A 72,089-nucleotide genomic window follows, 5' to 3' on the forward strand; every position below is an offset into this window, starting at 1 on the left:
GATTTTGCCACCTTTATCCCTTGATCGATTAACCATTGACTTTGATCTAGGGACCGTTAAGGGTTTAATAGGTTCATTTTGGACCCAACCAATATCTTTTCTGCTAGACCATTTTACATTTTATGATGAACTGCACTTTATGACCCTTTAATGGGGCTGGAGGCCTATATAAACCAAGCTCTTCCTCCTCATTTCTCATCCCTCAACTCTCTCTCTCTCTCTCTCTCTCTCTCTCTCATGAGCTCTACTCTTTCTCCTATTTTAGAGTTTTGATTTGGATTTAGATCTAGTTGTGGTTCGAATACATATCCAATTCTAGATCAGATTCAATCCTAAGATCCAGGTCCGATTATAGTTCATATCTCTATCTAGGATTTAGATCTAGTTGCTTATCAGACCCATATCCAGTTGTTGTTCAGATCTCAACCTAATTATTGTTAGAATCTAGATCCAAACCCAAGATTCATACCTGATTTAACCCTAGTCAAGAGGTTGTTCAAGGTAGTCTCTGTCGAGGTTGTTGGGCTCATATAGTGCAGAGCATACTTTAATAATTCACGAGAAGGCGAAAGCTCGGTTGTATCTTAAGAGAGTAGTTGCATGAATACTCATTGCACTGAGAACTTGATCCTAAGTAGGACAATTATCGCTTCAAAACAACATGTTTACATGTGCCTCCGAGCTCACTAGTTCAATCTCAGTTGCCTGACTCACTAAGTAAGGTAGAATTTTTAACAATTTTAAAGTGATAGTTCTGCAAATGGTGACTCTGATGGTTGAAAACCATGAGCTGCCCAAGTTGTCTCAGTTTAACGACACGAAGTTTCAAGCGATAGCAACACAAGGTGTTCATCTTCCTCACAATTGTAAATGTGGTGTACGTGCTCATGGAGGACTGTCCTGAAGAACATGAGGATAAAACCATTGCTGAAAATTGCAAGAGACAAAAGTGGAAATAGGATGACTTCATATATTGTGTATCCATACTGAATGCACTCTCTGACATCCTATTCGACCACTACTCAGAAATCAACATTATAAAAAAATTATGAGAAACCTTTGAAAGCAAGTACAAAATGGAGAATACATGAAATCATAAGTTTTTTGTTATTAAGTATATGGATTTCAAATTCTTCGATGATAAGCCACTACTATCTTAAGTCCATGAGATACAAATTTTGACTAATTATATCAAGTCTGAGTGTATGGACCTTGATTAATCATTCCAGATGGCTGCAATCATTGGTAGATTGCTCCCATCTTGAAAAGATTATCAAAATAAATTGAAACATAATAATTAAGAGTTTACCTTAGAATAATTTATTCAACATCTTAGAATCAAGGAGAAAGCTCGATCTTGAGATAAGAAAGATGAAGTAAAAGAAGTTCATTATAAGGTAAACATGGTTGAACGCAAACCAAGGTTCAAACCGGGACTTAAGAACAAGAACAAGAAATCCAAATTTGATGCTCAAAAGAAAAAGACAGTTTCATTATATACTTATGAAAAACAGGGTCACTATGCGAGATAATGTCATCACAAAAAAAAAATTAAAGGCAATAAAGCTAGTAAACCCGACGACGACCTAATGATTGTAGTTAGTGAGGTATTCATGATTAATTCAGATAAATGATGGTATGTGGATTCTAGATCAACGATCCACTCATGCAATGATAAAAGTATGTTCAAAACATACGAAACTATAGAGAAAGACCATATCATTTATATAGGAGATAAGCATAAAGCGAAGGTTCATGAAAAATGCAGTGTGAAACTTTACCTCCAAAAAATGTTTAACCCTTCAATATATATATCATGTACCTACCGTCTGCTTACCACTCAAAGTTTTAAAGTTGTAATAGAATCTGACAATATTATATTGTTGAAAAATCACAAGTTTGAAGGCAAAGGCTACGCTACCAATGGGTTGTTCAAGCTCAATCTGATGAATAAAGTTAATTCTACTTATATTTATATGCTTGACTCATATGATTTATCGCATGTTAGATTAGGACATGTAACTTATAAGTCTTTGAGAAGCATGGGTAATATAAAACTTATTCCTAAATGCAAAACTGAATATCTTAAGAAATGTGATGTTTGTATAAAAGCAAAGTTTGCAAAAAAAAGTCATTTAAGAGTGTTGAAAGAACTTCTAAATTATTAGATTTAATAAACAGTAAAGTATCTGATTTAAAAAATACTCCAACTAGTAGGGTAACAATTATTTTATAACCTTTATTGATGATTTTACAAAATATATGTATGTTTATTTTATAAAAATAATAGATGAATTATTTTAAAAAATGAAGATTTTCAAAGCAGAGGTTGAAAACTTTTATAATTGCAAAATAAAGTCTTTTAGATCTGATAGAGGTGGTAAATATCTTTCAAATGAGTTCATCGAATTTTGTGAAATTCATGAAATATATAAACAAAATATTAGCTCATATTCTCCTCAACATGGTGTAGCTGAACATAAAAATAGGACTCAAATTAACATGATTAATTCAATGCTTATTAGTTCTAGTATAGATTATAATCTATGGGGTGATGCATTGTGTAGTTCATGTCATATCTTAAATAAGGTATTATATCCTAAGTCAAACATTATACCTTATGAACTTTGAAAAGTTAAAAAATCAAATTTAAATTATTTAAAAGTTTGGGATTGTATTGCTTATGTAAAGCTTATTGATAAAAAATTAACCAAACTGGATCCAAAAACCAGAACATGTATCTTTATTGGATATTCTCAAAATAGTAAGACATATAGATTTATAGATATTGAAACTAAAATAATTTTAGAATCTATCCAAGCCGAATTTAGAGTAGATTTAACCTTAAAATCACTTGAAGCTCCAAAAGTTATTGAAAATAATCTAAGAAAAAAATTTATGAGTCTGAAAATTTTGAAATTCAAAAAGTAAAAGATCAAGAAAACCAAAAGATTTTTGTCTTGATTTTCATCTCTATATGATAGATAGAGACCATGTTTCTTTTTCGGAAGCTATGACATCTTCTAATGCTCCTTCATGGAAGGAATCTATAGAGAGTGAATTAGATTCTATCATAGAAAATAAACCTTGAATTTTGGTTGATTTACCCTCTGGTTTTAAACTTTTAGATGCAAATAAATTTTTAAAAGGAAACTTCAAACTGATGGTTCTATTAATAAGTTTAAAGCTAAACTTGTAGCCAATGGTTTCAAACAAAAACCAAAATTTGATTATTTTGACCCATATACTCTTGTAAGTAGGATTGCATCTATTAGAACTGTGATTGCTTTGACATCAATTTAAATTTTTGAAATTCATCAAATAAATGTCAAAACTGCTTTTTTGAACGGTGTCTTAGAGGAAGAAATTTATAAGGAATAACCAAAAGGTTATATAACTTCAGGTCAAGAAAAGAAAGTTTGTAAACTGTTAATGTCATTATATGATTTAAAATAATCCCCTAAATAATGACATGAGAAAATTGATGAAGTAATTATTTCATGTGGTTTTAGAATTCATGACTTTGATAAATGCATATATAGAAAAGTAGAAAATGATCATATTATAATTATTTGTCCCTACGTAGATGATATGTTAATCATGAATAATAATGTAGAATGCATAAAAAATAAAAAAAGTTTTTCTCATCTAAATTTGACATGAAAGATATGTGGTTAACTGATGTTATACTTGATATTAAATTCATGTGACATGCAAATGGTTATGCATTAACTCAATCACACTACATTGATAAATTATTAAGAAAATATAATCATTGTGATTGTAAGCATGTTGCTACTCTGATTGATCTTAATATTAAGTTATTGAATAACAATGAAATAAGTTGTCATAATTGGAGTATGCAAGTATTATTGGCAGTCTCATTTATGATATGAATAAAACTAGATCAGACATAGTTTTCAGCATGGACAAGTTAAGCTGATATACTAGTAATTCAGGACAAGTGCATTTGGATGCAATATACGGAGTCCTTGGAATTCTGATTCTAATGAATCGTTTTTCACAAGTGGTTGGATATTTATCTTTGGATCTAGAGCAATTGTTTGAGGATCTAAGAAGTAAATTATGATAACTCATTCTAGCATAGAAGCACAATTGATAACACTAGCATAAGCTAGTATGGAAGGTGAGTGGTTAAAAAATCTATTAATAAAGATATCATTAGAAGATAAGTTAGTACGCTTGATACCTATGTGTTGCGATAGTGAAACAACTATATACAAAGTGAAAAGTATTATTTATGGTAGAAAATCTAAACATATCAGTCTAAAGCACAATTATATGAATACTTTACTCAAGTAAGAAATAATCTTAATTGAATATGTGAAATTTTGTCAAAACTTAGTGGATCAATTGACAAAAGGACTTTCTTGATATATCATCCTTAAGACATCAAGAAAATGATATTAAATTCTATAAAATTAATTACCATTGACAGAAACTCAATCACATGATAAGGGTCAAACTATGTCGAGTGATTCAATGGAAAGAACAAGTCTGTGAGTCATTAGAGTGAACACTTAATAATTTTTCTATTTATGATGTTGAGTGCTCAAAACCTGTATACGAAGGTTGAGTTCAAATTTAACTCTTAATAAGATTTGTAAGCCTTATGATTGAGTGTTTCACACAGGTTTACACCCTTGATGGACTTACCTATGTGAGTGTGAAGGTGGGGTCACTTTCTATAAAACTTGGACTTTGTTCCTAGAGCACTCATGGAATTGGGATACATCACATGACCTTTAATATGCAACTTCTATATATTGATAGACACACTATGACCATTTAAAGTGAAAGTATGTGTTACGGTGTCTAAAAGGTCAATTAAGATTATTAATTTAAAGCTAACACTATTGAGGTCCCAGACTGACTAAGACTCAGTAACACTAATGCGGGGGTTCAAATCCAAAAGGTACCTTCACTTATGTACTAAATCTTTGCGAACAACCTTTTGAATCATCTTTTTATAGTTTTGATTCATGTGGGGATTGTTGAATTTTTTGTTCAAAACTACCTCAGTATTTTCTCTATCTTTCTAATTTTTCTAAGTATGTGGGAGTAGGGTTTCTTACAAAAGTTTAGTCTCATATTGAAAGTTGTAAGAACTTTCATTGTCCTTGTATAAAGGGGTGGTGCCTTAGAGGGCATGACCCTCAAATGCATTAGATTTTGGGCTTAAACAAACCTTAGATCTTGGATTACAAATAATATATATTTATATTTATATTTATATTTATATTTATATTTATATTTATATTTATATTTATATTTATATTTATATTTATATTTATATTTATATTTATATTTATATTTATATTTATATTTATATTTATATATGTATTTGGATTTGAGTTTGCGGTTTCAGACTTAGACCTAGACCCAGCTCCATTCGGTCTGGGTTGGGCTTTGACCTTTTTGGCACTTAGACAATTTTAATCCCAAGTTCATATATGTATGTTCACCAAGCCATAATACTATGCATTTATTTCATTTGGATTTGTTTCAATATTATCCGAATCAATTTGCATGACCATTAAGACCCAAACGTTTCAAGATCTACCGCCCTTATCCCTGGATTGGTTGACCATTGACTTTGACCAGTCTATGGATGATTAAGGATCTGACAGGGTTATTTTGGACCCAACCAGCACTCTTTTTGTCTAGAATTTTTTACATTACCTGCTGGATCGTTTTACCTTTTATGGTGGACTGTTTTATTCACTTTGTGACCCTTTAATGGGGCTTGAGAACTGAGGCCTATGTAAACCCAGTTCTTCCTCATTTCTCATCCCTCAACCCTCTCTCTCTCTCTCTCTCTCTCTCTCTCTCTCTCTCTCTCTCTCTCTCCTATTTTTGAGTTCTAGTTTAGATCCATATCCAGATCTAGTTTTAGGTCAGATTCAGATCCAATTTTAAATCAAGTTCAATTTTAAGATATAGACCCGATTATAGTTTGTATCCATATCTAGGATCCAGAACTGATTGCTTATCAAACCCATATCTGGTTGTTGTTTGGATCTCGACCCAGTTACTATTAGAATCCAAATCCAAACCTAGGATTCATACCCGATGCAACCCTAATCAAAAGGTTGGTCAAGGTGGTCTGTGTCGAGGTTGTTGGGCTCACCTAGTGTAGGGCGTTGTCAGATAATTCGCGAGAAGGCAAAAGTTCGATTGTATCCAGAGAGCGTAGTTGCATGAATACCCATTGCACCGAGTACTTGATCTTAAGTTGGGTAACTTCCGCTTGAAAGACAGTGCGTTTGACACGTGCCTCTGAGCTCATTGGTTCAATCTTAATTGCCTGACCCACTAAGGTAAAATTTCCAACATAAGGTTAATTATTTAATCTTTCTCAACATCTCTTGAGCTATGTGACATTGTATCAGTTAAGATTATACAGGCAAAGCTTATAACAATGTGAACAAGAGAAGGCGTCCATGCAAAATCCTGCTTGGAGGCAATGGAAAAGAGTAGGTAGATAACAAATCTCATCCTGATGCAAAACCTTTTTGCTGGACATATTCGTTTGCTTTTTCTGCCGAAGCCAGCCAAGTTTGAAAATTAAGCCATTAATAATAGGGGATCCTTTATGATAAGCTTAAATAATATTCTTTACTAGTATATATGGCTGCAGTTTCACAAGGGAGAGGCCAAGGGATTGATTAAGAAAGATGTCTTGTTTTATTCTAAGATTGCAAGATTCACTTGACCCTGGTATGCATAACAAACAATCTTACATCTTGTTCATGAATTAAAGAAATGAAACACTCAAGTGAAAGAAGGGAGAATCTCAAAGGAATAAAAGTGATGCAGAGGAAGTAAATGGTTGGCAAGGGTGCACCTCATTCATCATGAATTACACCAAAGGTGACTAAAAGTGCTGGCGAACGAATCAAATCACTGATAACTCTGCTTCATACTGAGTTCATTCAGGCTCCCAAAATAAGGTCATAATCAGCTCAGTATGAGTTCATTATGTTAATGAGCTAAGCTTGAAGGAATGGTCAGCTCGTCTCTGCTCTGCTCGGCAGGGGTAGCTCATAATGATGTTTTTCATAGAAAAAATATTGCATAACGATGTGTAGATCAATTAGTTAACATGGCATGACTCAGATACTAGAGGCTGAGAGATAGTTTCTTCACTTTCTTTGGGGAAAATGAGGAAGGATTTATCAATCAAGTTGGAAGTTTGGTTCTTCTCCTTGACTGTTTTTCTTTTTTCCCTCAAATGATCCAACTCGGGCTCCGCTTGAGCTTATGATGAGTTGATTCAAGCCCAGCTTGAGCCTCTGATGGTGTGAGCCAAGGCCTGAACTTGAGCTTATATCAGTCCCACAAGGCAAGTTTCATTTATACAGCACATTGACCAACCCCGGTGACCAACACTCAGGGGCGTAGCTAGCGGGGGGCAGGACTGGGCTGTAGCCCAGTCCTAACTCCCCAAACAGTTAAATTTTTTTTTAAAAGCCCAGCCTTGCCCTGATTCCATATGAAATAGATTTTTATCCATTTTTTAGCCCAGCCCTTACTGCAGCAAATAGTTTGATTTGTCCATATGAAATAGATTTTTATTAATAATTGTAGCCATTTTTTTTTTATCTCAAAAAAAAAAATTTCAGGGGCGCTGCCCCCGAACCCCCGACTATCACACAAATATTTTTTTTTTCTACACCCCTGTTTGCCCCCCCCCTCACATGAATCCTAGCTACGCCCCTGCCAACACTAGAGCTAGTAAACAAGTTGAATGATCCAAGCTTTAAGTTTTCAGGCTTGGCTCATTCTTGTGGTGAGTTGACCTGAGTTCAAGCTGTTTTTTTACAGAAAAACTACATTGTTTCAGAATTAGAAGTTACATTGCAAAAAAATACATTGTTTCAGATGTGGAAGCAATAAGCTTTTAGCTCTAATGCTATTGTTTGCAAACCAAATGCTTCAATTATACGTTGTATACTATATTCATGATATAAAATAGATCTAAATTCATTATTGCTTTATGAGCTTATACTGTTATACAAGCCAAGCTGAGCCGAACACATATTTTCCATGTTCTGCTTGCTGAGCCTATTTTAAAGGTTTGAATGAGCTCTTTATGAGCTGAACACAAGCAGCTCAGGTAATTGTTTCCCAACCCTAACAAATACCCAAATAATCGCCCCTGAAAACCTCTCCATCTTAAGATGCAGTAATATGAACGATATTTTGTATATGTTCCCGAGTATGTTCCTACTTTTAGCATCCCACCCATCTAACTAAATTTATAGACAAGGCAATCAATGCTAGTCCATGCTTGGAACCCACACAATTAATGCAAGAAATATAATTGTGAATGTTAACTTTAAATTTGAAAGCATACAATTGACCGAGTAGACTAGTCGAAAAATAGAGGTTGGATACGTCTCTCCTGATGTGCCCAAGCAGCACTAAAAGGCTTCTCCCTTGACCAACTGTTGGTTGGTGCTGGGGCAATATCTAAGTTTGATAAGGAAACTGTCAAATGCAGTCCAAAAAATTTGTATTTCATACTGATTTCTTTCATCTTTTAGTAAATCCTGATGCACAAGATACGTGGTATCCAAAACCATTTTACTAGATATAGGATCACAGGTAAAATTGAAGGCAATCTAGTCACGAGATGTATAAATGGGATCCCACCGGATCTGTATGATACTTTCTTGCATAAATTTGGCCATGGAGTTCAAGATGGAAGCAAGGTGAACAGCCCAATGAAATGTTCATACGATGACACTACATCTAATGATCAACTTTATTTTGACAAGGAATCTCCATAGATGCATATAACTACACAAACTCTAATATCATCATTGGTCATGTCCTCTCATAACCATTCACTGAATTATCACAGCATGATAATTGCATTGGTTTTTGTTAAAATTCAACTTTAAATGTTTAGGAAAAATTAGGGCATTGTGTGAAAGTGACCAATTTCATGAATTTCATAACCCAAAAGAATATGTGGTTCAATGTGTTTTGCTCATTAGGTTTTCTATAATGTTTTGATTCATCAAAGTTTATATGATGCTAAAATGAACATCCTGACCAAACTTTTAAATTATGGAATTCCTATCCAATGGTCGCACAGCCAATTGGGACCAAATAATGTTAATAATTGCCAAGTTGGTTAAACAAAAAGGAGCAGTGGATGATTGGTCTTTCTTGTTAGTGATGAGCATAGGTGTGGTTTCCCATTTTATAAATAAAAAAAGGGCATGGTTTGTCATGAATACCAACATGTTACATACCCAATGTGCATGGAATGGGACAACTCAAACCCAGGCGGGTTTGCATTTGGTCTTGCCAGCGAGGGACCTTTCTGATGCAGTTGCATGTCTAAAACCCAGTGTTTAAGGAGCCTAGCCTCACATGGTAACCCCCCTTCCATTTTCTCCAATTAAGGAATCAGACATGAATTAGATATTGATCTGGGTAGAAGTAGATAGGAGCCCCAAAACACAACCTAATAAACCTGTCTTGACTCATTTGGACAGGACAGAGTCCAAGCAATGTCATGTCAGACTCTGGTTTGGTTTAGGTCAGGCAACACATTGGCAGCCTTACTCAAAGCCTTATAATATTGTATTGCATTTTACTTAAGAGGATCATAAGGCCTTTTTTACATTACTGTGACTGTCTGCTATCAACCTATGGTTAGTATGACTGTTTGGCATCCCATAGACTGCAGCATAGTTACCAAAAAAGAAATGGATACCAGAAGTGATGCATGAAGCGGAAGAGGGGAAACTAGTGTTAAAAAGTAGTATGAAGCAGAAAGCAGGATGCAAAGTGATTTTGCAAACACATAGGAAGCACTATGAAGTGTGAGTGAAAACAAAAATGAGATAAAGTAAAAAAAGTACAAAACGATATAAAATCAGCACACAAGCTTGTTATAAAAAAATAAAATTATTACTATTTAATATGAAAAACTTAGGAAGAGGAAGGTGAGTGGCAAGAGAAAAGAAGCGAGAGGGAAAAGTTAAGGAAATGAGAAGGAATTGATTTGGGAAATGAGGGAGAAACGGGCTCCACACTAAAGAGAAGTGGGTTTCCCATATTTCATAAGCACGTTTTCCAAAGTTCTCCCTCCTTTCAGAGAAATGAGGAGTTTACTGCTTCCAAAACGCACTTCTGAGGAAGCAAGCTTCTCCATATAGCAAGAAGTTTCCGGTAACTATGATATGAAGGATGCTAAGATTGCTTAGGTGATTTCTTGATAACCTGCTATGCAGTATATGCCAAAGTGCCTATAGATCTTTGGCAATAAAATACTATGTTACTATCAATTAGCATAGATTATGAGTGTTTATTAAAATAGATTTACTCCATTGAACATGAATTGATCTGTTCGTTATAATGAGTGCAACTCTAATCAGACTATAGCAACTGCATGCTTTGCACTGGGGCCAGTCAGGGTCAGGTCCTATCAGACTAGCCTGATAGGCCTATGGGAGTCATTAGAGGGGCCCTGGTACATGTGTTGATATCTCAGCATCAGCTTTGGATGAAGTCAGATGACATTGGCAGTCATATATGAAGCTACAAATTTGCATTATATCTAGTCAGAGTACCATGTGATGGCCTTTTACATAGTTTTAAATGTCCCCTAATGTCCAATGGTTTGCATCTCTTTTTGGAATCACTAGGATGGTGCAGTTTCACCTATTAATTACATTCTACATAGCTTATACTGAAAAATTTTCTGCTGCAATAGTTTAAATAGTTAGCAGTTTGAAATTGTTAGTATGGAAAAGACCAGTTAAGATCACTTATATTGCATGAAATAAATTGGGGCCTTGAATGCAGCATAGAAGGATGGTAGATCAATTCAACTTAATAAGGTCAACCTTAAATTTTGTGAAAAACATGATTTTAGTCTGCACATATTTCTAAGCAAAAAAAATTGGGATTTCTTCTCTTGAAACTGATTATTAAGTAGACATTCATCTCAATCAATTGTTAGAAATGACTCTGATGAATCCTGAATCATCCCAAAAAGATGTTGCTCAAAGAGATTGATGCATGAAATGCAAAATTCATGCTTGATATTCAACATGACATTTAATCAAACAAATGCCATCATAAGATCACAACTAGAAGTCAGACTCAATTAAATCAGAGCATCAAAATCTATGGCTTCATCCATTAATTCTAAGTCGGTTGAAACAATAAGAGAAACATTAGAAAGTTGCGCCTATTCGTCCAATCAGTTTTCAAAAATATTACTGCTTTTAAGAACGGATCCTTGCATAAATTCCTTTTGCGTTTATCCTTTGCCTCTGTGTACAGGTGAATCTTTGTGTGTGCGTCTATACAACCTGCATGGTGCATCATACACTTGCTAAACTGGTTGAAAACAAAATTAGCAGGATTATGTACACAAATAAATTTATCCAAAATCATTTGAATGCTTTAGAGAGTTTTACAGAGCAAAATATATCAGTAACACAGTAGCTTTCCTGATCATTCAAATATAAACAATACATATGAGAAAGAGATACTGATAAATACTACAGATACAGGAGGGTTACAAATCCCAATACAAAAAATTACAGTGAAAGAGGGTTCAGTGTATAAAGGCTTTGCCACAGGGGGGTGTAATGGACAAACCAATCTCCAACTCCAGCCATTGGAATTTAACTACACCATAAATGAGCTTTTGCAACTACATCCGCCAACTGCACTTGGATTTGTAGTCACCTGAGAATAGAAGAAAGAAATAAAGTAAAAAACAAAATATATTCGGTAGAGAAAAATGCTTTTGGGCAACATTCAGCTACATATGCTATTCTTGATGAAATACATCATATATAGCCCATATGTTGGATAAGACACCATATCCTCTGAGTAGGTTTTGAATCAAGAGCTGATGTCAGAGATTATGAAGATTAAGTGGAGAAACACAAATTCTCCAACTCCCTTTCACAACCACTTCACAGTTTGAAACATATATTATCACATTTCACAACCTTTTCTTTTAATAGTGATGCTGGGAATAAACCCTGTGGGATTTGAACCGAAAACCCCTCAGTTATGCTAGTGCAACGTTACCAGTCAGCTATTTTAATTCATCACCTGCTATTTCACAACAAAATCTCATAACTTTTGAGATTTTTTTCAACACCTTTCTCTCTCTCTCTCTCCAATTGAAACAGAGGTGACTACTAAACAGAAACTATATCACAAGGACATGCAAATATTTGCAAGCATCTTATCTGACATGACACATTCAGCATGTGATACGTCCTGAACCCCAGCACACGCAGAGGAGCTCGGTGTTATCCAACAACATGACAAATGTGACTGTTGGGAGCTCCCAACGATTCTAATTCGGAGCTCCCCAAGGTCTCTCCCTCTCTCCTTTTTTGTGTATAAATAGGGGTTATCTCCCCCCTATTCTTTTAATGCTTTTCCAAGCATATTATCAATAAATCTCTTATTCTTTTACTTGCTTGTGTTGCCCTTTGTTGGCTCTTTGTATTGTCCCTTAGTGGACTTGTTTTTATGCACTTTAGTGCTTGTATTGTCCACTCTTGGACTTGTATGTGCTTTTGCACTTTGTTTTTGTAATTCCGCTTACTTTATTACAGCCGGTTCCCTCTTTGTTTCATTTTCAATTGAGGTTAGTTTGTAAACCAATTGTTTTTATTAAACCAAGGAGGTTTTCTCAGCCCATGGTTTTTGTTACGGACCGCCTTGGCCCGTCCTAGGGGGGAAACCTGATTTCCATGACCCAAATCCGGATCCGCCAAAGAGTCTTAGCCAGACAAGGACTGGGGGGAGGCACACTCATCTGGATTCCTACTTCTTAGATTTTCTTTCTCTTTTGGACTCTTTAGTTTCTTAGTACTCTTGATTCTTTTGGACTATGAGATAGACTACACATAGGTGTTTGTTCTTGCTTTATTCTCTAATAAAGTTTATTGAGTGAATCTTTATTCTTCGTTCTTGTTTGTGATTTTCATCCACAAGGAATCGATATTCTCCCTCCACACGCCCCTACCACTTTCCCAGCGCAGGACGTCGGTGTAGGAGGGAACAATTTTCTCACTCCTCCCTGCCGATGCCCCTTCTGAAATTCACTTAAGCCTCGCCCACGACTGGATCTGTAGAACCGTCCCTCCCTGAGGTCAGTGTAATGAAATATGCGAAAATACAAAACAAGAGCTTACAAGATCATAAACACAAAGTAGACAGTAACATACACAAGTCCAATAAAGGGACAATACAAGAGCATAAAGGCACTACACAAGTACATAGTGAATTTAAGACAACAAAGAATTTGAAAGAAGAACACAAGAACATAAAAATATATATATATTTAATTGAGCATGAATGCTTAATAGAAGCATTAAATAATAAGAAGGGGGTTCACCCTTATTTATACACAAGAGGTAGTCTCAAATAGAGTTGTTGGACTGTTCCAACAACTCTATTGTTCACCCTTATTTATACACAAGAGGTAGTCTCAAATAGAGTTGTTGGACTGTTCCAACAACTCTATTGACTAGTCAACTGTATGTTGACTGGTAAAAAAAAAAACTAACTTTTTTGGTCTTTGACCAAATAGTCCCTATAAAAACATAAAAGGACAAAAAGAACAAAATAAAGTAAAAGTACTAATATGCCCCTAATGGGCACAACCTATTACAAGGATTGAAATGACTAAAATACCCTTAATGGGTATTTAACTATTACATTATTATAAATACATATATATATATATAAACATATGTAAATATGTGAATACAAACAAAGCATATACATATACATATATAGAACTTAACACTCCTCAAACTTGTAGTGTGATACCGAAAGATTGAAAATACAAAAAAGAATCAATGGGAAGGATCCAAGTCTTCAAGTGTCTTCAATGAAAATCTTGATCTTCATGACATATCAAAGAGTTTTGCAAATACAAGTCTTCATTGGTGATCATCCCCAAATACCTTCATCGACTATCTCCATCTTCTTGATGCATCGAATATATTACTTTCTCAATCCATCGCATCTTTAAAAACCTGTAGAGAGAACAAAAGAAAGGTCCCAACTACACAAAAGAAAGAATTTTAACCAAATAGTTATGAAGTTTTAAAACAAATATATATATTTTGAACAAAAATAACACTCAAGTAGAATTTTTCAAATAAAGTAGCAATAATTTTTAGACAATCATTAAGAAAGATAAGAGGAGCATAACTTAAAGAGAAATTTTTATGAAATCAATTTTAGACAATCATAAAAACAAAATTACAAGCAATTTTAGTCGTGAAACGGCCACTACAACTTCTGAATTTGTGTGGTTGTGGCAGTTACTCGAAAAGTTGGGGGGTTTTATATTTGCACCCTCAAGATTATGTTGTAATAACAAGAGCACCGTATATATCGCAAGCAATCATACATTTCATGAGCGAACAAAGCATATCGAAATAGATTGCAATTATATCCATGAAAAGTTCTTGAAGAAAACCATCACCTTACCATATGTCTTATCTGAGTATCAACTCGCGGACTTATTCACTAAGGCACTACCATCTCCCAGATTTCACTTTCTTCTTGGCAAACTCTCGGTTGCCATTCCATGAGTTTGAAGGGGGTGTTAGAATGTGGTCTCTTATTATATATATATATATATATATATATATATATATATATATATATATATATATATATATATATATTGTGTGTGTGTGTGTGACATGATTGTAATATATATTACCCTCCAAGGGTATTTTGGCCTTTTGACCAATATAAATTCTTGGTAATAGGTATTGCCCATTAGGGGCTATTTTACTTATTTTTGTAATATGCTATATTGTCAAGGGTATTTCTGTGCTTGACAATACAACAACAATATAGTTGTTGGGAGCTCCCAATGGCTAGCAAGCTTCTCACTCCCCTTTTGCCTATAAATATGGGGCTTAAACCCCTTGTAAATTAATGCATTTTGTGTGCATTTTGTGCTCAATAAAGATTTAATATTTTATGTTGTAATTCTCTAAAGCCCCTAAATGGCTATTGTGCTTTTGCCCTTTTGTGTGGGTTTGTATTTGCCTCTTGTTTGAGGTATGTGAAAAGTTCTTGATTTCATTACAGCCTTGTACTCTTGTTTTCTTTTGTAGTTTGTGCTCAGTTCAGCAAGGCTGGACTTCCTTGCTAATGTACCTCGTGCACCAAGAAACGAGCACAGAGTTCGGGAAGTCCTAAGGTGTTTTGGTCTTGTGTTGGTTGACAAGACTATTTCCGGCTAACGGGAAGTAGTGTGAAAAATGTCTACGAAGAGACAATACGCATACAAGCACAAATACCTCACAAGAGATGTGCACAAAGGCACTCAAATAACACTTGAACAAGTACGCACAAAGGCGTAAGAAAATATAATCATGCACAAAGGCATGAAAAGAAAAATATATTGAAAAATATATTGAAAAATATGACAAGAGCTTGAGCTCACAAGCTTGAGGAAATACAAAGGGAAGTCCCCTATTTATACACCACAAAAGGAGCCACCTAGAGGGCTCCCAAAGGAGTCGTTGGGAGCCCCCAACGACTCTTTAGGGAGCCTTCCTTAGGTGGCACAAACTACGAAAAGAAAAAGAAAAGAAAAAAAATAAAAGAATAAAAAATACAATCATATTCCAAATGGAATATGCATAAAATAAGAAATTACAGAAATACCCTTTTCGGGTTATTATGAGAATATATATATATATATATGAAAATATATACGTACATATAACGAGATTAAGGATTGCATTTTAACACCCCCCCCTCAAACTTACGGTGCGATAACCGCAAGTTTGCCAAGAAGAAAATTAAATCTAGGCGAACAAAGAGCCTTAGTGAAGAAATCAGCCGGTTGATACTCAGACGTCACATACGGGAGATCAATGACCTTTTCCAAGTATTCTTCCCTGACATAGTGACAATCCATCTCTACATGCTTCGTGCGTTCATAAAAAGTATGATTCTTGGCAATATATACTACAATTTTGTTGTCGCAACATAACTTTGTTGGCTCTTTAATATAGACTCACATGTCTTCTAGAAGACGCTGAATCCATACAATTTTCATGGTTGTGGATGCCATGGCTCGATATTCGGCTTTGGTGGAGGACAAACAGAGCTTTTGTTGCATCTTGCACCTCCAAGAAACCAACGATTCACCTACGAAAACACAGAAACCAGTGGTAGAGTGACGGTTATTGTGATGACCTCCCCAATCAAAATCATTATAGGCAATTAACTTTAATTCAGAAGATGACAAAAATACTCCCTTATTTACAGTTCCCTTTAAGTATTTAATGATGCGAAGAATGGCACTCATGTGAACCATTGTGGGAGCATGTTGAAATTAATTGGCAATATGGATCGCATGTGACAAATCAGGCCGAGTGATGCTAAGATACATTAGCCAGCCTACCAGTTGTTCGTAAGGAGTAGGATCGGTGAGAGGAATTCCATCATCGATCTTCATTTTTGAGCCTACTATTTCAGGAGTTTCGCAAATTTTGTCATCTAAGATTCCTGACCTGTCAATAATCTTACAAGCAAGTTTAGTTTGAGATAGAAAATAACCACATTGAGAGTAAGCAACCTCAATTCCCAATAAATATGTCAGAAACCCTAAGTCTAACATTTCAAATTTCGAAGTCAAGACGGATTTGATATCCTTGACTCCTTTGACATCACCACATGTTATTAACATATCATCAACATATAATAATAATATCATAATACCTGCATCGGATTTTCTGATAAATAATGCAGTATTGTATAACAGGAAGAGAATCCATTTTCTAACATAACATTGTTAAATTTGTCATACCAAGCTTTAGGTGCACGTTTCAAACCATAAAGAGCTTTCCGAAGATGAAGAACTTTATCTTTAGGAACTTTCATATCTGGTGGGGCATCCATATAAACTTCTTCATTAAGATCACCATTTAAAAAGACATTTTTAACATCCATTTGAAAAATATTCTATTTTTTAATAGACGCAATAGTGATGAGACATCTGACTGTAACCATCCGTGCTATGGGTGCAAATGTCTCTTCATAGTCAATTACATATTCTTAACCATACACTTTTGCGACTAAGCGAGCTTTATACATTTTCAAAGATTCATCGCTTTTAGTCTTAACTTTAAACACTCAACGACAACCTATAGTTTTCTTTCTAAAAAGTAGAGTTTGAAATTCCCATGTGTTAGCTTTTCTAAGATCTTTGAGTTCATTTTCCATAGCTTCTTGCCATTCTACACATTTTTTTGGCTTCCTCAAAATTTCTTGGTTCAAAATAAGAATGAATGGCACTAAGACAAGTTTTATACTTAGGTGAAAAAGAGTCAAAAGAGACAAATCTTGTTGGTGGCTTCCTATTTCTTTCAGATCGTCTGGGATCATGTGTGGGAATAGAATCACTATATTGCTCAATTGCACTTCTGAAAGTATTTCTATCTCTACGAGAATAGGTTATTGGGTCATTTGATGTTCTATATTCCTGAGTACTGGGTGAGTTGAAGTCATTAATGTCTACTTCATTATCACTATCATGGTTTGATAATATTTCATCATCACTAGACATATCATCATTACTAGATAATAGGTCAAATAAGAAAGAATAGTCAACATTTTCGTGGTGAGTCATTTTTTCCAAAGTCACTCTCATTTTCCAAAAACGTCACATTTCTTGAAACATATAACTTAGCATTTTTAAAATCGTAACAGCGAAAGCCTTTTTGAGTCTCAGAATATCCAAGAAAGACACAGGGAATAGCTTTAAGTGAAAGTTTGTCATTCTTAGATATAAGAACAAAGCATTTGCAATCAAAAATTCGCAATCTGTTATACTCAGGTTCCCTTTTATATAATGTTTCAAAAGGAGAGATTTTACCCAAATTTCTAGATGGTAAACGATTGATAAGGTAGACAGATGCAAGAGACACTTCGGCCCAATTTTTTTTGGGAATATTTTGAGCTATCAGAAGAATTCGAGTGGTTTCAATGATATGCCAACCCATTTTGTTGAGGGGTTTTAAGGCATGACCTTTGATGAACAATACCACTATCTTAAAGATACTTCTTGAATTCATTTGAGAGATACTCTCCTCCGAAATCGGTTCTAAATATCTTTAAGTCGCTATTAAATTGATTTTTAATCATCACATGATATGATTTAAAGCATGAAAAAACTTCATGCTTATGTCTAAGAAAATATATTCAAGAGTACCTAGAAAAATCATCCACAAAAATCACATAATAGGCAAACCCTCCTTTTAAAAACAACAAGTGTCGGTCCCCAAACATCCGAATGAACAATTTCAAAAGGTTTAGAAGTAAACATGGATCTTTGTTCAAAAGGCATACTTCTCATTTTTCCAAGAATACAATCATTACAAAAGAGTGTATCTTTACAAAGATTTTTAGCAAAATGCAAATAAGATAACTTGGTGATATTGGGATGACCAAGTCTTTTGTGCCAAACATTTATATCTTTATGTTGGGCAACATTACAAAAAGAATTTTTAGGAACTTAAAGAGAGTCCATATAATATAAGTCTCCCTTCCTAGAGCCTTCCCCAAACAATTTCCCGGACCAGCGATCCTGTATTAAACATTTATCAGAGAAAAATTTAATATCATATCCATGGTCTGAGAGTTGAGAAACAGAGAGAAGGTTCAAGTTTAATTTTGGTATAAATCTAATTTTGGGGATGAAAAAGTTTTGAGTTTCAAAATTCTCAACACCTTTAATTTCAAGAGAAGTCCCATTCACAGTATAAACAAAAGATAGAGAACTATTTTTTGAAAATTCGGAAAGAGAATACATGTTTGGGGACATATGAAAAGACGCATTTGAATCCAAAAGCCAAGAAGTATTACCTGGAGGAGAGAAAGAAGACACGGCAGCTCCCGAGATGGCTCCCTTGAGGAGAGGTTGAATAGCCTCCACAATTTGGTTTAGTAAAAGAGATCCACTTGAAGAGGTCTTCACCTTTTGCCGTTGAGAGGTGGTGGCCATGGCTAACAACTTCTTCCACTTGGGACAAACGGGTTTGATAAGCCTCGGTTCTTTACAAAAATGGCAAACAATTTTGCTATAATTTTTTTTTTACCTTGTCCACCATTTCCTCTTTGATTTTGATTTTTAAAATAAGGGGGACGATAGGCTCTCAAATTATTTTCGGGCCTAGATACCGCATTGACCCCATCATTCTCTTCGGAATTGGATGGAACCGCAAGCACATTTGACCCTTGCTTACTTATACCCATACGGGTTTCTTCCCCACTTAATTTGGTAGGAACACCCTCAAGAGAAGGAGGAGTGAAAGATGACATAAGAGAAGACCTTATTTGCTCAAATTCGGGCCTTAGCCCATTCAAAAAACTGAAGAATTTATCTTCTTCTAATTGTTTGTGGAGAAGTTTAATCGCCTCTCCACTCCATTTTGGTTCGAGCATAGCAAGCTCATCCCAAATGGAAGAAAGTTCGGCGAAATATTCCCTAATGGTCATTTCGCCTTAAAGAAGAGCTAGGGTCTTCTTTTGAAGATAATATATGTGGGACAATTCCCTAGAAGTATACATTTTCTCAAGATACTCCCATGCTTGAGAAACCTTTTTAAATTTGATAATATTCGCATTGATTTTGGTCTCAACAGAGGAAAAAATCCAAGACTATTTTAAAATTCTTCATTTCCCATTCATCATGCTTTTTCGAATATTCCTCAAGGGCTTTGGTTCTTTCCTCCCCTTCAAGGATCTTAATTTCACCTTTCTCCATCAAGGTGATTTTTTGTTTCGGTTTCGGGATTGTGCCTTGCACATAACCCCAAAGACCTTTCCCTTTTACGTGAGCCTCCATGTTTCCGGCCCAAAGATGATAGTTGGAGCCATTGAGTTTAAATCAAAGAGAGAAATGAGATTCTTTTCCACCCATTAGAGAGGAAAGATGGAAGAAAAAATACGTACCGCAATAAGATTTTTAAGTCTTACTTGTCGTAATGCCCTTCTAAAATAAAGAAGGAAGAGAAGCCCCCACTCCAATCTCCAAGAAGCTAAAGGCATGTTTTTTGAGGCACTTGAAAAACGAAGAAATACATGATCTTCAATCTTTAACCAAGCTCTGATACCATGTGAAAAATGTCTACGAAGAGACAATATGCATACAAGCACAAATGCCTCACAAGAGATGTGCACAAAGGCACTCAAATAACACTTGAACAAGTACGCACAAAGGCGTAAAAAAATACAATCATGCACAAAGGCATGAAAAGGAAAATATATTGAAAAATATGATAAGAGCTTGAGCTCACAAGCTTGAGGAAATACAAGGGGAAGTCCCCTATTTATACACCACAAAAGGAGCCACCTAGGAGGCTCCCACAAGAGTCGTTGGGAGCCCCCAACAGTCACATTTGTGACCGTTGGGGGCTCCCCAACGACTCTTTGGGGCGCCTTCCTTAGGTGGCACAAACTACGAAAAGAAAAAGAAAAGAAAAACAAAAGAATAAAAAATACAATCATATTCCAAATGGAATATGCGTAAAATAGGAAATTATAGAAATACCCTTTTCGGGTTATTATGAGAATATATATATATATATAGATATAGATATATATATATATATATATAGATATATAGATATATATATATATATAGAGAGAGAGAGAGATACATATACATATATACATAGTATATATGTATATGTATCTCTCTCTATATATATATATATGAATATACATATAACGAGATTAAGGATTACATTTTAACAAGTAGCCCTCGAAGGCATGAGTTTGCCGACCGATCCTAAGGGGGTCCCACCACATACTACACAGCATACCCTTGATTTGTGGATGACACGATCGCAACTGTGTCTAATATTATCAACAATGTTTTTACCACGTCAGCCAAGCAAATATTTGCAAGTATCCCCAAAAGTATGACAAGATTTGTCGGTGCTACACAGGGTACCCCTTAATTTGTGCATGGTCATAACTGTGTCTAATATTATCAAAAGTATTTTGACGACATCAGACAGGGTCAATAACTTGTAATATTCACTTTTACCCTAAAATTTTGTAATCCTAATAATACTGCATAACTTATATTAATGGCACTTCCACGCATCTCTCTCTCTCTCTCTCTTATTAATGGTGCCATCTCATATTTTCATGTATCACAGGAGATTAGTGAGTTTCTTTTTTCTTTAAATTTTACAAGGGCTTCAATACTATATTAATTTATTCTAATGAATACTTTTCCTAACTACAATTTTGTAATCCTCATAATACTGCATACCTTATATTAATGACACTTCCATGCATCTCTCTCTCTCTCTCTCTCTCTCTCTCTCTCTCTCTCTCTCTCTCTCTCTCTCTCTTATTAATGGTGCCATCTCATATTTACATGTATCACAGGATATTAGTGAGTTTCCTTTTTTCTTTAAATTTTACAAGGGCATCCATAATATATTAATTTATTCTAATGAATAGTTTTCCTAACTACAATTAAGTAAGCTGTTATTGCATAAGGAAATTATTTCAATTAAAATATTACGTCTCTTAAATTATTTTAGCTAAAACTATAATTCTCACAGACATCCACCTGAATGTGTGTGTGTGCCTGTCTCCTTGTGTCCTACATTTTCAAAATGCTCGAATCTGTGCCATGTGTTGAAATTAAATCTATATTTGTGTCAGTAGACATGTGACATAGAATAGAACATTTCAAGCCTAGTTCACAAAGTTTTATTTAAGATCAGACAAAGCTCTAAAAGGCATAGTTGGCAGCACCAATAGATCAGATCAGGAATCACCAAACCAATCTGATTTGACCATGTAGCCAGGTCATGATATTGTCATGGCATATGCAAGGATTATTTTGTTCCAATTCTTGACCAAGGATCATCCAAACCTCGCAAGTTAGACATCCACCCAGTCAAGTACAACTCAGCAGAGTTCAAACATGAAAAGGGACTGATACAATCAGTTACTATCGTATCAAGGTTCACACAACCACGATAGTGGCTTATACTTTATGTCACCTGGGTACGGGTGCGGGTACGGGTACGGGTACGGAGGGCACGACACAACAATTCCAAAAAATGTGGGTACAGGAACACGGCTATATATATATATATATATATATATATATATATATATATATTAAATATCACATAAATACAAACTAAATTCAAAATAAAATTAATATAATCTAAATATATATGCTATTATATCTAAAATATATATTATATACTGAAAATATAAAGTTATAAACTGAAAATATAATTATAAATTAAATACAAACTTGTATGTACGGAGGGTAAAATGGGGTGTTTGGGTGTCGACACGGGTACAGAGAGCAAAATGGAGTGTTCGGGTACCATAGCTTATACTTGACTTATTTGATACGATAGGTCATTTTATTCAATTTTACATTTTATACTCAAGATAACAACATAAACAACATTTTGATAATTACCGTTCTTCCAACATGTCTCTTATTTTTCTCAAGCTCTTGAAGATTTTCCCAAATTTTGAAGATTAAATTATAATGAGAGCTTATTCATCATTTTGATCACTTACCACTTTGATATTTATTCATGACATCATTATAACCACTTATATTTGCTTCTAAAGCAAATACAAAAATAAAATAATTGACTAGATTTTTGCATAGAAGCTATGTCACATGGGTGCGGGTGCGGGTGCGGGTGCGGGTGCGGTGCAATTTCAAAATTTTTGGACACGGGGACTCGGCTATATATATATATATAACAATAATTCTAGTAAACAATTAAAATTAAGTAGCCAAAACTATATAAGATAAAAGGAAATTATCATTGTACAGATATAATTTAAATTGACTTGTAATAGTAAACTTCAAGTCTGCAGTAAATTAAGTAGCCAAAACTATGACCTTAATTTTTTCGAAAGTTTCAATTTGGCACTCCCATTTCTTTATGGTAGTTCTTAAGCTAGCTTTTCTAATACTTGTGAAACTAGTATTTTTTTAAACTGGAAAAGCATTTATTTAGCTACCTCAAATGGTTGGGTTACCTTTTATCGTGTTTTATACATATTTTTACATAAGTTGTGAAACAGTCACACAGACTGTGCACACAGTCTGTGCAATGCAGTCTGTGACTGTGCAGACTGTGCACAGTCACACAGACTGTGTGCAGTGACTGTGCAGTTGCAGTTGCAGTTGCACAGTCTGTGACTGTGCAACTGCATTGCACAGTCTGGTTATATATTAAAAAAATATATATATATAAAATGTTTTTTTTGTCTTAAAAATGGACATTTTTGGACTCGGTCAAAGTTGACCGAGTCCAAAATGTGGACGGACTCGGACTTGACTCGTTGACCGAGTCCGACTCGGCGTTGACCGAGTCCGGGCCGAGTCCGAAGCCGCACCCGTGTCGGCACCCGTGTCGGCACCCGTGTCGGGGCGTGTCGACTCGGGTGCGGCACCTCCCTAGCCGAGTCTGTGTGACATAGCATAGAAGTATTTTTAATTTTTACAGTACTATTAAATATGATATTACACATTTTTATATCCATGTATTTTATTTGAAAAATCTATTGAAAAATGGTAACTTATCCAATTCACATAGGTGACTGATTTGAATCTAAGTCTAAACCATAGTTACAGAAATTGTCTATAAATTGAAAATATGGTCTATATCTATCTTTTTTGGGGTAAATGACATAAAACATAAAATATCATGAGATTTTCAAACACAGTTTTGTTGTGATATTATCACGATATTATCACGATAGTCTCGTGATATTTTCAGTCATTTTTACTTTGATATTTATTTTCTACATTTTAAATATCTTTTTCTCTTTTTTCTTTTACATTTTTTATATTTCAAAATTTATTTACATTTCTACAATAACTTTATTATCTGAACATATTCTTTTCTTACTTATTTTTCTAGTTTTATTTCTTTTTTTTAGTACCAAGATTTATCCCAAGATTTTCCCGATATTTGTGATTATGGTATAAAGATGAGCTTTCCAGCTCCAATTCCCATGTTTGCTGGCTATGCAAATAAAGTGAGATACGTTACCTACAGGTTTGAAACTCCAAGAAGAATCTAGATTTACCCTTGCTATCAAAATATGTATTGTTTACACTGACCGACACAACAGTAACCCTAGATAACTGCCACTAGAAGCAAAAATCTAATTGTAATAATTTATGCAATTGTATAAATCTATGAACCAGATCAATACTAGATTGTTAGACATATTCTTTTTCTATAAGCTTTGTGTTTTAAAAAGGTCCAGTCTACCCTGGCTTTAATCCATACACCTATCTGAAAATCTGAACCAAATAAGTTATAAAAAGTAGCCACATGCATGCCATTTCTGCATGTTCCTCTGCCATGGCTCACTGCCACTTAGGCTGGGTGACTGCTCCAGAATATGAATTGGGTTCGTCACAAGGGAGTGGGAAAAAGTAAGCCCTCCCATTAAAACATATTTTGTGGTATGGACCTATAATACATCCACAGTCCTGATGCAAGATCAACAAAAGGAAAACCAAGATTACTAAGAGAGACATCTTGTGCTTATTGAACCAACCAATCGTAATGTTTAAAATACATTCTTTTACTTAAAGTATATGTAGAACATTTAGGTAAGGTCAGGTTGGGTCCAATATCTGACAAAAATAATAGTTCAAACCTGACACAGATATTACTGGGGATCACATTTTTTTAGTCTGAATCATTTTCCTATTCTAGTAAACCTCAGTGCTTCTTTTGTCCAACTAAGGCATTTTCCTGCACTCTCTGGCCTCTTATTGAATCTTTCTACTGTTAAAGCTCTAGAAATTGTTCTGAATATTTTCTGGTGTGCCCTTGACTGCATGTGTTGACTGAGCTATTGCTGATTTATTTTGTACATAGCTCACAGTTTTAATCTTTCATGATGGCAGAGCCTTTCTTTTTTTAACAGTTAAAAAATGATTATGCTGACATTTGTGTTCAGTTTCGATTACCAGTTTGTTGGCGCATGGTCACTGGTTTGGTAATGGCTCACATTTGTATTGTGTTCTTGTTCTAGTAGCCAATAAACTTGAATTTTGAGGTTTTGAGGTCTAGTAAAGTGATTGTTTGTTGTGGTTGAACTATTGTTGAGATTTGCAAATGGCATTCGTTGTGTTATGTAGGACTTTTAAATCTCTCCATAAAACTTCTAAACTTTTATTACTCATTTGCCCTTGTATGAAAAATGGTTATTGAAATGTTTTCATGTATTTTGCATTGAATATGCCTTAATTGCATTTGTTTCATGATTAGTTGTCTTGCATGATTTACAGCATGATATGCCTTGGTTGCATAGGATGCTATATTTTGAGTGTATCTATATATATTGTTTCTATTGTTGAGATTTAAATTGCTATGATCAATTTGAGACAATATTTGTCATTGTTACAAAATATCTCCTGTTATGATTTGTATGTGGGATTTTGAACTTTCCCATTATTTCTGTTGTGCATTTAATATTGGCTATTTGTTTTTGAAAAACCCTTCTTTATGAATACTTTTTTGTAGATTAAACTCCTTTGTAAGTTATTTATTCATGGTATTGATGTTGTTTGAAAATCCATATTTCATGCCTTTTATACATTAATGTTCTTTTCGTGATAGATGTGTGTATTGACTTTGAATAATGTATCTTTTCATGAATGATTAAAGTGATGAATGATTTATGAGTTTAACTTTGAGATATTTTATGCATGTATCTCTTCTTTTGATAATATGCAATTATGTTCTCTTATAAATTAAGAACTATTATTTCTTAAAATTATCTATTGAGGTGAAACCCTCAATGAATATTGTGTTTGAGAATTCAATGACTTTTTAAAAATTGATGTCGAAAAATTTTCTTAGTATTAAAAGATTTTGAAAATTTGTTAAATTGTCTTATTAAATATTTTATATATATTTTATTTTTGATGTGTTTGGCCATCCTCTCTCCATAATATATAATTAATATAGCTAATTTCTTTGAAATCTTCTTATGATATATATATATATATATATATGTGTGTGTGTGTGTGTGTGTGTGTGTGTGTGTATAGTTGGGATATTTTGTTAGCTTTATTTACAAGTTCTCAAGTATTGATGATATTGAAGATCCTAAATAACCTTTGTATATTAGAGCATATGATTGAAGATCAAGGGCACCCTTTAAGGAAGCATCGAATGGAAGAATTTGAGGAAGTCAATGAAAACATTTTATATAATGGGTTTTTTCTTTTGTAATTACAAATTTACGATGAGTCATCATAAGTTTGAGGGGGGGGGGTGTTTGTTAAGTTTTTTTATATATATATATATATATATATATATATATATATATATATAATGATGTAATATGTAAATACCCATTAGGGGTATTCTTGTCATTTCAGTCCTTTTAATAGGATGTGCCCATTAGGGGCACATTAGTACTTTTACCCTTTTCTTTTTCTTTTTTGTCCTTTTATGTTTTTATAGACTATTTGGTCAAATACTAAATAGAGTTGGGTTCTTTTTTGACTAGTCAACATAGAGTTGACTAGTCAATATAGCTGATGGATCAGCTCTATTGAGGTCTTCCTCTCTCTTGTATGTGTATAAATAAGGGCTTTTATCTCCTTTCATTTTTTAATGCTTCTCTTAAGCATTCATACTCAATAAGATGAATATTTTTTATGTTTTGTTATTCTCTTGAGTTCTTTAAACACCCATCTACATCATATAGGTTTCTTGCCTAATGGAGGACCAACTAGTTTCTCTTTGGCATCATTATAATGAAATGGTTCATAATAAAAGTAAAGAGTTATTAAACATGCTCTAAAGTTTGGGAAAAATGAGTTATATGATACAAATCTACTTGGAGCACTAGAGATACGATTTGATTTCCTAAGTTGGGATTCTTCTAAAGGTATGTTTTGAGAGAACTTGTCAAGGGCACATGGGTGATTACCTTCACCCCGTCTAGTATACACATGTGTATCATTCGATACATTTTCATTCAAATTTTTATGTTGATCACTAATCTCATCAACAATCGGATGCTCAATACTAGAGTCATTGTCAAAAGAATCAAACACCTCAATAGAGTTAGACTCATCATGTCTTAGTAATAGATCAAATAGAAATGAGTAATCAATTTCTTCTTTAAGTTTTTAGCTATTAAACTCATTTTTATTTTCAAAACATAGAGTTTGTTATTTATTGGATCAAAACATCGGTATCCTTTTTTATTTTCTCCGTAACCCAAAAAAACACATCCAATGGCTTTTAAGGATAGTTTATTGTTTTTATGAGTAAGAACATAACACTTATAACCAAAGATTCTTAGTCTTTTAAAATTAGGAGTCATTTTAAAAAGTTTTTCAAATAGAAAAGCATTTTTTAATGAAGACGAAGGTGTTGTATTAATTAAGTATGTTGAGGTTAGAACTGTAAAAATGTCTAGGAAGAGACAATACACATACAAGCACTAATACCTCATAAGAGATGTGCACAAAGGCGCTTAAATAACACTTGAACAAGTACACACAAAGGCGTAAAATGATATAATCATGCACAAAGGCATGAAAAAGAAATATATATTGAAAATGTGACACGAGCTTGAGCTCACAAGCTTTGACAATTTACAAGGGAAAACACCCCTATTTATGCACCACAAGAGGAGCCACATAGGGGGCTCCCAAAGGAGTCGTTAGGAGCCCCCAACGGTCACATTTGTGACCGTTGGGGGCTCCCCAACGACTCTTTTGGGGAGCCTTCCCTAGGTGGCACAAACCACAAAAGGAAAAAAAGAAATAAGAAAAGAAAAATACAATCATATTTCAAATAGAATATGCATAAAATAGGAAATTATAGAAATACCCTTTTTAGGTTATTATGAGCAATATATATATATATATATATATATATATATATATATATATATATACGACTATATATATGTACATACAATGAGATTAAGGATTACATTTTAACACTCACCCTCAAACTTACGGTGCGATAACCGCAAGTTTGCCAAGAAGAGAATTAAATCTAGGCGAACAAAGAGCCTTAGTGAAGAAATCAGCCAGTTGGTACTCAGACGTCACATACGGGAGATCAATGACCTTCTTCAAGTATTCTTCCCTGACATAGTGACAATTCATCTTTATATGCATCGTGCGTTCATGAAAAGTATGATTCTTGGCAATATATATTGCACTTTTGTTGCCGCAGCATAACTTTGTTGGCTCTTTAATATAGACTCCCATATCTTCTAGAAGACGTTGAATCCATACAATTTTCATGGTTGTGGATGTCATAGCTCGATATTCGGCTTCGATGAAGGACAAAGAGACCTTTTGTTGCTTCTTGTCCCTCTAAGAGACCAACGATTCACCTAAGAAAACACAGAAACCAGTGGTAGAGTGACGGTTATTGGGATCACCTCCCCAATCAAAATCAATATAGGCAATTAACTTTAATTCAAAAGATGAAGACAAAAATACTTTATTATTTGTCGTTCCCTTTAAGTACCTGATGATGCGAAGAATGGCACTCATGTGAACCATTGTCGGAGCATGTTGAAATTAACTGGCAATATGGATCGCATGTGACAAATCAGGCCGAGTGATGCTAAGATACATTAGTCAGCCTACCAGTTGTTCGTAAGGAGTAGGATCGGTCAGAAGAATTCTGTCATCGATCATCATTTTTTGAGCCCACTATTTCAGGAGTTTCGCAAATTTTGTCATCTGAGATTCCTGACCTCTCAATAATGTCACAAGCAAGTTTAGTTTGAGATAGAAAATAACAACGTTGAGTGTAAGCAACCTCAATTTCCAAGAAATATGTCAGAAACCCTAAGTCTGACATTTTAAATTTCGAAGTCAAGACGGATTTGATATCCTTGACTCCTTTGACATCATCACATGTTATTAACATATCATCAACATATAATAATAATAATATCACAATACCTGCATCGGATTTTCTGATAAATAATGCAGTATCTGTATAACAGGAAGAGAATCCATTTTCTAACATAACATTGTTAAATCTGTCATACCAAGCTTTGAGTGCCTATTTCAAACCATAGAGAGCTTTCCGAAGATGAAGAACATTATCTTTAAGAACTTTCATATCTGGTGGGGCATCCATATATTCTTGACCATACCCTTTCGCGATTAAGCGAGCTTTATACATCTTCAGAGATTCATCGCTTTTAGTCTTAACTTTAAACACCCAACGACAACCTATAGTTTTTTTTCCAAAAAGTAGAGTTTGAAATTCTCATGTGTTAGCTTTCCTAAGATCTTTGAGTTCATTTTTCATAGCTTCTTACCATTCTACACATTTTTTTGGCTTCCTCAAAATTTCTTGGTTCAAAATAAGAATGAATGGCACTAAGACAAGCTCTATACTTAGATGAAAAAGAGTCAAAAGAGACAAATCTTGTTGGTGGCTTCCTATTTCTTTCAGATCGTCTGGGATCATGTGTGTGAATAGAATCACTATATTGCTCAATTGCATTTCTGAAAGTATTTCTATCTCTACGAGAATAGGTTATTGGGTCATTTAATGTTCTATATTCTTGAGTATTGGGTGAGTTGAAGTCATTAATGTCTACTTCATTATCACTATCATGGTTTGATGATATTTCATCATCACTAGACATATCATCATTACTAGATAATAGGTCAAATAAGAAAGAATACTAGATAATAGGTCAAATAAGAAAGAATAGTCAACATTTTGGTGGAGAGAGACATTTTTTCCAAAGCCACTCTCATTTTCCAAAAACGTCACATTTCTTGAAACATATAACTTAGCATTTTTAAAATCGTAACAGCAAAAGCCTTTTTGAGTCTCAAAATATCCAAGAAAGACACAGGGAATAGCTTTAAGTGAAAGTTTGTCATTCTTAGATATAAGAACAAAGCATTTGCAACCAAAAATTCGCAATCTGTTATACTCAGGTTCCCTTTTATATAATGTTTCAAAAGGAGAGATTTTACCCAAATTTCTAGATGGTAAACAATTGATAAGGTAGACAGATGCAAGAGACACTTCGGCCCAAATTTTTTTTGGAATATTTTGAGCTATCAGAAGAATTCGAATGGTTTCAATGATATGCCAACCCATTTTGTTGAGGGGTTTTAAGGCATGACCTTTGATGAACAATACCACTATCTTGAAGATACTTCTTGAATTCATTTGAGAGATACTCTCCTCCGAAATCGGTTCTAAATATCTTTAAGTTGCTATTAAATTGATTTTTAATCATCACATGATATGATTTAAAGCATGAAAAAATTTCATGCTTATGTCTAAGAAAATATATCCAAGAGTACCTAGAAAAATCATCCACAAAAATCACATAATAGGCAAACCCTCCTTTTGAAAACAACAAGTGTCGGTCCCCAAACATCTGAATGAACAATTTCGAAAGGTTTAGAAGTAAACATAAATCTTTGTTCAAAAGGCATACTTCTCATTTTTCCAAGAATGCAATCATTCTAAGAGAGTGTATCTTTACAAAGATTTTTAGCAAAATGCAAATAAGATAACTTGGTGATATTGGGATGACCAAGTCTTGTGTCAAACATTTATATCCTTAAGTTGGGCAACATTACAAAAAAAAAAATTAGAAACTTGAAGAGAGTCCATATAATATAAGTCCCTCTTCCTAGAGCCTTCCCAATCAATTTCTCGGACTGGCGATCTTGTATCAAACATTTATCAGACAAAAATTTAATATCACATCCATGGTTCGAGAGTTAAGAAACGGAGAGAAGGTTCAAGTTTAATTTTGGTATAAATCTAATTTTGGAGATGAAAAAGTTTTTAGTTTCAAAATTTTCAACACCTTTAATTTCAAGAGAAGTCCCATTCGCAGTAGAAACAAAAGATGGAGAACTATTGTTTGAATATTTGGAAAGAGAATACATGTTTGGGGACATATGAAAAGACGCACCCGAATCCAAAAGCCAATAAGTTTTACCTGGAGGAGAGAAAGTAGACACGGCGGCTCCCGAGATGGCTCCCTTGAGGAGAGGTTGAAGTGCCTCCATAATTTTGTTTAGTGAAAGAGATCCACTTGAAGAGGTCTCCACCTTTTGCGGCTGAGAGGTGGTGGCCATGGCTAACAACTTCTTCCACTTGGGACAGACGGGTTTGATATGCCTCGATTCTTTACAAAAATGGCAAACAATTTTGCTATAATCTTTTTTTTCACCTTGTCCACCATTTCCTCCTAGATTTTGATTTTTAAAATGAGGGGGACGATAGGCTCTCAAACTGTTTTCGAGCCTAGACACAGCATTGACCTCATCATTCTCTTCGGAATTGGATGGAACCGCAAGCACATTTGACCCTTGCTTACTTATACTCATACGGGTTTCTTTCCCACTTAATTTGGTGAGAACATCCTCAAGAGAAGGAGTGAAAGATGACAAAAGAGAAGACCTTATTTGCTCAAATCTGGACCTTAGCCCATTCAAAAAATTGAAGAATTGATCTTCTAATTGTTTGTGACGAAGTTCAATCGCCTCTCCACTCCATTTTGGTTCGAGCATAGCAAGCTCATCCCAAATGGAAGAAAGTTCGGTGAAATATTCCCTAATGGTCATTTCGCCTTAAAAAAGAGTTAGGGTCTTCTTTTGAAGATAATATATGTGGGACAATTCCCTATAAGTATACATTTTCTCAAGATACTCTCATGCTTGAGAAACCTTTTTAAATTTGATAATATTCGCATTGATTTTGGTCTCAACGGAGGAAAAAATCCAAGACTTTTAAAATTCATTTCTCATTCATCATGTTTTTTCGAATATTCCTCAAGGGCTTTGGTTCTTTCCTCCCCTTCAAGGATCTTAATTTCACCTTTCTCCATCAAGGTGATTTTTTGTTTCAGTTCCAGGATTGTGCCTTGCACATAACTCCAAAGACCTTTCCCTTTTACGTGAGCCTCCATGTTTCCGACCCAAAGATGATAGTTGGAGCCATTGAGTTTAAATTCAAGAGAGAAATGAAATTCTTTTTCACCTATTAGAGAGGAAAGATGGAAGAAGAAATATGTACCGCAATAAGATTTTTAAGTCTTACTTGTCGTAATGCCCTTTTAAAATAAAGAAGGAAGAGAAGCCCCCACTCCAATCTCCAAGAAGCTAAAGGCATGTTTTTTGAGGCACCCGAAAAACGAAGAAATCTTCAATCTTTAACCAAGCTCTGATACCATGTGAAAAATGTCTACGAAGAGACAATATGCATACAAGCACAAATACCTCACAAGAGATGTGCACAAAGGCACTTAAATAATACTTGAACAAGTACGCACAAAGGCGTAAAATGATATAACCATGCACAAAGGCATGAAAAAGAAATATATATTGAAAATGTGACAAGCGCTTGAGCTCACAAGCTTGACAATTTACAAGGGGAAACACCCATATTTGTGCACCACAAGAGGAGCCACGTAGGGGGCTCCCAAAGGAGTCGTTGGGAGCCCCCAACGGTCACATTTGTGCCCCCAATGACTCTTTTGGGGAGCCTTCCCTAGGTGGCACAAACCACAAAAAGAAAAAAGAAATGAGAAAAGAAAAGAAAAATAAATAAAAGAAGAAAAGTACAATCATATTCCAAATGAAATATGCGTAAAATAAGAAATTACAGAAATACCCTTTTGGGTTATTATGAGCAATATATATATATATAGATATATATATACGAATATATATATGTACATACAACGAGATTAAGGATTATATTTTAACAAGAACAGCTTTGGCCCAAATTTTTTTTGGAATGTCCCTTTTAAATTAAAAGTCCTAGTAGTTTCTATTATATATTTATATTTTCTTTCCGCTAAACCATTTTGTTGCAGAGTTCTAGGACAAGACCTTTGATGACAAATTTCACTTTGTTTCAAGTAGCTTTGAAAATTGTTTGACATGTACTCTCCTCCCGAATCCGATCTAAGAATAGATAGGTCGCTTAGGTTGATGTTTAATCATTATATGAAATTCCTTAAAAAAGGGGAATAAATCGGATTTATGATTTAGAAAATAAATTCACGTATATCTAGTGAAATCATCAACAAAAATAACATAATAAGAGTAACCTCCTTTTGATATGACAAGTGAAGGACCCCATATATCTGAATGTACTAATTCAAAAGGCCGTGTAGAACTAAAAGTTTTTTGAGGAAAGAATGACTTTCATTTTTCCAAAAATGCAATCTTTGCAAGATATGTCTTTCTCATTACATGTATTTTCTAAAAAAGGAAAGAGAAACATCTTCAAAAAGCTAGAATGCCCAAGTTTCTTATGCCAAGTATCAACACTTTTGTTATATACAAAATTACAAAATGACTTGGGTGGAAGGGACAAAACATTCACAAAGTAAAGATCGCCTCTCCTATGGCCTTGCTCAATAAGCTTCCCTGACTGAAGATCCTGCACGGTGCAATCTTTAAGTGAGAAAAAAATTTTGCAATCATGATAAAAAATTTGAGAGACCGAAAAAAAATTTAAATTTAATTTTGGAACCACACTTATTTTTGGAAAAAAAAATTGAAAATTTTTTGAGTCATGTGTTCCAATACTTTCTATTTTTAAAGAAGTTTCATCGGTCGTCGAAACATAAGATGAAATAGGATTAGTGTAAACATTGGAAAGAACATTCTTATGAGGTGTCATATAAAAGGAAGCACCCGAAGTAAGAATCCACATACCTGGAGGAGATAAAGAAGATGCAATGGTGACACCCGAAGTAGAGGATGATTTGAGAAGTTGTTTAAGTGCCTCCGATATTTGGTTAAGTGTGTCTTTAATATCTCCTCTATTTTTGCTTGCTTCTTCTTTCTTACGTGTGATTTCTCCAACGAAAGCAATTTTACCTTTAAGCTTTGGACATACCGGTCTAATGTATCTCGGTTCATTACAATGGTGTCAAATAACACATTTCCTATATCCACTATTATACTTGGACCTATTATTATAGTTATTTTGTTTTACAAAGTGGGGTGGCTTATAGGTTTTTACATTGGAACTCGGCTTAGTAACGGCTAAAATATCATCATTCTTATTGGCCATGCCAAGACGAGTTTCTTCTTGACATACCTCGGCAAGAGCATCTTCAAGAGGCATAGCTTTGGGTATATGAAAAGGAGAAAACCTAACTTGTTCAAATCCGGTCTTAGACCATGAAAGAATTAAAAAAAGTGTTTCTTATCAATTTGCTTTATTATAATATCAACATCTTCGGAAGCCACCCATTTAGGCACAAGAAGTGCTAATTCATCCCAAAGAGGGGATAAAATGCTGAAATAATCCCGGAAACACATGTCCCCTTGATTAGTGGATCTAATTTTGTCTTGACAAAAATATTGTCTAGCAAGATCCTTTTGGGTATACATACCCTTAAGAAAGAACCAAACTTCATTGGCTATTCTAAATTTAGCATATGTTGGCACATATTTTTATGTCAACATTGTTTATAAACCATGCCAAAATTTTGGCATGGTTACTTTCCTAATCCTCTACTTTTATTTAACGTTCATTGATGGCTTCAACACGATCATCTCTAACAAGAGCTTTCTCAACACCTCTTTCAACCTTGGTGAGCTTTAACGATAGTTCAAGAAAAGTTTCTATCACAAAGCCCCAAAGTTTCTTTCCTCTAAGATGATTTTTCATGGCCAACGCCCACATCAAGTAGTTGGATCCATTAGGTTTGAAGGAGAGCTCTATTCTTGATTCATGCTCCATGATGAAAAGAGATAGATAAAGACGAAGAAAGTGATAGGACCCTTGTCACGATCTTTAACGGTTTAACCACCACAAGAAGTACTTTCAAGATCAAGAAAACCGAATTGGCTCTAATACCATGTAATAAAGTATGCAGAATTACAAATAACAAAGTACAAAAGCACATACAAGTCCAAAAATGAACAATTACAAAGAAGATAGACAAATACATAAGTGCACAAACAAAAAATCCACTAAGGGACAATGCCAAAAGCTAATAAAAAGTAAATATTATTGAAAAGAGATGGGAAATGAATGAATAATGTATGGGGATCACTCCTATTTATATACAAAAAGTAGAAGGGGAGACCATTGAGAGCTCCCCTTCATAGAGTCGTTAGGGAGCTCCCAACGACTTTATGGAGTGGGGCGCCAATGCAAGGAAAAAAGGAAAAAGAAAGAAAAATAAATAAAAAATAAAAAAATATTTGTTTCTAATAAACAACTATTACTACATGTAAAAAGACAAAAATACCCCCATCGAGCAAACCATTATAATACAGATATATATATATATATATATGTGTATATATACATAAGTGTGTATATATATATATATATATATATTTTAACAGTTGAAGTGCCTTCGATATTTGGCTAAGTGTGTTTTTAATATCTCCTCCATTTTTGCTTGTTTTGTCTTTCTTGGATGTGATTTCTCTAACGGAAGTGTTTTTGCGTTTAAGCTTTCGGCATACCGGTCTAATATATCCTGGTTCATTACAATAGTGGCAAATAGCACCTTTTTTATATCCACTATCATAGTTAGAACCATTATTATAGTTATTTTGTTTTACAAAGTGGAGGGGCGTATAGGACCTTACATTGGAACCCAGTCTAGTAACGACCAAAACATCACCATTCTTTTTGGTCATGCAAAGACTAGTTTCTTCTTGACATATATTGGCAAGAGAATCTTCAGGAGGCATAGCTTTGGTTCTATAAAGGAGAAAAGATCTCACTTGTTCAAATTCCGATCTTAGACCATGAAGGAATTGAAAAAAGTGTTTCATCTCAGTTTCTCTCTTCTAATCTCAATATTTTTTGGAGCCATCCATTCATCCCAAAGAAGAGACAAAATACTAAAATAATCCCGAACACACATGTCCTCTTTTTTAGTTGATCTAATCTTGTCTTGACAAAAATATTGTCTAGGAAGATCCTTTTGGGTATACGTACCCTTAAGAAAGAACTAAGCTTCATTGGCTCTTGTAAATTTAATAATGTTGGCACATATTTTTATGTCAACATTGTTTATAAACCATGCCAAAATTTTGCATGGTTGTTTTCCCAATCCTCTACATTTATTTGATGTTCATTGATAGCTTTAACACAATCATCTCCAACAAAAGCTTTTTCAACACCTTCTTCGACCTTGGTGAGCTTTAACGATGATTCAAGAGAAGTTTCCATCACAAAGCCCCAAAGTTTTTTTCCTCTAAAATGATTTTTCATAGCCGAAGCCCACATCAAGTAGTTGGATCCATTGAGTTTGAAGGAAAGCTTTGTTAAAATATTATGTCTCTTTTAACTGTAAACTGAAATACCCATCAAGGGTATTTCAGTCCTTTTACTCAATAGGTGTCAGCCACCCTAATGAGCTAACATTTTTACTTTTCTTTTTTTATTTACTTTTGCTTTTTACACTTTTTTTTCTTTTTGACTGTTGTGAAAGGGACAGCTCCATATAGCTGTTGGAGCTGCCCCAACAGTCACAAATGTGACCGTTGGGTGCAGCTCCAACAGTCATATTGAGCTGCACATGTGGCTTCTTTTTGCATTATAAATAGGCCTTAGTGGCCCTTGTAAACACATTCTTTTTTGTGAGTGCATATGCAATATTGTAAAGCCCCTCTTGGGAACTTATGAATTGAAGTTCATTTTGTTTCATGCTTTTGTGCATGTGTATTCGTGCCTTCGTGCACTTGTGAGTGTTCTCCTTTGTGCCTTTGTGCACTCTTTGTATTTCTTGTATTGTGGTGTTACACACAATCTCTTTTTGTAGAGATTTTCACATGGTATCAGAGCAAGGTTGTTTGGAGAAAGAAATTGGTGTGATTCTTCTCAATATCAAGTGCCTCGAAAAATGTGCCTTCAACTTTTTGGTGATTAGAGTGAAGGCGCTTCTTCATTCAATATTTTAGAAGATTACTACAACAAGAAAGATTTAAAATCTTATTGTGGTACGTATTCTTTTCTTTCTTCTTTCCTCTCTAATGGGTGAGAAAGACTCCCATTTTTCTCTTGGTTTCAAGCTAAATGGCTCAAATTATCATGTGTGGGCCGGAAATATGGAAGCTCACATCAAAGAGAAAGGGCTTTGGGGTTACATTCAAGGCTCGATTCCGGAACCCGAGCCTAAAATTACTTTGGTTAAAGAAGGGGAAATCAAAATCCTTGAGGGAGATGAAAGAACTAATGCTCTTGAGGAATATAGTAGGAAACATGAGCAATGAGAAATGAAGAATTTCAAGATCTTGTCTTGGATTTTCTCTTCCGTTGAGACAAGGATTAATGCCAACATTATAAAGTTTAAAAAGGCTTCTCAAGCGTGGGAGTATCTTGAGAAGATGTATACTTCTAGGGACTTGTCCCATAAGTATTATCTTCAAAAGAGAGCGTTAACTCTTGTTCAAGGTGATATGTCTATAAGAGAGTATTTTGCGGAACTCTCTTCAATTTGGGATGAGCTTGCCATGCTTGAACCCAAGTGGAGTGGAGAAGCCATAGAGCTTCGTCATAAGCAATTAGAAGAAGACCGATTCTTCAATTTTTTAAATGGGTTAAGGCCCGAGTTTGAGCAAATAAGATCTTCTCTCCTATCCTCTTTTACCTTTCCTTCTCTTGAAGATGTCTTAACTAAATTAAGTGGAGAAGAAACCCGTATGGGCATTAGCAAGCAAAATCCTAGTGTGCTTGCAATGTCCACAAATCAAGAAGAATGTGATGGTGTTAATGTTGTTTCTAGACTCTGTAACAATTTAAGAACATATAGACCTCCTCATTTTAAGAATCAAAATCAAGGAGGAAGAAGAGATTATAGCAAAATCTCGTGTCACTTTTGCAAAGAACCGGGTCATATCAAACCGGTTTGCCCAAAATGGAAGAAACTTCTAGCAATGGCAACTACATCTCAACCATCTAAAGAGGAATCTTCAAAAGAAGCTCTATCTCTCAATCAAATTGTGGAGGCTCTTCAACCTTTTCTAAAGGGAGCTATTTCCGGTGCCGCCGTATCCACCTCTTCTCCTCCAGGTAAAACTTCTTGGCTCTTAGATTCGGGTGCATCCTTTCATATGACCTCAAACATTTCATCTCTTTCCGAGTATTCTAAAAATGTGTCACCTTCTTTTGTTTCGACCGCGGATGGTACTTCTCTAGAAATTAAGGGAATTGGAAATTTTAAAACCCAAAACTTCTTTATTCCAAAAATTAGACTTATACCAAAATTAAATTTAAACTTGTTTTCCGTTTCTCAACTCACGGACCTTGGGTGTAACATTCAATTCTCATCTAATAAATGTTTAATACAGGATCACCGGTCTGGGAGATTGATTGGGGAAGGCTCTAGGAAAGGAGACTTGTACTATGTGGACTTTCTTCAAATTCCTAAAAACACCTTTTGTAATGTGGCCCAACATAAAGACATAAATGTTTGGCACAAGAGACTTGGTCATCCCAACATTACCAAGTTATCATATCTACATTTTGTTAAAGATCTTTGTAAAAATATTTTCTCTTGTAATGATTGTATTCTTGGAAAAATGAGAAGTATACCTTTTGAACCAAGAACTATGTTTAGTACTAAACCTTTTGAAATTATTCACTCGGATGTTTGGGGACCAGCACCTGTCATATCCAAAGGTGGTTTTGCTTACTATGTGATTTTTGTAGATGATTTCTCACAATATTGTTGGATACATTTTCTCAAACATAAGCATGAAGTTTTTTCATGTTTTAAAACATATCATATGATGATTAAAAATCAATTTAATAGCAATTTAAAGATATTTAGGACCGATTCCGGAGGTGAATATCTCTCTAATTAGTTTAAGAAATATCTTGAGGATTGTGGCATTGTCCATCAAAGATCGTGTCCTAAGACCCCACAACAAAATGGTTTGGCCGAAAGAAAGCATAAGCATATCATTGAAACCACTAGAACCCTTCTCATTTCCCAAAATATTCCTAAAAATTTTTGGGCCGAAGCGGCTCTTGCTTCCGTCTATCTTATCAACCGACTTCCATCCAAAAATTTAGATAAAATTTCTCCCTTTGAGATTCTATATGAAAAAGAACCTGATTATAATAGGTTGAGAGTTTTTTGTTCTAAGTGCTTTGTTCTTACCGATAAAAATGATAAACTCTCACCAAAAGCCATTCCTTGTGCTTTCCTTGGCTATTCGGAAACTCAAAAAGGATTTCGATGTTATGACTCTAAGAATGATAAATTATATGTTTCAAGGAATGTAACTTTTTGGAAAATGATAGTGGTTTTGAAAAAAATGAATCTCATTTAGAAAATGCCGATTACTCCTTTCTTTTTGACCTTTTATCTAAGGATAATGATATCTCTAGTGATGATGAATCAACATATAATAGTGAAAATGAAATGGTTGTGATCAACAATAACTCTAACCCTTCTACTCCTCAAGAAGAAAATGTATCTAGAGAACCCATCACTTAGTCGCATAGAGATAGAAGCACCTTTAGGAGTGCTATTGAACTATATGGTGAACCTAGTGAGACTATTTTCACTCATGATTCTCATCCTAGGAGAACTGAAAGAACTAGAAGGACTCCCTCTAGATTCGTATCTTTTGATTCTTTCTCTCCTAAATATCGAGTTTGTTTGAGTGTCATTCACTCTTATTTTGAACCAAAAATTTTTGGAGAAGCCAAACAATGTACTGAATGGAGAGAAGTCATGGAGAGTGAACTCAAAGCTCTTAAGAAAGCTAACACTTGGGAATTTCAATCTCTTCCCAATGGCAAGAAAACTATAGGATGTCGATGGGTGTTCAAGGTCAAGACTAAGAGTGATGGTTCTCTTGAAAGGTATAAGGCTTGTCTTGTAGCTAAAGGGTACAGTCAAGAATATGAGATTGACTATGAAGAGACATTTGCTCCAGTAGCTCGTATGGTTACTGTCAGATGTCTTATCACCATTGCTTCAATTCGAAAATGGAATATTTACCAAATGGATGTTAAAAATGCCTTTTTAAATGGAGATCTTAATGAAGAAGTTTACATGGATGCTCCACCTGGTATGGAAATCCCTAAAAATAAAGTTCTTCGTCTTCGTAAAGCTCTTTATGGACTGAAACAAGCACCCAAGGCTTGGCACGATAAGTTTAACAATGTAATGACTAAAAATGGTTTCACTTCATGCTATACTGACACTGCATTGTTTGTTAAGAAATCTGATGCAGGGATTGTTATATTATTGTTATATGTTGATGATATGTTAATAACAGGTGATGATATCAAAGGAATCAAGAGCATTAAATCTATTTTGACTTCAAAATTTGAAATGTCAGACTTAGGATTTCTGACATATTTTTTGGGAATTGAGGTTGCCTATTCTCAGAGAGGCTATTTTTTGTCTCAAACTAAACTTGCTTGTGAGATTCTTGATAGATCAGGAATCACAGATGACAAGGTCTGCGAAACTCCTGAAATAGTAGGTTCGAAGATGAAGATTGATGATGGAATTCTCTTAAAAGATCCCACACCTTACCGGCAACTGGTTGGATCCCTAACGTATCTCAGCATTACCAGGCCTGATATTTCTCATGCAGTACATGTTGCTAGTCAATTTCAACATGCACCTACTACAGTCCATATGAGCACCATCCTTCGCATCATCAGATACATAAAGGGTACAGTAAACAAGGGAGTATTTCTATCTTCTACATCTGAATTAAGTTTAATTGCTTATACTGACTCTGATTGGGGAGGTGACACAAATAACCGTCACTCCACCACTGGTTTCTGTATTTTTTTAGGTGAATCATTAATATCTTGGAGATGCAAGAAGCAGCAAAAAGTATCGCTTTCATCCATCGAAGCTGAGTATAGATCCATGGCATCTACTACCATGGAGATTGTTTGGATTCGCAACTTGTTGGAAGATATGAATATTCAAGTTCAAGGGCCCACAAAATTATGTTGTGATAATAAAAGTGCAATCTACATTGCCAAAAATCACACATTTCATGAGCGCACGAAGCATATCGAGATGGACTGCCACTATGTTCGTGAAGAATATTTAAGAAAAATCATTGACCTTCCTTATGTTACATCAGAATATCAACTGACAGACTTCTTCACCAAGGCGTTGTGTTCTCCAAGATTTAACTTCCTTCTTGGCGAACTTTCGGTCGTGATACCCTAAGTTTGAGGGGGAGTGTTAAAATATTATGTCTCTTTTAACTATAAACTGAAATACCCATCAAGGGTATTTCAGTCCTTTTACTCAATAGGTGTCAGCCACCCTAATGGGCTAACATTTTTACTTTTTCTTTTTTTATTTACTTTTACTTTTTACACTTTTTTTTCTTTTTGACTGTTGTGAAAGGGACAGCTCCATATAGTTGTTGGAGCTGACCCAACAGTCACAAATGTGACCGTTGGGTGCAGCTCCAACAGTCATATTGAGCTGCACCTGTGGCTTCTTTTTGCATTATAAATAGGCCTTAGTGACCCTTGTAAACACATTCTTTTTTGTGAGTGCATATGCAATATTGTAAAGCCCCTCTTGGGAACTTATGAATTGAAGTTCATTTTGTTTCATGCTTTTGTGCATGTGTATCCGTGCCTTCGTGCACTTGTGAGTGTTCTCCTTTGTGCCTTTGTACACTCTTTGTATTTCTTGTATTGTGGTGTTACACACAATCTCTTTTTGTAAAGATTTTCACAAGCTTCACTCTTGATTCATGCTCTACAATGAAAAAGAGATAGGTAAAGAGGAAGAGAGGGCAACACACCTTTGTCACGATCTTCAATCACCACAAGCAAGGCCTCCAAGATCAAGAGAACCCAATGGGCTTTGATATCATGTAATGAAATGAGGGATCCCAAGTAATATCCTTAAACACGCAATAGCAAGCCACTAATGGGCAAGATAAAAAAGTCACAAGGTGTCTAGGCACAATAGCACAAGAGAGCACAAAAGAACATAAAAAATAATGTATTTTATTAATAAAATGCTCCAAAGAGCCATACATACAAGAGGGGACAAGGTCCCTTATTTATACAACAAATGGGAGCTCAATAGAGCCTTTGGGAGCTCCCCAACGGTCACATTTGTGACCGTTGGGGAGAATCCCAACAGTCCTATAATATGGACAGTTCAGTCCATGGTCAAAAAGTGAAAATAGAAAAAGTAAAAAGTAAAAAATAAAGAGAAAAGTCTCTAATGGACTGTGCTAAGTACATATGATAAGAAAGACAAAACTACCCCTGAGGGTTATGTTAACATACAATTATATACATATATATCAAAATATATTACTTAAATGCATACATTTTAAGATTTCCTGGTTACTTTCTATTCACTTCCAACTAGAACACGTCTGATACTGAACTTGCAAGTGTTTGATGCAACAAAATGCTCTCTGTAGATGCCCGCTTGAAGTACCATGGTGAGAACATGAGAAAGATCAACAATTTGTCAAGCTATGCAATGAAAAACAGAAAATTTTAACTCAACTAGCACTCTCTTAACTAATTCTAGCATTTTCCTTTTTAAAACCTGATTTAACAATTTTCTTTTCCTTCTCGCTTATCTTGAACTGAAATAAGCAAGTTAAAAATTTAAAAAAACACAGAATTTTTCAAAAGCTATCAAATGTAGTTAGTGTACAGCACCATCATTGCCCAAATAACGAAAAGAATATGTCTGATGGATGGAACACAAGGAAATATGTTTTACATCAGCAACTTGCATAATTGTGAAATTGTGATGTTCATGCAAGACAGTATCACCATCTTCTTTGCACATGAATAATAACATAATAACAGAGAAAAGGAGATGCATTAAATCCCCTGATATCTGAAATGATCAACAATATGCACATGGTCACTTTTGCAAGAATACGAGCTAGAACTGTGAACAAACCAGGAAAGCAGACCGGATGAGCTCCTCTACGTAGTCAACAGTAGCACCTTTTACAAAGTCATATGAGATATTATCGACCACCAACTTCACACCATCCTTCTCGAAAATTCTACATCAGAGATACTTGATGAGAAACAAAAAAAACAGCATTGAAACACCAAACTTTATTTGGATAGACAGATTACCTAACAGTACATTTCTTATGTTTCCAGATAAGACGTGTATATGTGTGTGTGTGTGTGTGTGTGTGTGTGGGCATGTGTAAATGTGTCTGTGCATCCATACTAACAGAAGACGTGCTTACATGTATCGATCAGTCACAAATCTCATTCTTAGGAAAATCTCAGAAAGGAAACATCTAGTAATGTTTTGAAAAATATGGTTTTTCTCAAGGAAATTTCCAGAAAATATTAGCATATATAAAAAACAATTATTTGATTTTAAATACATAAAACTAAAACAAAAATATAAATTACTGCAAAAGTGCGTTTATCATGTTAATATAGCGATAAAACATCATATTCAATTGCATCTTTTTTGGTACTATATTGGCCTTTGAATATTGGTGGTATTTGTGATATGGGTATCAATGTGTATGTGTGTGCGTGTTCTTGTGTGTGTGCATATGCTGGCTTGCAAATTTCCATCCTGGAAATATAATGAGGAAATATGAAGATGAGCTTCTAAATTTTAAATGTGAAGGACTAGGCTGTACTTGTCATCAGAGTTTTTCTTGTCATCAAGCAGGAAAACATATTGAAATCCCGAACATCCACCAGTCTCAATGCTTAGCCGAAGCATTTTACTCTCCGTTGACTGGTCCTTGGAATGCAGCTCTTTCATTCTCTGGAAGTATGATGATAGTGTGTGAAAAATTCGATACACTGATGTAAACAAAATAAGGAAACAAATAAAACATACAGAGAGGAAGCAGAGACCAAATTACATAATCTAATTATCACCCCTATTTTCATTTTTTCGTCAAAAAAAAAAAAAAGAAATACATATTCCTGTCGGGAAAATAATTTAAATGGTATATAATTCGATCTTCTTCCATTTGGTGATGATGCTTACAATCCGAAATAATTTAAAATAGAAATATGCAGTAAAGAGACAATACCCATATTCAGAATTCACCTAATTACCACGAATTTCTCCAAATCTATAGAAATCATTCACCTAAAAACATCTTTAATCAGCAAAAGCATCATTCTTCTCAGTTTATCAATCAATGGTCATGCAATAGTAAGACAAAAGAAGTGATGGGCAATCAGAAAAGAATTCATAAACTCAACGCAGAATCGAAACAAACGAAACAGAAGAGCAAAGAGGTGAGGATTCTAAAGGGAGCCTCTACCCGAACACAGTTGTCCGTAAGGTGGATGGCGTCGGGAGTGTCTTGGGGGACGGCGGCGGTGGCGGTGCTACAGAAGGAAGAGAGCAGAGCGAGGTTGGATTATATCTGACAATCAGACCTGGATATGGACCTGATATCAGCATTTCAAAGTTGGAACCAGATCTGAACTCACCTAAGTTTGGGGAAGGACTGAGACTCTGACCCATTGACACATGTAAAAGGGAATTTTTTTTTATGTTTCACTGTTTTCTTGTTCGGCAGCCGAAGGACACATGGCAAAGTGAGATAGAGAGAGATGGAGATAAGACTGTGCTTCATGTAAAAGAAAGGAAAATATTCAAAAACGGGCCAAACCTTTTAAATTAATTCATATGCATACCAAAACTTTTGTAGATTTTCAATTACCCCCAAAGGTTTTACTTGGTTTAAGCAAATTACACCTTAATTAGTTATTGTCAAGGACCTTAATTTGTCCATGTGATTTTTTAGATAAACCTTTCTGAGATAAAAAAAGCCTTGTTACTAAGAAATTTACCCCCATTTAATGATCTTCCCTAATCCATTGGTCTTTGTCTCATTTAGAAACTACACGTTCAAAAAATAATTGTATTGTACGGTCAAAATAACATATGTCATTTTTCTTAAAAACCTTATAATTTGTTAAAATCTGCCTGATAACTAAAACAGCAAATAGTTAACTTTATGTGTGAAACTCACAAAGTTTGTGCGGCTTCACTCATCGAGTATCACAAACTTTCACTTAAAAAGAGGACCACACATTTTTGTCTTGATCCTCTAAAAGCATGCAAAAAATTATGTTATTTATGTGGTCTTTTTTATTAATCAAAAAATTAAAAATACTTTAGTAAAATCGCATATTCTATACCAAAGTCATGTGATACCGTGTGAATCTCATTTCTCATTTCTTTAATCATCACTTAAATATATGTTTGTACTTATTTTTTTGTGGTATTTACAAAAGAGGCCAAAACAAGTTTTTTGCACCTGTTTATGATCATAACTTTGCAAATATCTTAGTAAAATCGCATATATCTGGTGTCAAAATCGTTGGAGACCATGCAAACCTCATTTCTCCTTTCTTTAATCTTCACTTAAGCATATATTCGCATCTTATTTTTTGTGGTCCTCACAAAGCGCACAAATATAACTTATTCTTTATTCGTAACTTTGCAAATAACATAGTAAAATTGCATATTTTATAAGAAGATCGCATATCTAATTGCGCGAAGAGATGCAAACATGCTACTAACTATGCAAATACTAGATATCTAAATGTTCATTGTTCGTTTCATGTTTGTGGTTCTTCTACTAAAATAAATGCATCTCTTTGAGGGTACAAGCTATTATCTGCACCCCATGGCTATTTTCGCATATTCTAGAGTTTTTTGTAGTCCTCAACTTGTGGTCCCCTTCTTAAACTATCGCAAAAAAAATCTGATAACTTTTTCGTCAACTATTTTTTGCCACTTTTTCTGCTATTAATCAGTGACACTTCAGGTAATCCTTGTATGAATTCTTACAAGTTCAGATATGAGTGCACATATTTATTGAAAGGCTTCTGAAAGGTCACAGTCTTCTTGAATTTTCATGTGTTGCAATGTAGAGTCATTCAAGTAATTAAAAGGAGATTGATAGAATAACACATGGTCATCACATGGATAATGCTCATTACTTAAATTTATTGTAAACAATGACCAGGGCAAATGTAAGTATCTATGATCATATTTCATACTTATTTATAAGTAACGCAATATAGAACTAACTGTAATGACCCTAACTGACCCTCGAAAAATAGTGAAATTCTTTTTTTAAAATAATTATGAAAAACACTTCCAAGAATCTGGGGCACATCACAGATTTAATATAGCAAACTACAAATCATATTATGCATTGAATCAACTCAAGAAATAAATAAAACTTTATTAATTTAAATCAAAATCTTAAATATCTAAGAAATAAAAATCGTTTATCTCAATTTCATGTCATGTTGTCAGACCCATAGCACCAATCACAAGGCTCACAATCTCTAGCCAGCTAGTCTAAGATAACACTAAGTATATATGCCTATAAAATAGTTTTAAGAAAACGGGTAAGAATCCAAGTACTCGTGTGAATTCCTCTAAAAATTCAAATAGTAAAGGAAATATCATAAAGAAATTCATGCATAAATTTTAGATGAATATCACAAGCAACAACTTACCATAAATATCTTATTGTTCAACCATTCAACCAAATATCATGTGAAATCAAATATCATGCAAAGCCAAATATGCATAGATGCATGAACTAATGTTGAACAATAGAATATGCATGGTTCAATACACATGCATGAATAACTTATTAAGATGTTTATCAGAGTAGCTTTTACATGTATGTCCCTATTAAATGCACACAATTTTCACTTTTCCTTAAACAAGCAAATACTCAAAATGAGCATAATTTCTGAAGTTCAAGTTAGGTTTTCAGTCGTAGCTCAACACACAATTTGTAATTTATTATTGGGTTTCACATTTGTTCCTTAACCGATATTATAAATCATCACCTTCCATCGAAACATTAGGAATCTCCACCTAATATCGAGATATCAATGAAAATTCCTAACCATTGATGTCACTTTCATGGTATACCAATAGCTACAATTGAGTAAAAAAACACCACCTCCAAGCAAAGTTGTTTAAATCTCACTAAAATCATGGCCAAAAGGTGAACTACCATATTAGGTTCAAGGGCACAATCGCATACAAAGTTTTAATATCTTCACAGTCTCTCATGACCTCCATCCAATATTCTCATACTGTAAAAGGGACATTTAGGAAGAGATTAATTACATTATTTGCTCTCTTTTATTATTTTAAAATAATTTTAAGTTCTTTACGTAAGAACTGTTTTATAATTCATATGCAAAACAAACAATTTTTTGAGCCCTGGCCTTCACAATTTAATAGTATAATTAAATTTGAAAAACCAATAATTTTCATAAATAAATTTTGCAATGCATAAATAAAATTAACAACAGTTAGAGCAACACATGATTCTGGCCTACACGGCTCACAATGGTTCATATATGACCACTAACATATCTTAAAAGTAATTTATTCAATTTGCAAAATTTCAGTGAACATGCAACACACACATAGTTTCTAAATATATTCATAATACACATTCAAAACACAAAATATAATGCACATTAGCCAAATACATATGCATAAGAATGCGATATCAAATTCATACATATAATCAACCAAACATGCATATGATCACAGTTTTGCAAACATCAAATTATTTTTAAATTTATGTGCATAATATGCACAATTGCAAAGTCATCAATTTATGATCAAATTTATGTATCAACTCAAAAAAATACATATTTCAATCTTAAACATGTACATGGCCATTTTCATGTACATGTATTTGCCATCACTAAATCATTCACAGCTGATCCGATTTATGTACATACTCAGAATTATATACATGTATCGACCATAACAATAATTATACAATCCACGAATCAAATTCATGTATATGATCAGATTCATATACATGAATCAACCACTCAACAATAAATATATCATAGCTGGTCTGATTATCAAGCCAATAACTAAGGTTGATCTATGTACATGATCAAAATCATATACAAGGGTCAGCCAAGCTAAAATATACATAATGATAACATGATGGCTAATCCATGTACATGATCATAATCATATACATGGGTCAGCCAAACCTGTATAAATACATATACAATATGATGGCTGATCCATGTATATGATTTTGATCATGTACATGGGTCAACTAGACCAACAAGTAATCATGTAACAATATGTATAACATGATTAATCCATGTACATGGGTCAGCTAAATAAAAAATAATGTATACCAGCATGTTGGCTGATCCATGTATATGACTAAAATCATGTACATGGGTCGACCAAACCAAAAGCACATATGAACCAGCCTGCTGGTTGATCCATATACATGGGTCGACTAGACTTGTATAACATATACAATATGCTGGTTGATCTATGCACATGATAAAAAATCATATACATGGGTTGGCTAGACCTATACAACATGTGTACAACAGCTGAAAACATATATTTTATAAATTTCAATGCATGATCATGTATTAGACAACACAAAAAAACCTATGTATATTTTCGAAACATAAGCAAATACTCGACAAATTTAGAAACATATACATCTTTCAAAAACATGATCAAATAATCAAAAAACTGAAAATATATATGTATATATCTATATATATATATACATATTCAATATGCATGATCAACATGTCTAAATTACCAAAAATATATTCAGATGCATGATCGACAAGATCAACAAATCTGAACATATACTTATTTGTATATATTCAAACTTATGAACCAAAAAATTGACAAAACTAAATATATATGTACACATATATATTCAGTGTGTGTGAATAATAAAATTGATAAGTCTAAACCATATATGTGCTTTATAATGCATGAGCATGAAAAATAAATAAACCTAAAATATATATACCTATTTATATTCAGATGTATATACAAGGAAAGTCGATAATGTGCATATTCAGACGCAAGATCGACAAGTTCAACAAATCTGAACATATACCTATCTTTATATATTTAGATTTATGAATATTAAAAATCGACAGGTCTGAAAACAACAAATACATAATCAAATGCATGAATATTAAAATCGACAGGCCTGAAACTATATGCATATATTTAGATGGAGGGCCAAGAAAATCAACATATATGTATTCAACAAGCATATATTCAGATTTAGGAAAAATTTACAATATAAAGAAATAAACCTATATATATATATAATCAACATTATATATATGTTAAAGTCAGATTTCTCCTTTTCCCTCTAATACTTATGCTTAAATCAATTTATACATGTTCCTTCCCATGCAAATTGAGAGAAAAACCCATACCTTGAATCATAGATTGAAAACTAAGGAAAAATCGATGTATGTATGTGTTTTTCTTCTTTTGTCTTCCTTTCTTTTTCCTTCTTTTCTTTTTTTTCTTCTCTTTTCTTTTTTTCTTAACTTTCACATGATTCTCCTTTCTTTTTTTCTTCTCTCAACTTTCTTTCTTTTTCTCTCTCTCACACTCTCTCTCTAGAACATGAGTTCTAGAGAGAGAGAAAGAGGCTTCTAACCCACCTTTTTATATTTTTTTCTAAGTTGTTCTAGATAAGGGGTGATGTCCCCTCTAGATTTTTCTCATATGGGTAGAGTTCTACCTAGTGTAGCTCCCTAACTTCCTTATCTTCTAGACTATCATAAATTTTATTTTATTATTTAATATTCTTAAATAATATTCTAGAGGGTGATGCCCCCTTCTAGAAGGACCTTTATGGGGTAAAGTTCTCATTCTTATTTTATTTAAAAGTTGATTTTAAAATATTAAATTCAAAGTAGCTTTAAAATTGTCATAGATGGATTTTAGATATGAGATCCAAATCCATATGGATCTCTACCTAGATCATATCTTAATCGATATGGATCCTTAACTGGGCTTAGATCCATACTAAGTTGGATCAAACGAAGTAGATCTAGTCCAATTCAATCCAAAAAAAATTCTAAAATAAAGGTTAGTTATTTTTGAAAAATACATTTTTTTGGGCCAACCGTAATCCGATTTCAAAAAAATAGGTCACCTATGTTATCTACATTCCAAGGCGGATCTAATAGTGGTCATACCTTAATTTTGCTTTTGAAATTTGCCTGAATTTAACTTGAATTTTGCTCGAATTTAAAGGTTAAAAACTGAAAATTTCTTAAATTACAACTAACTCAAAGAGCTAATGTCAGAGGGCTCTAGGCCACGCCCAGACCCTGTTGACTTCACCTATATTTTATGTATTTTTCATGATTTTATCAAATTTAAAAATAGATAAATAATTTAAAAACAATATCTTTTAGGCTTAAAAATCATGAAAAAATATGCGATATTACACTAACCATGAATAAAACTTCGTTATGTAGGTAAAGTAGTGCTCCTACGAAGATGTGGAGGAGGATTAAGAGAATCAAGATATGGTTGTGTATGAAAAGGACATCACGATGACAAACATTTGGCTACACAATATGAATGAAGTTGAGTGCTAAATGGTCAATTGAGTGGTCTGACAATTTCTCAGCAATCAATTGGTCGCTCTGGAGTAGTTAGCAAACTTTTCTTGCTAACAATAAAGGATTACCCCATCCTATTACTCACTAAACTTGAAGACTAGCACGACGGCGGCAGAGACATTGACTTGTCCTCTATGGTACTTGTAGATAATGACAAAGATGTAGCTGCTTAATTTTAGTAATTTATAGGCAATCATTGAAGAGGAGGAGGAGGAGGAGGAGGAGGAGGAGGAACGTAGGCCAATGAATCAAAAGCATAGAAGGACTACAAGTGGAGTATACAAAGTGAGCTCTTGCACTGGATAAAACCACACATAGAAAGATACGCTTGTTGTAAAGGAGTCCATTATACAAAATCAAGTTGAACTTATTGATAACTGTGATAAGGTCATCAAGGAGCTACCAGCATGACTAAAATATTTACAAAAGTAAACAACGTTTTGTAATTGTGAATCATTATAATTAAGTAAAGAGGGCTTTGTAAATGTCTGTAAATGCAAATGTATGCTTTAAATCTTGTGTTTCTTGCAAGGCTTTAAATGTGAATGTTGAAGTTATGTAGGTTAGAATTTTGGAGGGTTGAATAAAGAAATATATATAGTTGTGTGTGTAAGTATGCTTTAAATATTGTGTTTCTTGTAGGGCTTCAAATATGAATGAATGAATGAATATATGTATGTGTATATTCATTTTTTAATTAATGATTGAATGTATGTACAAGCCGATTCATTTTTTAATGAATGAATGAATGTATGTATGAGCATATTTATTTTTTAATGAATAAATGTATAAGCATATTCATTTAGTGATGAATGAATAAATGTTAGAGTTAGTTCATATAGAATGCAAAAAATGAGTATATGTATGAGCAAGTTTATTTTAGAATGAATGAAGTGAATAAGCAGGTTCATTTTGAATGAATGAATGTATGAACTGATTCATTTTTAAATGAATGAATGAATGTATACATAAGTATATTCATTTTTTAATTAATGATTGAATATATGTATGAGCAGGTTTATTTTTGAACAAATGAATGAATATATGTATGAGCAGGTTCATTTTTAGGGAACTCCACAAATAATTATTGCGAATAATAATCAAAAGTTGTGAAAAAAATTATTACGATCAATGACGAATATATATAATTTAAACACTATAAAATTTTATACTATTAACTACGACTGCTAGCTATAGTTAATGTTAAAAAAGTTGTAGTAAATAAGCTTTAACTATGACCAATGGCTATAGTAGTTAGTACGATATCTAATAATCATTAACTACAAACAAGCCATAGTAAATATAGCCATAATAAATGAGCACAACATTAACTACAACCGAAAGTCATAACAAATAAGGATATTGACCCGATAATAGCAAACTATTAACTATGGCCCCCATAGTCACCGGTGACTATTAAGTACGGCTAGGGGCCATATAGTTAATGACAATAGTTAATAGATTTTTTATTTTTTTTGACATTCGTAGTTGAACAAATGGGTTTGCACATTCAAAAGATACCCAATATTCATTCTATCTCTCAAGAAATACCAAATTCCTCAAAGAAAAAAAGTGTCAAATCAACACAAAAAAACCCATTATAACCTCCATTCTCATATCCAAATTCAACAACCAATTACACCCATTTGCTCAACCTTATCAATGTACTTCTACTCAAGCAAAAACACATTCATATAGAAACAACTAACCCAGAAATGAAGCCTTAACCGATATTGCTGCATTTTATTCCCATAAATTGTCATTGATAACATTCAACTACCAACCCAACCAATGACTATAATATAAATCCAAGTTTAATTAAGCAATAAAAAATGATTTGGTATATGGAAGAAATCAAAATTCAAAAGCCAAGAGCATTACATATGTTTCAACCCATTGTTAGAGAAGAATGACTTATAAACCATGGCATCACAAGAAACAAAGTTATGATAGAAAAAACACTTGAGGAAGAGGAAGAACCATAAAAAATGATTAGATAATCAAAAGGAATGATGGGTCTTGTTACCTGAGTAATTGGAAAAGTTTAGATTCTTCCAAAAGCAGGGGAGGATGAGAACAACCCCAAGTTTCTTGCCTTTTACATATCCAAAATCATCTAACTGTTAGAAACCGCCACCATGAAATGACATTGCTTTAACTTTTTAATATATCAATTCACATGCGGGTTGACAAAAAACTTTCACAATTTGAAAAGATTGAAAATATAGCATTCAACTCAAGAACTAGTTTTCGCATAGTATAATAGTTGACACAACATCATGCAAAGTGACTCCTAGATTTTGAGTGCCTATTGATGCAGCACATCTGGACCAATCCGGATGTACATGAGGAGTGGGACCCAGTCTGGAGGGCATCCCCGTGACCCCCTAAGTCAAAACAATCAATTTGGATCCAAAAAGGGGTCTGAGGACAATTTCATCATTTTACTTATGAATTTTCTGAGATTTTTTGCTTACACACATATCAAAAATTATTTTTGCTATTTAATTTTAAAAATAATGAATTTTCTAAGTTGTAATTTTTATTTTATTTTTAGTAAGAGACATATTCTACAAATCTAGATAGTTTTAATGTCCATTAGAATCTATTTTATGACACTAGAGGGTGTAAGGGGTATAATGGGTAATTTTTTTAAAATATTTTTCTAGCAACATATCCGGATCAAGGTCTGTTTAGGTCTCAATGCTACAAAATTCAATCCATTCAAAAGAAAGCACCTCATTGGTACAAAATGAGGTGGATCTCTTTCCCAAGTGAGCCTATTCTTAAAATGATTCCTATTGGGCCTTAGAAAGATAGGTTTTCATTGCATTTCCGTGTCCTTAAGCTACCTCTCTAAGGGTCCAATAAGAGCTGCCCTTCCAAGGCTCCTACAAAAGAACCAAAATATGGATTCAAATTTTTTGAATTCTAATTTTTGGAATCATTTCCTTAAGGGAAAACGTGAAGGTACGAACCATGAAGGTCTGAATTTATGTGATGGGAAACTTATGTTGGGCGTGAGAGACACCAGAGGAAGGTGGTCGTCCCCTCCAACCTTGTCCCTTGTCGTTCCATGGAGGAGTCAACCATTGTTGTTGTTGCAGTTGGTGGATGGTTTTCTGCTGAACCGTGGTTGGTGGCTGCATTTTGAATTTTGTGGGTAAGAAAAATTGTGAACTTATGAATCGTGTGAACCATGAGCATCTTGAGAACATTGATGCATGCATTCACAAACTTATAAGCGTGAGAATAGTTGGTGTGTGACCCTCTTGACATTGCTTATGGCATGAACCTGCTATGCATTAACCAAGCCTTCGTTGTGTTTAGTCCAGAGTGTTGTACGCCCTTCCCAAACAAACCTTGGTGGTTGTCGAGCGAAACCAGGCGTTGTCATTGCTACCACAATCTTATGTCGTTTGAATGATTACTCCTTTCTTCGAGAGAGATATTTGTATTAAATAGTGGTTTAAAAATTCTACTCATTCTTGGCTATTGTTTATCGTATTCATGTTGATAGGATTTTTTATGGTGTTGATGTAAAGTCCACAAATTTTTCAAAATTTTAAAATAAATAAAAGAGAAATTTTATAAATTGTTCTGATATATAACTTTGATTAATTTTTTTTTCTGACAAATTAGCGGTCCATTAATTAGCAAATTCATTATTGGTAATATTTTGTATAAAACTCAAGATTTTTTCTTAATAATTAAAATGAATAAATGATGAATTATTGGTGTATTCATGACTATAATCATAAATTCTTAATTTTCTTGATTTTTTTAAAATCCTTGATTTTTTTAAAATCCTTGATTTTCTTAATTTCGATTAATTATGAACCTTTTTCTCAAGTTATGAAGATTATTTCAAGAATAATTGAAAAAGCTAAAATATGTGAACTAAACAAGAAAGTAAACGATTTGTATATTTTTAGATTATGGATATTAGAATTTGAATTTGAATTTGAATTTAATAAATATGTCTAAAATGTTATAATTAGATTTGAGTTTGATTCAAATCTAAATTAAGACTTAATTGAGTGTTAAATTAAGGTTGAAAAAAATATAATAAATTATATTTTTATTGAAATTAAATCTACAATTTTAAATTTAGTTCAAAAGTCAAATGTGATTCTTTAGGGCATTTCTAATAAATAAATAATATTTTTTACAAGAAAAAAGCTTAAAAATATAAATTAGCCAGTGGATTTAACTAATGATATTTAAATCAAACCCAATTAAGTTGAATATAATCCATAACATTTAGATCAATTAAATGATCGATTATATGAGATATAACTCAGGAAATCTTGAATCATATATCATTGGATTTGACACATAGAGTTGGATGCTCTAAATTTTTTTTATTATATATTGTTTTGACAAAAATTTCGGCCAATCAGTGGCTCATCTATTAAATCAAAGTTGACCATGATGTTTCTCATTTTGAGAGCATTGAAATCAACTATTTACAAGCTCAAATTGGTATTGATTTGAGCATTTTATCAGTGATGAAAGTTCATACTTACTTATAGGTCGAAAATTAATGTTTTTTGATATTGACTAAATTTTATTGTCAATCTGTATGCGTACAATTAAATCTAAGACTACCATGATGATCTACGTTTTAAGGGCTATCAAATCGACTATTTAGATACCCAATTATGATGAGTCTTTGGGTTTGTAGGTCTCTCGAAAGGTTACCTTGTCACTAGAGCTCATGACAGGGTAAAAAGTCCCTACTTTTTTTTATAGCTTAAGCAATTTCAAAATTTATTGAAATAGGTCATATAATTTATTATCTTATTTTATTAATAAAATAAATTAATAAATATTAACTTCTTATATTATAGACAAAACTCTTGTTTAAGCCCATCTATAAATAGAGCCCCTCATGAGAAGGATTAATAAGGTTAGTTTTCTCTTCTTTCTTCCTCTCTTTTTCACGCTCGTAGGGCTTTGCTTCTTCTTTCTTGGGTTCAAGAAAGGCCTTAACATGATTTCAAAAGATGTCTAAGGCCCTTCTCTAGTTGGTAGAAGGTACGGATCGGTCAGATCGTGCAAAAAGAACTGTCGAATCCTACGAAAAATATTTTTTCGACAAGAGGTAGGTGGTTTATGCTTTTCTTGCAAGAACAAAGTTCTTAGCCTGAATTCCAATGCTTTTTCATGAGTTTAGACCATAATCAGACCCTCTTAACTGTGGGTTTGACTCATATCTAAAGATCCATGAAGAAAGAACATTTTTACCAAAGGAAAACCCTTTTTGAAATCGGGTTTTTTTATAAAATCAGTTTCTCAAAAAAGAAATTTGTAAATTTGTAAATATTTAATTTATGCCATGATTTTCTTGAAAGTATTGATTTGTATTGGTAGAATATATTATTTTAGATCTTTTATAAAAAAATTAAGAATTTCTATGGTCAAAATCTTGAGATATTGCAATTTTAGCAATATCTGGTTTTTCATAACAAAAATTCGTAAATTTAGAAAGAAAGTGGATTTCATGGTTGGATTCATCCAAGATTTGATGGTTTCTAATAGACTACAATTTTTTAGATATTTTGTAAATTTTTGTGAATTTTATTTCATAAATATTGTATATTTTAGTTAATTTATTGTGTATTCTTTCAAATTAATTCTTGAGAAAATAAAGCATATGTGTATCAGGCATATTTTTCTAGCCAAGAGGTTGAGGAAAAATATGATCTATCTCAGATAAAATATATCAGATTTAACTATGTATTTCATTCTATTTTTTATTTAAAATATGCAAGAAAAATCACAGGTGTACGGATTCGGGTGACTCGGTTTGGTCCAACACGAATGCATAGACCTGAAATTACAATTTTTCAGCCAGATTTTAGACCAGTAAAACATTTGCATCTCCCTCGTCCTGAAAGGTTTTGATTAATGGTTTATTGCGTTGGAAAGCTAACAAAATTTTATATCTACTGTAAAATTTTGAGCTTTGTTCATATATTGAGCATGACCCAGTGACAGCTGGAACAGAATATGGTATGTATGTAGTAAAATATTCATAACTCCCTCATATGAGAGAATTTTCATGAACGGTTTGTGGCTACAAAAATCTAACAAAATTTTCTTTATACTGTAGAAATATCAGCTTTGTTCACCAAATATAAATTTTTCTGTGATCTTTGTAACAGTCTAACAAAGTTATTGGTTTCGTAAATTAAGACCGGTCTTTGGACCGAGGGTCGACCTATGCATAGTTCGTATATTTTTGTGTAAATTTCTTCATTTCGAATAGCATGCAATATGTGAATAAGTATGCAGGTCTGATCTTATGCAAAAGCTTATATGAATATGCCTATGACCTGAATAGTTAATAAAGCCTACACATTAAGATCAAAGATTAAAGGGTCCAATAAATGCAAGTTTATGTTTTAAATTTTAAATATGTGTTGGCTGCAAGTGTGCTCATGTTATGATGATGATATAAATATTTCACTGAGAGAGATGCACATATTCATATTTTTTATTGCATTGGTCATGTACATGCATATGTGTTAGCTGAAGTATGAAAATGATTAAGATTTTCATTTACGCATATGCTCAAGTTTATGTTACAAGTGTGATTAAATGAATTTTATAATGCTTTATAAGAATGCATTTATGACCCATAAAGTAGCTCAAGTTTTGATGTTGCATAAAAAAAAAGTATATAATCAAGTAATTATGTGATATTAAAACTCAAGATACTTGCTGAGAGAGTGAGAAGTGGTACAAAACTTCGTGGGGTAAGTCTGTTTCGAGCACGAAGGGTTGCTCCTCCCCTCCCATGATTTTATGGGAAAACCTTTGCATTAGACTGCAACGTAGATGATATAAGGTACTCATAAGGAAAAATGGTGCATCAGGTTGAAAGGTGTTGGGAATCTCTCTCGTATTAACGTCCATCACCCTGTCCTGGTGAATGAACTTAGCCAGGTTGAAGCCACCTATGTACGTAAAACATGTCCTGAGCCATGGTTATAATCTGAAAATATAAGTTTGTGTCGTATCAGCAGGACTAAAAAGTGATAACTTAAGATGTATGTGCATTAGTTAGCATTGCATGCATCATTTAAGAAAGAAAATGTAATTAAGAATAAGAATATATGCACGCATTGAAGGACTTCTGCATATGGTAAGTCATGCATATTAATTGTTCATGCATTTTATTTTTTGAATGTATGAATTGATGCCCTCTTGTTAAATTTGTAAATTTTGAACATGCAGGATTCGTTGTGTAATTGTTTCAGTTAATTCCAAAGGCTAAACTATGAAATTTCTTTTAAAATTTCTGCTTTGAATTTCTGTCTTACAAGTTTAGCATATTTCACTCTACTGAGATATGTTTTGTTTGACCCTATATTGTCTAATATTTTTCAGGTAATGAAGAATAACTTATATGCGAATGTGGGAGGTTGCCACATGAAACGAGTCTACCTTTTCTTCACATTTACAAGATTTTTTAGACTCTGATTTATTATTTGATTTTTATGGCAATGAATAATTTAATTAATATTTTGCATGATTGTGAACATTGATTTATTTTATGCAAGATGAAATCTATTTATTTTAAGTTCCCACAATCATATGATTATGCATGAATAAGAGAAGTAGCATACCAACTTTTAGACCATATGAGTTTTCTGCTGTAATTTGTTAAAGATTTTTAAAAACATTAAAAAAATCTATCATTTTCGGGTTATAAAAATTAGGGTGTTACATTTTGACATTTATTCAAGTTATTAAATGTTTAGTAAAAAAATTTATGAAATTTTCACAAGGTATTTTATGCTTCGGATCAACTCAAATGGATTTGGGTAGCATTTAGTCCCATATCAAGTTTTAAACTGAACATGAAAGGGATTTGAATTCATATGAGACTCAAATAGATCTCTTTTAATGTAAAAAGTATTTTGAATCCATTTGAAGATAAAAAAAAAATCACTAAGCAAAGTGAATTTTAGATTTATTTAAAGACCCAAATAAATCTCACTAAGAAAAAAACATTTTGAATTCATTTGAAAACCCAAATGGACCCTACTAAAAACACCTCCAACACCAAACACCACGGCTGCCTAACAGCCACCATTGTTGTCACCACCTTACCACTCCATCGTGCTCACTTGCAGCTCCACATGGCGGCCGGCCTGTGCATCTCACCGGCACCACCGTTCTTCTCGGTTCACCTCCCCACTGCCACCCGAACAACAACTCCTCTCTGCTGCCACCTAAACTGCAGCTCCTTTCTGTGGCCACCAACACCCCGGCATCGCCCTTCTCCTGTTTTCTGACAGCCAATCAAACCACTCGACTCTCTTTGCTCTTTTCCTTCTTCCTCCCTGCGCAACCCCAGCCGCACCTGCTGGACTGCAGCCTAAGGCAGCCACCTCCTCCACCATGTTGCTACCTAACGCAGGCAACATTCCCTGATGTTGCGCGCGTCACAAACATGAATAGACCACCACTTTTAGTGGTGCTGCCGGACGGAAGGAGGCTACCACCACCCCTTTCTTCTCCCAGGCTGCAACCGAACCCCCACCTGGTTCTGCACCTATCATAGCCTGCTCCTTCACCTGATGCCTCCGTCTACCATGCCACCAACAACAGCGGCCCAGTTGCTGATCCTTCCTCTCTTCTGCCCTTGACATCACTAGATCACTTGCTGCTCCTGTCTCCAACAACAACAGTAACACCGGTTAATGCTAGTTGTCTGGTAATGGTCTCGACTCTCGCCGACCATACCTCCCTTCTTTTTCGACCAAGACAGCCCTTCTGACTGCTCACGGGAGCCCGACCAAGCACCATCCCTTGGCTGCCTCCTCTTGGCCAGTAGCATGACATCCACAACTATTTTTTTTAGCCACCTCGGTGCCACTATTTCGCCCGCACCACCATCTTTGCCGTGGCCTTTTTGTCGCCACCACCATCGAACCGGAAACCAAGGTGGGCATATGTGTCCTCAATCATAGATAGATTTCTAGCAAAGTCTGAACCACAACACGTTTATCAAGGAGAATCTCTTAAAGGTATTTTTGAGATTTCATTTATCTAGGATCACACCCATCATGAGACGGGTTTAAGATAACTTACATTCATGCATAGTTTTAGGTTATTTAAAATGTTTGGATATATATATAGATAGATAGATAGTTTCAAAAATTGTTCGTAGTGCACACTTTATGAGAAAATATATATTTATGAAACTATTAGATTTTATGAGCATATATATATATATATAGTTTTATAAATTGTTCATGTTACATGTTTTAAGGTATATTTACAAAACCATTAAATTTTTTACGAGCAAAAATATGTGTGCATAAAAAGTTTTGGAACTTTTCATATACGAGTATTTCAAATGTATTTTAAATGAAAATACGTATATGTTCAAGTTTATGAATAAATTTCGACGAGTGTATTTCAGAATTTTATGAACAAATGTATGTACGTGGTTCATGTTTTTTAATATGCATATTTTTGAATTATTATGTAATCATATTTGTTTTAAAGCTTGTATATAAATGAAAAATCAGATTTTGATGCATAAGTATAATATATATTTACGATACATGTTAGCATGCTCATGACATGATGTTTGATGAAATGCATATTGAATGATGTATGAATTATATAATATCCATGATAAATAACGTGTTATGCAATTATTGTTTTATGAAAGCTTGAACACAAATGGGTGACTCCCTACCTTGTGCACGGTCAATTGAACTGATATGTGTTATAGTATCCCGAATGGGTGGCTAAGAACCTTACGAAGGTTTAATGTTAAATCATATATGCTTTAGATATGTTTAAGCATATATGTCAAGAAAATTGATAGTGAAATATGTGCATGTGAGCTTACAACGAGAGGGTACAGAGTATTTTTGGCTTCATGAGATATTGATAAGCACAAAGGATTGCTTTCCCGGCCACGAAGATAGGAGATAATTGCCACTAATACCACAGGGTGGTAGTGAGATTGAATAATTTTGATATATCAGGCTGGGGGTGGTGGAAACACTCTCTCGACAAGATAATAAGCTATCAATTGATTGAATGTACTCCCTGGGTCGATCATTTGATTCAGATATTGCCTATGTAGTACCCGCGAAGTATTGTGAAAAAGAAACAAAAAGTGTATTGTGCATGTAGTAAAACATGACATGCATCATATAAGAAAACAAAATATAAATGAAAGAAATGTAAGTTATTCATGCTTATTGTAAATGTTTGGCTTGCATAGTTAAATCATGCATGCATTAAATGATCACAAATGAATATGGTTATTGCATATGATATTGAAATGCTACCTTTCAATTATTTACTGCACTAAAAATTATTTATTTACATGATTTTTTTTCCATTTATGTTTGTTTCTATGCAAATATGCTATTCCTACTAGGGGCTTGTCGATATTGACTCCCTACAAATTACAGGTAATAAATAGTTACAGGAGCATAGCGGAAAGCTGCAGCTGCATCAGATCCGATCATCTTCCCTTTTTATGAACTGAAGTTTTGAGTATTTGCTTGTACTAATTTTGTAAAACCTTATGATTCATTTTGGAATAAAAATATTGTAATTTTGATCTGAATCATTTATAAGTGTTATAATCGAATTTGTAACCCACCCAAGGTTCTTAATTAGAGTAAAAAATGTTGTTTTTTTGCTGCTATACAAAAAAAAAGTTTTGCCTGTTTTTTGGGTTTTAAATCTTGAGGCATTACAATTGAACTTTAAGATTTGTGAATCCGTTCATTGTAAAAATGTTAACAACAATTTTTTTCTGTGAAAGCATGTGCCATAGGACATTAATGAGTTGTTTGATATGCTTGTTATTTGTGAAATTTGAAACCAGTTTGATGGCAAACGTGGTGTTCGTTTAAGTTTCTTAAGTGTGTTTAACTGTTTAAGATTCACGAAATAAAATTTACTTTAGATCTAAATTTTGTGAATTGTATTACTTGTTGCGTGTTCATTCTGAGAAATTGTTACATCAAAGAGAGATCCGCTGTAGTCGATTACAACACCCTCAGTTGCGCTGCCAGTGTTTCTGCCCATTTGACCTGTTGTGCACACCAGTTAGCTGCACATCTCTCTGCTGATGGTTTGTGTTTGACGCTCAACCGAGTGACATCATAATAGTGTTAGAAAAGTTTTAAAATTAAAATCTTGGTGATTTTGTTTACTACCAAAAGTGCCTTGAAAAAGTTTAGTCCCATATCTAAGAGAGAAAAGTTTTTCAAGAGGTTTAAATAGAGAGTTTGTTATCTATTTTTTACTTTGTTAAGCCTTGAGTCTTTAGGTGGTTTGCGGACGTTGCTGCGCATCATGCAGCAACAGACATGCCGTTCGCGCGCACGCATGCACGCGTGTGTGTGCACAAGGGCGCTTGAGGCGCAATGTAGAGTTTTGATGACGCACTTTGCACTTCGCACGCTCGCAGCGGTACGAGGTGCATGAGGCGCAAATGACCGTTTTGACTTTTCGGTTTTGAAATATCTGACCGTTTGAAAGGTTTTAATAGCATTTATATTGAGTTTATGGCACTTTGTGACTGTTGAACGATTTTGAAGGCCTTTAATTGAGAGTCAAAGGTGGGTGACCGTTCAAGGACCTTTTCATCCTATTTTCAAACTGTCAGGATTATGACCATTAATCTCATTTATCTCAAAACGTTTTGGCCTGGCTAGTCTATAAATCTCTTTCTTTTTTGTATTTTGGATCATCAGAATTTCTGACTCTCCAGTTTTCTCCTTTCTTTCTTCCCGGTTTGGCTTGCAGAGTTCATGTGTGGGAGAGGTCATCTGTTCTTGCGAAGCAGTGACTCTCTTGAGGTTCAAGCCTAGTTGTATCCTAGGAACTCAGTCGTAACAAAACCCTTTTTCGCATCTTCGGAATTCTCGGAGTGGGGCGATTGAAGTTCTAAAGATAGCGATCTTAAGAACGTGCCTCTAGGCTTGGGATCTCTTTTCTGAAATCCATTTTATCACAAGGTTGGAATAATAATTTTAGAACTTCATTATGGTCTCTGGTTCAACATCCAACTTCATCAATTTGCTTAGCCATGACCTTGAAAAACTAGATCAATTTAATGGGTTAAACTTCAAGCAGTGGCAATCAAATGTCTCTTTCTTGTTGTCCGAGTTGTATATCGACTATATTCTCAAAAGGCCTATCCCATTGTCGTTGCTGAAGAAGTTGAGACAGAAGAACAGAAGAAAGAGTGAGAGAAGTGGCATACTGACAACTACCGATGCAAAGGGCATATCCTGAACACTTTAGCCGATTCTCTCTTTGACTTATATTCTCCATTAGAGTCGGCTAGAGAGTTGTGGAATGCTCTCGAGATCAAGTACAATGCAGAAGATGTTGGTAATAAAAGGTTTATCGTATATCAGTATGTTAATTTTTCTATTGTTGATGATAAGCCTATACTTGCTCAAATTCATGAGATGCAAATACTGACCTATAAGATCAAAGAAGAAGGTATGTATCTTGATGATGACTTCTAAGTTGCTATCATCATTGGAAAACTATCGAATTCCTGGAAAGAATATAGGAATCACCTAAAACATAAAAATAAGAAAATCACTTTAGATGGCCTTCTTAAGGACATCCAAATTGAGGAGGAGACTCATCTTTATGACAAAAAGAATTCGAGTTCTAAAGAGGGTTATCCTAAAGTAAATTTTGTTAGTAACAAGGGTGGCAAAATCATGAAAACCCAGAAAATCAAAAAGAATTTTGTGAAAGGGAAAAAGGCAACTGATAAAAAAAAATTAGTTACTATGTTTGTGGCAAGTTTGGACATTTTGCTAGAGAATGCAGAGAAAGGAAGAGGACTGGTCCTAAGCCAAATGAGTCAGAGGAGAGGCTTGTTGTTGTAATCTCTGAAACCTTCATGGTGGCTGCAAATAAGGACTGGTACCTGGATACTGGAAGTACTGTTCATGTGGCTAACGACAGGAACTTGTTCAAGTCGTATGAAGTAGTGGGAGAGGGATGCAATCTCTTTATGGGAAACTCTTCCTCAACTAAAGTGCTGGGAAAAGGGAGTGTGAAAATTAAGTTCAGCTCCGGGAAAGTCCTAACACTTGAGAATGTCCACTATGCTCCAGAAGTTCGAAAAAAATTAATCTCTGCAGATCTACTGTCACGAAATGGTTTTAAGATTATTTTTGAGTCTGAGATTGTAACTATGACCAAAGGAAAAATCTTTGTAAGATAAGGGTTTGCTACTGGTGGTATGTTCAAGATGAGCATAAATGAAGATACTACTTCTGTTTATATAGTTGACTCCTATTTTCTTTGGCATTCACGATTAGGACATATAAATTCTCGTTGCATTCATAATATGAATAACTTTGGTCTTCTTCCTTGTCATGTTAGAATAGATCATAATCATAAGTGTGAGACATGCATTCAAACAAAGCTAACTAGACTCCTGTTTCCTAATGTAGAAAAAAATTATAAATTGCTTGAATTAGTGCATTCTGATGTGTGTACAATGGATAATGTTTTGAGTTGTGGTGGCAATAGGTACTTTATTACCTTTATAGATGATTACTCGAAATTCTGTTATGTTTATTTGATGAAACATAAATCTGAAGCATTTTTTAAATTTCTTCTTTATCTTGCTGAAGTACAAAATATTTTTAAAACAAAGATTGTACATTTAAGAACAGATAGAGGAGGTGAATGCTTAGGAGGAAAATTTGATAAATTCTGTGGCGATAATGATATTATTCATCAAACTTCAGCGCCTAGAACTCCTGAACAAAATGGAGTAGCAGAAAAAAAAAACAGAACACTTGTAGAAATAAAGAATGCTATGCTTTTTAATACGGGTTTGCATTCCAACTTGTGGGGCAAGGCTATACTTACTGCTTGCTATATTCTTAACCGAGTTCCTTATTCCAAATCTGAAAAATCACCTTATGAATTGTGCTTTGGTAAGAAACTAATCTTAGTTATTTTCGTGTTTAGGGTTGTTTAGCATATGTTAAAATTTCAGAAAATAAAATAAAGAAGGTTGGACCTAAAGCATTTAAATGTGCATTTGTTGGATATGCTGAACATAGTAAAGCATATAGATTTATAGACATTGTTAATGATGTTATTGTTGAATCTAGATATGCATCTTTCATAGAACATAAAAATGCATTTGATTCTCTTCTTGATGGCAGTTATATTATAATAGATGAACATCCTGTTAATGACATAATTGAATATTCTAATAATTGTGCTGCTGAACGAGAAACTAAAGTTAGTCACAGTAAATACATTAGAAAACCAACCAATTGTGGTTCTGACTTTTATACATTTCTAATTGAGAATGATCCTGTGTCTTTTTAAGAGGCGATGTCTTCTCAAGATGCTGCCTTTTGGAGAGAAGCTATTAATGATGAAATAAAATCAATTATGTCTAATAATGTTTGGAAATCAGTGGATTTACCTGTTGGTTGCAAAACTATTGGCTATAAATGGATTTTCAAAAAGAAATTAAAAGCTGATGGTACAATCGATAAATTTAAAACTCGTTTGGTTGTAAAAGGTTTTAAACAAAAAGAAGGTATTTGATTATTTTGATACTTTTGATCCTATAACCAGAATATCTACTATTAGAATTCTGATTGCCATGACTGCCATATATAAGCTTCCAATCCATCAAATGGATGTGAAAATGACCTTTTTGAATGGTGAATTAGATGAAGAGATATATATGAAACAACCTGAAGGTTTTGTAGTGCTAGGGCAAGAGCGCAAAGTTTGCAAACTTGAGAAATCCTTATATGGATTAAAGCAAGCCCCTAAGCAATGTCATGAAAAATTTGTTAGTTCTCTGGTACATAATGGTTTTAAAATTCATGATGCTCACAAATGTGTCTACAGTAAAGTAGATAGTAGCTCAATTATTATTATCTGTTTATATGTTGATGATATGCTTATTTTGGGTAACAATAGTGAATGCATAAATCAAACAAAAAGATTTTTATCTTCCTTGTTTTGTATGAAAGACTTAAGTGTTGCAGATGTTATTTTAGGAATCAAAATTGTAAGAAATAATAATGGCATTGTAGTATGTCAATCACATTATATTGAGAAAATTCTTACAAAGTATGGATATCTTAATAGTTCACCAGCATGCACCCCATATGATCCAAATATGAAATTGACTCCTAATGTTGGTGCAAGTGTTCAACAATTAAAATATGCCAGTGTTGTAGGTAGCCTTATGTATGCAATGAACTGCATAAGGCCTGATATTGCCTATGCAATGAGTAAAGTGTGTAGATGCACTAATAATCCTGGTCATCAACACTGGAATGCAGTGAACAAGATTCTTAGATATCTTAAGCATACTTTAAACTATGAAATTCACTATATCGAGTTTCCTGCTATTATTGAAGGATATAGTGATGCAAGTTGGAATACCGACTTTGAAGATTCCAAGCCTATGAGTGGTTGGTTTTTTACCCTTGGTGGAGGAGCAATTGCATGGGGGTCTAAGAAACAGACCTGTATAACTCATTCTACAATGGAATTTGAGTTTATTGCTTTGGCATCTACTTGTAGAGAAGCTGAATGACTTAAAAATATGCTAGTGGATATTCCACTAGGTGAGAAGCCTATACCTGCTATATCAATGTTTTGTGATAGCCAATCAGCTATATGTAAAGCAGGTAATATGAAATAAAATTGGAAGTCTAGACATATTAGTCTAAGACAGTTTTATAAGACAAATGATTGATGACAATATTATATCATTGAAATATGTGAAGTCATGTCAAAATTTGGCAAACCCATTTACGAAAGGCCTTTCGAGAGATGTCATCAGTAAAACATCAAGGGGAATGAGAATTAAGCCAATTAAGTCATCACCTAAGGATACCCAACCTAGAGCGTTGGAGATCCTACATACATAGGTTCAATGGGAAACGAATTGGTGAATGACAAATATTGAGCATATTTATGTAAGCCCATTACTGATGTGTGCTCATGAGCTGTAACTAATGTGAGGGTTGAGCTAATATCTCTTAATGAGTTTGTAGGCCTTAAGGCTAGGGTGTGTGTTACAGTACACCTAGACAAACTCACCTATATGAGTGTAGAAGTGTGAGCCGTTTCTTATGAGAATTGACAATTTTCTAGAGCACTCAGGAATCCAAGAAAGCACAAGGCTCTAAATGTGCCAACATGAAATCCACACAATTGAACTTTTGGAAACCTATGTATGATTGAAAAACTCCGTTAACAATATAAGGAGCTAAGTTCAAGGTAAGTCCACTTAGCACCTTGGTTAATTTAGGTTTTCTTTCAAAAAGTGGGGGTTCAAGTCTTGCAGAGACACTCTCACTGAAGCATAAGTTTCTATGCAAGCCAAATATATTTTAAAACTAGTGAGGGATTGTTAGAAAAGTTTTAAAATTAAAATCTTGGTGATTTTGTTTACTACCAAAAGTGCCTTGAAAAAGTTTAGTCCCATATCTAAGAGAGAAAAGTTTTTCAAGAGTTTTAAATAGAGAGTTTGTTATCTATTCTTTAATTTGATAAGCCTTGAGTCTTTAGGTGGTTTGCGGACGTTGCTGTGCATCGTGCAACAACGAACGCACCATTCGCGTGCACGCGCGTGTGTGTGCAAGGGCGCTTGAGGTGCAATGTGGCGTTTTGATGGCGCACTTTGCACTTCACACGCTCGTAGTGGTGCGAGGTGCATATGAGGTGCAAATGACCATTTTGACTTTTCGGTTTTGAGATATCTGGCCATTTGAAAGGTTTTAATAGCATTTATATTGAGTTTATGGCACTTTGTGGTTGTTGGACGGTTTTGAAGGCCTTTGATTGACAGTCAAAGGTGGGTGACCATTCAAGGACCTTTTCGTCCTATTTTCAAACCGTCAGGATTATGGCCATTAATCTCATTTACCTCAAAACATTTTGGCCTGTCTAGTCTATAAATCTCTTCCTTTTTCGTCTTTTGGATCATCAAAATTTTTGACTCTCCAGTTTTCTCCTTTCTTTCTTCCCGGTTTGGCTTGCAGAGTTCATGTGTGGGAGAGGTCATCTGTTCTTGCGAAATAGTGACTCTCTTGAGGTTCAAGCCTAGTTGTATTTTGGGAACTCAATCGTAACAAAACCCTTTTTAGCATCTTCAGAATTCCCGGAGTGGGGTGATTGAAGTTCTAAAGATAGCGATCTTAAGAACGTGCCTCTAGGCTTGAGATCTCTTTTCTGAAATCCATTTTATCACAAGGTTTGGAATAACAAATAGTGGGTCTGATGACCACTGTTTCTATTGTGAGGAAGTCCCACCTGAGCGCTAATCAGTCCATTTTTTGAGACTACTGGATCTGACACAAACTAAGTTTGACATTCTCTGTTTGTTGTGTCATTTCTGGACTCTTCTGTTTCACATCGTGCATTCTTTGGTTGATCTCATCACATTGTGTGATTCATATTGAAGTGTAGTGTAATTTTTAAAATTGTGAAGTCCGGTGGAAGTTAGGGAAAATATATTTCGAAGTGTTATTGCAGGTTGAATTTATATATATCCATATATATATTTGAACCTAACCCTATAGGCACCTAGGTTAGCGTCTCTAATCGCATCAAAGATAAATTAGGTGGGTTAAGTTCCTAAGGTATTAAACCCATATTTTCCGTGCCTAATCGCTTTCACATCTCACATTAGATAGTTAGGTGTGTATGCGAACCGACCCTAAGTAGCCGGTTGCATCACCTGCGCTTCAAGACCTAGATCAAAAGTGCTCACTGTTTCATAAACCGAGTTCATCAAACATACCTGCAGCATAAATGTGACAACTAGAACTGTTATGAAAAGTGTGGTTGTCTCAAATAGTTAAAAATTCAGGTCCATTGGCCTTTCCATCAGCCAGCCAATAACAACACAAAAAGGAATCTGCAGTTACACAACGTCACAACCACGAGTAAATAAAGTTGTTTGAATCCTAACACAGACTTCATGTGTGTGTGTGTGTGTGTGTGTGAAACCAATGATGACAAAATCCCAAGGAAAGTTTACTAGCAGAGTTTTCACACACTTGTAGAGAACACAGGCTAAGGCTGGCATGGAGATGGTGTATAAGATCAATTTTTAAAGGTGGTTGGAAGTTATTAGGCATTTGGATCATCAAATCTCCAAGAAACTGGTAATCGTAGTATTGGACATATATTCCCTAGTGAAACAGGATGATGAGGATGAACACATCATTTAGTTCTATAACATTGTTGGACATATATTATCCAGTTAAATAGGATGAAGAGGCTGAGCATGCCATTTAGTTCTAGAACATTGATGTGGGAGGGCCTCTCTCTCTCTCTCTCACACACACACACACACATGCAGCCTGAAAGAATACAATGAACAAATCAAATTAGAGAAAAATTAACAAAACCAAACAAGCGAACACTCTAATGAAGTAAATTTTGTTAAAACCAGTTCTTGCAGTGGCAGGTGGTGGATTTTGTTTTGGATGGGTAAACACAAGAAAAGAATCCATCACAACAAAAGCATCTCCAACAACAAGACAAAAGAGTGCATAACACTCACAAAAATGTCATAATATTTCCATTCAAATATAGGAAGTCTAACATAAGATTTATATGCATGAAATTCTTGTATGAGAATTACATCTAATGAATTAGTAAATAACCAACATGCCCCTATATCTTAAACAAGGACAAAAACATTTGTTTTATGTGACATACAACTATAAGGAGAAGTGCATGGCAGTGCAATGCAAAATATAGGAAAAGGACAGAGTAGAAAGCTAAAAAAATATTTAGCAGAAATGTGTAGTACTCAGAGAGAACTGAATCAACATTACTAAATGTTGCTGTATATCACAATATAGATTCAACATTAATCATCCTTAATTACATTAATTTCTGATGTCAATCATTAGACCAGTTACGGATAAATGGTCCCCAGATTAATAGTCCTTGTGTGAAAAATTCAAAACCCAAATGCTCTACAACTAAACACATTTTTTAGTATTTTACGTTCTCCAATAATCAAATGTATGATGAATTTGGGAGTAGCAGCTAGTAGAAGAAAAGATGGTAAGCATTAACAAGATGATGAGTCTTAGTCTTCTCCCTTGGGGTTCTGCTAATGCATGTTGTACTGATTATCAATAGGTTGTCACCATTACTCTTTCACATTTTAATGGAAAAAAATTTATCCTTCCATTCACTTAAGAACTCTGCTCTTTTTGTGCTTTTTGCAAATCAAAATAACAAAGTTCATTGTTACAAACCGAACATTGCAAAAACATTCATTGACACTGGATAATCTCATTGCTTGGGCTGATAAAGCCAACATAAAGGTCTCCAGTTATATGTGATCCTAGACGTCCTTAGACCAAGATTCTTTATACACTGATTCAAACATTGTATCACCAGGCAAGATAGTCCAGCTCTTCTGACATGAATAATCCAAGTACATTGTTGCATAATAACAAACTATATCACTCAAAAAATTGTGATTGGGATCAACTTTATGCAGTCGGGTTCATGTATCGTGGGAGCAGTTTTCCTCCACCTATATTTGTATCTCAATGCAAGATACTTTTCACACCCCACCTATCATAAGTTTATTTTTCTTTCAAAATTTCTAAAAAAAAAGTAAAAAAATATAAGCTATTTTTATCTACATATTGATTGAAATCCCTATATGTAGATCATTGAGGCAATGATCTTCAAGTGTGTGGGGCCAAGGATGCTATGGTGCCAGAAGCTAATTTTTATATACATACCAAACAAGCTAACTTTCAGCACATCATTTCAAACTTTTTTTTTTTGCAGCTCACAGTACATTTTTCTCCAAGCCTCAAAAAACAAAGAAAGTATCAACATAGGTGAGAAACTAGAAAAAAGAGGGACGGTGGTGGATGTAATTGCAGTAAGATGCTATTTGTACAGATGATAGTTAAGTGTTGCTACAAATAGAAACAAATCACAAGCAAAAGTGCCCAACCCAAAGGATGGGCTTAAGAATGTCTTTATACATCATGTACATGCAACCCAACAAACCCATAAAAGATTTAAACAAATAATGCAAAACCCAAAGCAACTTTTTCTATAAGAAAAGAATATTATCTCAGGATAAGTAAGTTATCTAGATGGTATTGAAAATGAACTAGTGCAAATCCCATTATATATACGTGGCAGAAGATTGTTCACCTTTAAGAAACTAAAAGTGGTAGATAATCACCAGTTCTCTTGTCGAGAAGATGATGATGAATGCTACAAAATTAAAATAAATAATTGTTAAGTAAATGTACCATAAAAACTAATGATCCTTTAAAATAAAAAAAGATTGTATAATTATAAGATTCAATATATACCTGAGACCTCGGGATTTGATTAAGCATCTCTTTAAGCTCGGCCAATTGTCCCTCCATTGCATTAATTACCCTAGAATCCAGGTCTCGGTTTTTCTGCCTCAAGAAACTATAATCTTGTGATGACCAAGATGATAAAGGGCCTAGAATGTGCTCAAAGGAAACACCTATCCCCAAACCCCGCACACAACCTCGTGTGTCTCAACCCAAGACTTGAGACAATACATCATTTTGGCTAGTAATGTCTTCTAGCCCCTCCTGTGACAACTGAGCATGTCGCTCGTCTATCCTAACCTATATTTGTTTAAATTTAATTCAAGTTAATTTGCACAAATTTTATTATCAAACATAATAGAATTTTTCTTATAGTGATTTCATCTGTCTGGCTATTCACAACTTCTCCTGTCTTCTTGGTATGATATTGTTTCCATGTTTTTTTTACCTAGGAGGTGATTGGTCATTGTTTTTTCTCTTTAGCTACAAATAAATAAACCAAAGTCATAATCAATCCAAAATTGCATAATACTTTTAAATAATAAAATAAAGTATAGTTATATATATAGTTGATGAATTTTATATGCATTGAGTAAAAACTTACATCATAATGATTGTTCATGTAATTGCAGTTGCTAGATGTACTATATGTAACTAGTTGTGCTCAATTTGCCTTATTTTGAGCATTGTTTCTCTGTAAGATAAACCTCTACTTGTTAAAAAAACCCATAAATTTAATCAAGATCAATTAATAACCATAGTTTAGAATTTAACCTCAGCACCCTCAGTCTCCCAATGTTGAACTAGTACTCGCCACTGACTATCCACAATATATGGTGGGCGATGGGCATAATGCTCAACAGTAGTCTAAAATGAAACAAATCCTTCTTTGGCCTTATGTTTATGCCGCCTCTATGCATTGTTTATCGTATCATGTAACCATTTCTCAATCACCTCATACTCTAACAACTGAAAATGAACCTACAAGAACTAGTTTGGTAATAAATAAGCATCGACATCCAATATTACTACAAATCTCATTTAATATACTAATATTACCACTAACTAATTGTAGACATCTAAAACTGGGGTACCAAGCATATCTTTGAGATTTAAGATATCTACTGGATATTTCAAGTAGTCCCTTGCAAAATGACATGCCTTGACACTTAGCTTCTCCCTA

The 72,089-nt window shown here is 34.1% G+C and overlaps 1 protein-coding gene across 1 annotated transcript; it reads right to left on the reverse strand.

Annotated features, from left to right (window-relative positions):
- Positions 1-11,430: 11,430 nt before the first annotated feature.
- Positions 11,431-44,554, reverse strand: LOC149822655 (iron-sulfur assembly protein IscA-like 2, mitochondrial). Its single transcript, XM_089981187.1, has 5 exons — positions 44,526-44,554; positions 44,354-44,420; positions 43,712-43,842; positions 42,997-43,105; positions 11,431-11,742 (listed from the first exon to the last, which is right to left on the reverse strand). The coding sequence occupies exons 3-5, from the start codon at positions 43,837-43,839 to the stop codon at positions 11,683-11,685; spliced, it is 297 nt and encodes a 98-aa protein (XP_089837313.1). The 5' UTR covers positions 43,840-43,842; positions 44,354-44,420; positions 44,526-44,554; the 3' UTR covers positions 11,431-11,682.
- Between the last annotated feature and the right edge of the window lie 27,535 nt (positions 44,555-72,089).

Source organism: Nuphar pumila, chromosome 11 (genome assembly GCF_984573655.1).
Source record: "Nuphar pumila chromosome 11, dmNupPumi1.hap1.1, whole genome shotgun sequence".
NCBI lineage: Eukaryota > Viridiplantae > Streptophyta > Magnoliopsida > Nymphaeales > Nymphaeaceae > Nuphar > Nuphar pumila.

Coding starts and splice junctions, on each gene's coding strand:
- LOC149822655 (XM_089981187.1), bottom strand. CDS start 43,839: ATGAAAGAGCTGCATTCCAAGGACCAGTCAACGGAGAGTAAAATGCTT. Junction 43,106..43,711: donor AAGAAAAACTCTGATGACAA/GTACAGCCTAGT, acceptor TCTCTGATGTAG/AATTTTCGAGAAGGATGGTG. Junction 11,743..42,996: donor TCATCCGGTCTGCTTTCCTG/GTTTGTTCACAG, acceptor TTCTATTCTCAG/GTGACTACAAATCCAAGTGC.